Source organism: Populus nigra, chromosome 11, assembly GCF_951802175.1.
Source record: "Populus nigra chromosome 11, ddPopNigr1.1, whole genome shotgun sequence".
NCBI lineage: Eukaryota > Viridiplantae > Streptophyta > Magnoliopsida > Malpighiales > Salicaceae > Populus > Populus nigra.
The window spans coordinates 11268785-11329732 of record NC_084862.1 but is presented as its reverse complement, the minus strand read 5'-3'; the positions used below and the strand labels follow the sequence as shown (position 1 = coordinate 11329732).

Sequence of the window (60948 nt, the reverse complement as noted above, 5' to 3'; positions counted from 1 at the left end):
CCGCCGTTGAATGCTGCCCATGATGATGATGATGATGATGATGATGATGCAACTACCACTGTTGTTGGGCCCCGCTTGTTGTTTTTCTTTATGATGGTGCGATTTATTGCTACATTTACGGTGGCGGCTCCAGCTACGAGTCGGGGAATTGTGGCCACCCCTGCTGATGGAGCTGGAGGAGGAGGAAGCAGAGGCGTCGATTGTGGCGGGGATGGGTCCCACCAGGAAGAGTTGCTCCTGCATTATCGTTCGTTTCTCAGATGATGCACATGCAGAGAGGGAATCAAGTGAGCGCGACCCTTGTTTTTCTTCCATTTTTGTTAAATCACAAAACTACTACGTGAAGCTTGGAAGATCTCTCAATTGTATCCCCTGAGCCGTAAATTAATTTAGAGAAATGTTAAAGATTTAATTTTTCCCCAGAAATCCTGCTAATTGTTTCGACTTTTCACTAATTTAATGGTCTTGTATGTGCTCATAGAGGCCAAAAATCACATAGCAAAATCTTCAACAAAGTTACATTTTGTCACCTACAATGAGATAAGAAGGATCACAAAGCTTGATAATGAAAAAAAAATCTAAAATACTAAAATTAAAATCTAAGAAGGATTTTAGAGAACTTTTATTAGGTTTCACACAATTTGACTTGGGTATAAACTTAACTAAATTAAATAAATTAGTTTATTTTAACTAGATAATAAAAAATAAATAACGAAAACAAATTGATCAAATTAAAAAAGAGTTATCATAATAATCTAGGGAAAAATGTTTTTTTTTTCAAAAATAGACAAATAATATGGCTCAATTCCCCACTCATTAAATATAGAAGGGTAAAATTATGTAAAAAAAACCTAAAAAATTCAACCTAAGTCAACTTGAGTTAGTATAACAAACATGTAACTTTGATAATAAAAGCTAAGATAACCTGGGTTATCTCGACATACTTACAGTCCGGATCATGAGTTTTTGAATAACCTAATATAAAAGAAAACGATAAAAATCACAAAGTCTATTTAAAAATAAAAAACACAACATTAACCCACATTAACTTTTCAAATTCATGATCTCAGTTATTAGACCGAAAGCATTCTATTTAGAAAAATTAAGAAATTCAATTATCAATTAATTAAATATTATAGAATGAGATTAAAAGAAGAATTTAAATTTTACTAAAGTAATCAAAACAAAAAATAAAGATCAAAATTGAAATACAAAATAAATTTTATTTTTGATTGAAGGGTGAAATTAAAAAGAAAATTCAATTTAAATAAAAAACAAAAAAAGGGATCAAAATAAGACAGACAAACAAATTTTTTATTAAAATATGAAATTGAAAAGAAAAATTAATTCAATAAAAGGCTCAAAAAAATCAAAAGAACAAGAATCAAATTAAAAAAAATAATATATGATAAATTGAGATTGAAAAATAAAATTGAAAATAAATAAAACTTCTATAAAAAATCCAAGAATAGAAATTAAAAATTCAAAAGAATAAAAACTAAAATTAAAATATCAACAACAAAGAAGGTTAAACTGTAATTTTCAAGGGAAAAGAGAGAAAAAAAAGCACTTCAACAATAAATCATCCCTTCAACATTGACACATGTCACACCAATAAAAAAAAAACACGGCAGTGCTTTCAACGACATGATAAAAAGATATTTTTGGTGCCGACGAGTGTGCCACGTATAACTATATCTTTTTGTTTTCTTATTATTTTTATATATAATCAAATGCCAAATTATCCCTAAACTAACTTGATACTAACATAAAAAAAAACATTTGACACTGGTTTTAATTTGTTTTTGTTTTTAAAAGTACTTTAATCATTTCACTATATTTTTTTGTTATATATATATATATACACATATACACACATACCAAATTGTTTCTGGACTAAGCTGATGATAATAAAAAAATTCATTGTGTAAAATATAAAAATTCCCCTTAACACCGATTTTAATTTTTTTTGCTTTCAATTTAATTATTTCATTGTGTTTTAAAATAAAAAATAATATATTTGTCCAACAACCGAAGGGCTTGTGTAATAACTTTTACTTCCCCGATAACAAGTGTTAAGTTTTGTTTTATGAGAAGGGAAAAAAATCGTGCTTTCTCTTCCTGATTTAGCCTTTGTTAATGCTAGATGATCCAATGTAACCTTAAAATGGTACTGTTGACAGTAATATATAGAAGGCTGCAGCTAATTATTTAAATTCCATAATTCTTTGTAAGCATATTTGAGCTACTGTTAAATATTGTATCAGTAGCAAAAGGAGAGATTGTCTACCAAGAGAAAAACCAAAGAACAAGAAGAAAAAGAAGAAGAAGAAGAGAGAGATGGCAATCTGATGGCGACACTATCAGCAAATCTGTGCCACTGGCAACACATAGCGTGCAATCCAGAACGCTTGAGCAGCGACCTAGTCAGTCTTGCTGCATCTCCACCTTGGCCGCCTTCTTGCTCTCTCTTTCCGGACCTATCTCTGCTAGAACCCCAGCCCTGCCAATCTCTCCGATCTTTATTCCGATTCAGGTAATGATTGATGGATTATTGTGCCGTTGCCGTGAAATGAAGCCGGTCGTTGTGTCTTTGTTTAATAAACAGGAGAGGGATAGATTCTGTTGCGAAGTCTTGTCTGATTACTCCACCCTTTGCTCAATCTGCGGAAGGACACTTCCCTCGTGTAAGGCAGTATTTGGTCATATGATGCGTGGGCATCCCAAGCAGAGGGTCTTTTCCACCGACCTGAGAAGGAAGAAGAAGAAGGTGAGCAGCAGAATTTACAGAGACAGGTTAGTAGCTAAGAACCCACCCCCATTGAATCCTGAAACAGAGACCTTGCAGGAGAGGCACAAGGATCCAACGGGAGTTACAATTTACATAAACACAAGACATGGTGGTGATTTCTTGATTCAAAGACAGGAAGTGAAATTCTTTACCTCGTTAACCGCCGCCCTGTGGCGGTAATGTCTGTCTGAAATGCCATGGACAACGACCTCGTGCAAAATGCTCATAAATATCCGCATCAAACTAAAAACCAAATCTTTTTGTCTTCGATCGATGGTGTCTGTGGTTTACAGAAGCAAGTTGGGTTTATATAGATGCAAGAAAACTCCATTCAATATCTTTGTTTTTGCTAGATAATTTCGTCATTAAAACCTTTCCCGAATTCTCACATATTTTTGCCATCAATGACTTCTCTTATTAGACTATGAAATCAAGGATTTTAATTCAAAAGGAAACCTGCAGATATTACCTTCTCTTTTTGTGGATTTGTATCCTCTTTTGTTTTGTTGTTCCTTCTTTTAACCTGATCATCACCAATTTATATTTTAATGGTTTAGATTAAATGAGATTAAAAAAAATTAATATTTATATTTTATGTTATTAAAATACTTTAGATTCTCATAAATATGTTGTATAGAATTAATTAAGCATCTTTTTATTAAACGTTTTGATTGAGTATTTAAATTCATGATCTCATGATAATGTGTTTTTTACCAAAACATTTAATTGTAAATAGAAAATATAATGCAATAAAGATGTTTAATTTTTATTTAATTATATTGAAATAAAAATGTTTCTTGCAAGAAAAGTAATAATCCTAACTCCATTGAAAAACAAATTCTAGTATAATTCTTTTTTATTATTAATATTTTTTTCAAAATATTTTTCCAAGGTTCCTAATAAAAATTAAAAGGAATTAGAATCATTAAAAAAATCTAGATGATATAAAATAAGAATAAAAAAAATTTTCTTTACAATTAAAACCTCGTTATCTCATTAATGTGCTTTCCTTTTCTTTGTAATTTTTTGCTAAAATAATAATTTTTTTTAAAATAAATAACTTATCAAAACCATAAATGCCAATTTTAGTAAAATAATGAAAAATAGATATTTTGATATTTCCTACACGAATCTATTAGAAAAGAAAAGAATGATATATACATGCACTATATTAAAAAAAAACAATTTGAAATCAATTTTTTTAAACTAATTATATGATTATAAAAAAGCATTCGTAAACAAAAAAATAAATAAAATCATGAAATAAAAATATATTTTGTTTTTCAAAAGTATCTTTTATTATTCACGCAATATTTCTTGTTTTTTTACCTAATATTTTTTTATAAGATCCATCATCCACTTAACAAGAAATTCAAAAAAGAGTATTTGGAGCAACTATAATAACCAGAACTTTATTTTCATGATGGCAAAAATAATAATAAAAAATTTCATGGAAATTCAAATAAAATAATTAACACAATGATTATTAACATAATAAAAAGGCAAGAATCTCATTCAAAAGATCAATATTATATTTAATTGATTGATATCTTATAGAATGATATCTCGAATATACTTTGAACAAACTTAAAAAAAATAAAAATTATGAAGAGCTATATAAAAAAAAGAGTGTCTATTAATATTATAAAAAATTATCATAATCTTATCTAAAAACAAATTTCAAAACTAAACTGTATTTAATAGAATAATTTTAAAAAAATAAATGGTTTCCCTAGGGGTTGTTTAACAATTTTAAAAGATTAAATATTATTTTTTAAAAAAAATTATTGCTATTTGCAATGTAGACTTTAACTCGTGACGATCCCGCACTATTCAGAAGGCATATGTTAGATTGTCTAGTTATCAAAATCAAGCGTCTGTGTTGGTGTTTGGAGTAATACGTCATCCTTTCGTGTGTTAGTATGGTTGGTGGATGTGCAATATATTTTTTATTTTACTTTCTCTTATCTTTTTTATAATCTAGAAATCCGTGCCAACCCTTTAAAAATTTATTATGTCCTCCTTTTTATATCTTTATCAATTTTAATTCTTATTTTTTTTATTACCTTTTGTTTTACTTTAATGCTTTTTGAAGTGTTTTTTTCTATTCTGTCCCTAAACATTTTATTTCATTTTATTTTTTATTATCCAATCTAATCTTTATTCTTTTAATTGTTTTTTCTTTGTGTTTTACCCTTTTATTTATTTTTTTCAATTTCATTCCTTATCATTTTATTTTATTTATTTATTTTTATCTAATTTTGGTTCTCAATCTTTTGATTTCTATTTTCTTATCCTTTCTTGAATTTTTTTTATTTTATCCCTTACATTTTATTTAATTTAATTTTTTTATCCAGTTTTGGTCCTTATTTTTTAATTGTTATTTTTTTTATTTTTCAATTTAGTCCGTAATTGTTTTTTATGTACTTTTTATATCAAATGTAGTTCTTATTGTTTTAATTACTATTTATTTTATTTTAAATTTTTTTTACGATGAAAAGTTTTACTTCGTGATTTTTATTGTGTCTATCTCTCTATATACTAGTTATGGTCTCATGACCCGCACTAGTTTACAATAATAGCCCGGTTTAAGTTTTGTTTTTTAGGCCCTTTATTAAAAAGTAATTTTTTTAATTTTATCATTCGACATTGGGTTATTAGGCCTTGAGCTTCGTTATTTTTTTCACTTATATTTTTGTGTGTTTATCTCAATCTCATATCCCGGGTAATGAGTTAGTCAAGTTGATCTAAGCTGACTAAGATTTTTTTTTTTCTCAATGTTTTTTCTATGAAATTAATTTTATTTTTCCGGTTTCATCATTTCACTAAATTGTTTACTCTTAAGGTTTGTAATTTCTCTATTTTTTTTTGTGTCAGGTTATCCTGAGTGTAAGTTAGTCAAGTTAGCCCATAGTTTTTTTCAATGTTTTCTTTATTTAACTTTGATCTTTTTTACCATGTTTTTTTTATTTTTTTTATCTTGATCTCATATCATAAGTGGCGAGTTAATCAAGTTAACCCATATTTACCTAAATTTTTTTCTTCACTGTTTCTTTTTTTTTTTTATTTTTTTTCCAGTTTTATCAATTGAGATTAGGTTTTTAGTCCTTGAACTTTATGGTTTATTTTTTTATTTTTTTTCTATAAAATTATTTTGATTTCATATCCTGAATTATATATTAGTGAAGTTAACCTTTTAGGCCATGTTTGTTTCCCGGAATTTATTTTCTGGGAAACCACTTTCCAAATTTTTCTGTGTTTGTTTGCCATTAGGAAAGTTGGTCAACGGAAAACACTTTCCGGTCAACGGAAAACACTTTCTGGTCAACGGAAACACTTTTCGGTCAACGGAAAACACTTTCCAGTCAAAGAAAAATTTGGTTTGATTTCTAGGAAAGTGTTTTCCCTTTTGGCTGTGTTTGTTTTCCGGAAAGTGATTTCCGGGAAACCACTTTCCAAACTTTCTTGTGTTTGTTTGCTATTGAAAAAGTTGGTCAACGGAAAACACTTTCCGGTCAAAGGAAAATTTGGCTTGATTTTCAGAAAAGTGTTTTCCTGAAAAATTTGGACGGAAAACACTTTCCGGAAGCTGTGAAAAATTTAGAAATGTCATTATTTGGTAATTATATCAAATTTGATCCTCAAATTTTTGATTGCTATATATAATTTGTTTTGAATATTTATTTTTCAATTTCATCTCTTAAAATTTAATTTTTATATTAAATTTGGTCCTTATTTTTATAATTGCTATTTGCTTTTTCCTTATCATTTTTTTATTGAAATTTTTTATCTATCAAATTTGGTCCTTATTCTTTTGATTTTTACTTATTTTATTTGAAATAATTTATAAAATGTTAATTATTATTATTTTAATTTCTTCACCTTTTATTTTTTTTAATTTTTTAGATTTGATCTCTATTATTTTGATTATTATTTATTTTATTTGAGATAATTTATGAAATTATATTTTTTTTCAATTTCATTCTTATTCAACTTTTTAATTTGTAAGATTTGTTTCTCATTATTTTAATAAACTTAAAAAAATAAAACATTAATAAGTTATTTTCCAGCTCATTTTCCATAACATAACCAAACACTGAAAAGTGTTTTCCAACTTATTTTCTATTACACTACCAAACATCGGAAAATACTTTCCCGGAATTCACTTTCCCCGGAATTCACTTTTCAAAAGGAAACTACTTTCCTGCAAACAAACGGGGCCTAGTTAGCTCAAGTTATTATCATCTAAATATTTTTTTTACAATAATTTTTTTTTAACCCAACCTATATAATATAGCGTGGATAAAGTATCTAGTCAAATTTAGAACTGGTGTCAAAGTGTTTGGAGTGCATTGATATCAGAAAATACCACAATGGCCCCTTAAGATTTTATAATCTACTTATATAATCCAATGGACCTGTCCTATTTTCATTTTCATCCCTCCTTCCTTCAATTTAACATTGGCCATGAAATTGAAAAATCTAGTTCCGTCACTCTATGCCTCTAAAGCAGCTGAACAGCGCAGCTTGAACTCATCTATTTTCCTCGTCCCCTTCCATTTTCAAGCCATAACCCCCCTCCAAAAAAACAAAATAAAATATACTCGGAGTGATTAATTGAATTTATTATTAAGAATAATAAAGTGCCTGTGGTTGTTGGGTGCTTGCAGTGCGTGGCAATGAAGACCATGGCAATTGCCTACACGCCCCCTCTGTTTTCGCCCTTTTTAAATGTCAATTTAACAAGGTTATCTTCTTCTCTCTTATTACCATTTTGCCACTCCTCTTTCTCTCCGACTCTCAGTCGTTGTCGTCGTCGACCTCGCTTTCTTTCCATGGCTTCTCCAACCCAGTCTTCCAATCAGGTGAAATGAAATACTTTCACTTTTTTCTTTTTGATAGTAAAAATCATTCCTTTTTGTTCATTCCTTAATGGGTTTAATTTTCTAAGGGATTTTATACTTGTTAGTGCAAGCTTTAAAAGCGATACATATTAGAAAGTTGATTTTTAACATTTTTGATTAATGGGTTCTTAATTAATAAGTTGTTTTGTTGCTATTTGATCAGGCTGTGTCAACTGGGGATGTTAACACTGATGCCGATGTCTTCCAGTTGATCCGAACTCACCAGGTAGCCTTTCTTTTATATCTGTGTTGTGTGTGTTTGTGGGTTGACGTGTAAATTCTTGGATGTTGATAACAATATCAGTATTAGTGGTTATGATCGTATGTGAGCAGAATCACAGATAGTTTTTGAATCTTACTGATTGGTTTCGTGTTTGTGTTATTATAGGAAAATGCAGCTCGGCTTCCCCCGGTTGAAGAAATTAGAACTTTGCTTAATCAGAGCACGCGTGGCATGCTTTCAACTTATTCTCAGGTTTGTTGTTCATGCAATAGTTAAATATTGGAACTTGTTAATTATATGAGAAAAAATGGAATTAAATTCTTGATCCTTGAAGTGGGCACAACTGAAGGGTGTTGTTCGTGATGCTAGTGTACTATAATTTATGGTTGTTGTTATCAGCATAGTACGGCTTTATATTTAACATTTCTCATGGAAGGGTGAGAGTTCAGAGTCCTCTGAGGGAATCCTTTCAGTTTTGTGTTTGATTTGTCTGTTATATATGCATCGTAAATCTGCTTGTATTGGAATTAATGTTGGTGGTCTAATTTGATATTACTAATCCAACAGTAGGACAAGAGGGAGGCTTGTGGGAGGTTTGTAGTTGGTGCAAACCTTGTCATAACCTTATCATGGTACAAATCATGATAATAATAAAAGGATTAGAAAAGAATGAGTCCATTTAGAGGAAAGGTGGAGGTGATACCGATTAATAATAAGTTGAGAAAGTGTGTTTTAATTTAGTTTGACATTTTACAATGTAGACATGCAAATACATCAGTTTTAAAAAAGTGATTGGATTCAAGTTGTACGATCAAAATAGGAGAAAAGTGGAACGGAAAAATAAGGTAGAGCGAAGCAGTAAAAACAAAGAATCGAGTATCATGATAGCTCATAAATATTTTTTCCGTAAACAAAAAAGAAGAATAGAGGAAAAAAGAAAGAAAGAATATAGCTTACTACAACTATCTGAGACTGGATTTGGTTAAGCTGAATTCAATAATGTTAGTATGCATCCTGCTGAGCACCCCTTGCAGTGTGGATAGTGCTCATCAAACGTTTTTTGTTTGTGCATTTAGGAGAACAACTAAATAAAATAGCTGCCCTTTCTCATTTGATTTTTTCCTTCAATTTGCTTATCGGAGACTTCCTTTTGTCCAACCTTTAACGAGTTGCTATGATAAAAAAAGGATAACTAGTTGTTTCTGTTGCTTAAACTGGTGAATTAAGAATGGACACTGTAATATGGCTGCTTCCCTTGTAACCCTGTTCATAAATCACAGAGTAAAGGTTAAGCTACTACTTGCATAAAGTTCTCTGAAGTTATGGCTGCTGCTATAAACTATATGGTGAATCCAAGGTAAATTATTATCAAACAATGGGTTGATTAGGTACTGATTTTCTAAATCAGTTGCTTGCAAAACAAAGCAGTTGGTTTACATTTGAGCGTCAATTCATTGCTTAGACTACTTTCTCGTATGTTCATGGACTTGCTGAAATTTCCTTGATATGACAGAAGCATGAGGGTTATCCATCAGGGTCAATGGTTGATTTTGCATGTGATGCTGATGGTTCTCCAATATTAGCAGTCAGCAGCTTGGCAGTTCATACAAAGGTATGATCCATTCACTCTCTATCTTGTTCAAATATTCTTTAATTATGAAAACACTTCATGTGATTATAAAATAAAGAACAAATCCAATTGTGATAAGTCATATAGGTAAAGAGATTTATTCATTGATGAGAAAAAGAAAAAATGTGAATGGTGATAAAATAAATTTAGATTTTAGAGATATGCCGCTGTGAAAAATGACAGGTGTGATTCTCTTAGATTGTGAACTTGTATATCTATCATTTTTTTGTGTTCTTGTACATGTAAAAATCTGTGAAGCCTATTGGTAACTGTTAGCCCAAACTTGAATTTTACATAATGATTTTGAGAAATAAAAGTCTGATCAGCAAGATTGATTGATCTCATACTGTTCAGTTCTAAATATTTATTGTAACAGTCTTCTGCATGTGTGCGCCATGGAGCCACTAGACTAAGCTGAATTCTCCTTGCTAAATTCTGTTCTTTAACCTATCTGTGGTTCTTTTGGAGGTCCTTGTGTCCTATATGTTTGAAAAATTGCTGCTTTCTGCAGGACCTATTAGCCAATCCTAAATGCTCATTGCTTGTTGCCCAAGATCCTGAAGACAGGACAGATTTAGTAATCATCCTGCACGGTGATGCCATTCCTGTAAGTGTTTTCTCCTTTTTCCTTGTGATAATTTCCTAAATGTTTCTGCATATTAATTTTTACTTTAGCAGATATTGTACCTTCACTGCATCATAATTTTTTTGGGGCGATATGAGTTTTGAACTTTTTTTTGTTCAATTGTTTAGGTTTCTGAGAAAGATATAACTGCAGTTCGAACAGCATATCTAGCAAAGCATCCTGATTCATTCTGGGTAACTTGTTTCCTCTCATTTTCTATCATGCTTCTTTTTTTCCTCAAATGTATTTTTATTGCTATTTGTCAAGGTAGAGACTTAATTATCTCTTCCACTATCAAGGTTGACTTTGGTGATTTCCAATTTATGCGCATTGAACCAAAAGTTGTGCGATATGTTTCGGGAGTTGCAACTGCTTTGCTTGGATCCGGCGGTGTGTATACTATCCTGCTGGTTTCATTTTTCTAAAGCACATCATTGTCTATAATTCGTTTCAAGTCATTGGGAGTGGGTTTTGGTAATCAAAAAGTCATGGTCGATAGCTCATCAATAGTTTTGCTGTTTTACTGTTGTATACTATTTCTGGCTTACCATGCTTTATTGCCACGTAGAAATTTGTTTATAGTGTTGTTATTTTTTCCACTTCAATCCACTTCAATTTATTTCATTTTTTACTTACAATTGTTAATAATGACAGAATTCAGCAAAGAAGAGTATCAGACTGCTAAAGTTGATCTAATTGCTCAGTTTGCCAAACCTGTTGCGGTATATTGCTTATAAATTAGATGCCGCATATATATGACATATGCCCTGTTTATTATTTCTGTTTCTTTCTTTTCTAAATGAAATCATATGGCTTTGTCAGTCTCATATGAACAGAGATCATGCTGAAGATACAAGACTCATAGTGCAACACTCAACATCAATTCCGGTAATTTTCAATACCATAAATATCATCTTATATATGTCTATTTCATAAAGAAACGGGACAGGTCATTAATTATAAGCCAGAACACAACAGTTAATTTATTTCGAGGTCAACAAATCTTAGTTTTGTGGCTTCAAAATTAGCTGGTCACAAGGAGTAAATAAACTAATATATGTGTTTGTAAGGAATAATGAGTTTGATAAGCTTGGTGACACTTTAGTTACTGAGGAGTAAAGGGAGGGAAGGCAATTGCAAACTCTTTCATTCACTGTATATAATATGCTGTATATGCATGATTTTTTGTTTCCCTTACGTTTTCTCTGTTTGGGCCAAAATTAAAGAGGGACAAAAGTATAACTCTTCCTTTCCATTGCATCGAGGATAACCTTTTTATGCATGTTTTAGTATGGCATCTAGACTCATGGTTAAAAGTATGATCATGGTTCTCTTTTGTTTTTCTTTCTTTCTTTCTTTCTTTTCTTTTTTGTTATTTGATGAACAAAAGAAAAGGAACTTCATGAAAGATTTTTTTTTATCTAGTCTCTCTGTTTCTCTGTAGTCCCTTCTGTTTCTCCTTTCCCATCAAAATTGAGCAAAAACAGCAAGCAAGATATCTAGGCTGATTTCATATCTTTTATCAGGTGGACTCTGCTTATATGCTGGATGTGGACAGTCTTGGATTCAATGTTAAGGTATTGCTTTTGTGTGACCATGTAAAGGCCTCTACATGCATTTAAAAATTGCATTATCTTTATGAGGTTTACTTTCTTGAGAACTGTTTTACCTCTCTCTTCTTAACTCTCAAAATGTTTTGATCTCTTTTGCAGGCTGCTTATCAAGGAAAAACTTACAAGCTTCGAATTCCTTTCCCTAGACGTGCAGAGGATAGAAAGTAAGAGTTCTATATTATGTCCTTTTCTTGGTTGGTGGGGTTGACTTTTCAACATTTGCTTCTTCAGCTTCTTCTGTTCTTGTATTGTTTTTTTAATAATCATGAAAAGGTATGTGCGGGTGTCTTGTGTAGATATTGGCCAAGCTAATTTGAGGATTTGATTGGCATATATATGGTCATTTGTTCTTCTTGAGCATGGTTAATGTTTGATCCTAGTCATTGTTATTAAACCCACCCCTGCCTACTGGAAAACTGATATTTTTCTTCATAAATTTTTTTACTGGCTTTGATGCCCTGTCGCCAGGGAATCTAAAGGGACATCATCTCCTGCCTCTGTTGAAATCCTTTTGCAATAAAATCATGCAGGTCAATATGTTCTGCCCTGGTTTTGCAGGCCTCCTCGATGACAGAATCTTTCTAACATGCACCATTTTCATATTGTAAATCACAGATTTATTAGTACCTATACGTCCTGTCTGACTGCATTATTTTATTTTGAATTCTGATAAGTTTGTTTTGCTGTATTCTGTAGGGATGTGAAGACTCTGGTAGTAGAAATGCTTCAAGCTGCGAAATCTCAAATTAACTGATACCATGCTGAACAGATAGGAAGAGGTTTGTTTATCTTATTATCCAGCAATGAAAGAAAATTTATCACTCTTGAGCATGGAAACCTCGTCTTGTTCAATGTGACTTTTAATTAAAATACAATCTTATAAACATATTATGAGCTTGCATTGCATATCCTAACAACTACGGTTTATTGAGGGAATCAATAAGACCTTTTTTTGGGATACTTGAATTTTTGAATCTTCATTTTAAATTTCATATTAAATAAACATTGAGCTTGATTTATGTCACGTAAATCTGAAATTATTTGCACAAATTTCATTTTACTTTCTAGAATTCCAGGTTGATGAAGTTTTTGGAGGATTTGATTTTTTTATATGTCCATCACTACCATCATCACCATTTTTGTTCTTACACTGCTTCTATAGCACATCACAGTCCTGATTGATTCCAGAATCAAAGCATTCCCAGTACTGAATCATTCACTCTTGTCATTACATTGTACCATCCTGTACATTGCATTAAACCTTGGGATCACCAGATGCTATGAATGGCATCTTGGAAGTCATCTTCCTAGTGGGGTGTACCATTCTTCTGAGATGTTCTTTTGTTGTGTCGGTGTAGGATTCTGCACGATGTCAGAAAGTGGATCCTCATATGTAAATGATGTTACTGTATACGATGTTTCTGGAACACATCACAGACAAATACAAACATCATATCTGCAAACTAAACAATCATCTGGCTTTTGGCTTGTTCCTCTGTGAACTATTGACATTTATCATGTTTTCTAAGAGGTAACATTGTAGAGGGTCAGAATAAGAAAAGATCTTGTATAAGTTTGTAAAGAATGTCCATTTATAGTTGTTCAACACTTTTCTTCTGCTTCTTCCTTCTCTCTTGGTTTGTTGTGTGTTTGCAATGCATTGTATTTTGAACAAGAGAGGGAACAGTTTCTATGCTGAAGAAAAAGGATTGAGCTTCTTAACTAATAAATTGAGAAATCCATTAGACGAAAGAAGCTGCCTCCCTAACCTCAGCTGCCGAAACAGCAAAAGTTCTGATATGCAGAAACAACTAGCTAGACTAGATAGTAGCTAGTTTTTGTTGAGTGCCTGGCATTGAAGTCCACCCTTTGCCCTCCCTCTATTCCCCTCGACAGATTTCAATGTTTAAGAATATATTAGCATTTTTTTGAGATCTCAAACATTTTCGTATTTATTAATATATAGTATTTTCGAAGCTAAACTAGTTTAATCTTTGTTGAACTTTATGTCATTTCGTTTGTCCTTCCAATTTTGAATTTCAAAATTGGATTTTTATAGTATATCTCCATCTATTTTAATGGGGGGAAAACATAAAATTCTTTTCTTTTCTTTTTTCCTTAGCTTTCTTTCTCCTATCTTTTCTCCACCCTCCTATTTCCTTCTTTTTCACTGCAACCCCTCTGCAACCACCACTTTTCTTCTCCCTCCTCCTTCCCTTTCTTCTGTTGTAATCTTCCGTATAAATATTGATCTTGGTCTCGTGAAGTCCATGCCTTTGGAAATATAGATGGTGAACAAGAAAGGGTGGTAGTTGTTGATGATGATAGTGGTGCTTTTTGAATGATAGGTGATCTTGTTCTCCTCTTCCTCCTACACGTCTTGAATTTGTAATTGTTTTGAAGCCGCAGATAATGGGATCTTCTTGGGAAATATCTTAAAGTTCTTTCTTTAGTTTGTATTGAGAGAGGAGAAAGAAATTCATATAATAAAGGATAAAAAAGAGAAGGAAAAAGAAAAGGACAAAAAAAAAAAGATTCTATGTTTATTTTTTGATGCTTAACTTTGATTCCTATACTAACCCTAGTGTCACAGCATACGACTTCTCATGGTCCCAAGCTGTTCTATTGCACCATAGGTGCATGATTTGTTTCACAAACTCTTAAACTTGCCGGGGGTAAATAGAAAAGTAGAAAAATTATTTAGAGAAATAGCAGTGTTATTGGTGTGATTAAAAAATATTTTATTAGCCATGCCAACATTAATATCGTAAATTTTTTTTATTAGCATAGATGTTTGAGTTAACTTGCGCGTACCTTGACTAATCTCATGAGTTCTGAAATTAATGATCATGTAAACCTTTAGTAGCCTTGAAAGGACTCGAACTCGTGACTATTAGAAAGTAAACTCAAAACTTGATCAATTGAGCTATTTTTCAGGATTTTAATATCACAACTTTCAATTTTAATTTTAGAAGTTGTGGTATTAACATTGTCGTATCCATTAAAATTTAAAAACTGCAGTAATATTAATATCACATCCTGAAAATTTTACTGATATTTTGCCATAATTTTAAATCCTAACTGATTCATTTGATCGCATGGAAAGGAAAAAATGCATTCTCTAGTAGTTAGTCGCAATTATGATGCAAAGAATCAAGCTTTAATTCCTTAAATTCACTAGAATTCAAACAAAAAACATACTCTCAACTAGTCTTTTAAGCACTTTAAATATAACCCTTTAATCTTTGTAAAAAACCACCGAACTCTTGATTTTCGCCTCACAAATCAAGCAAAGAGAGGTTGGTGGCCAACATTTAAATAGTTTTCAGTCTAGATTTATTCATCCTTCAAACATCAAACTCAAGAAACTGAAAACTATTATGGAGAAATATTTGAGACAAAATCCTCTCCTTCAAATACTGAAATCATGAAAGATTGATAGCCATTATGGAGAAATATTTAAGATTAAATCCTCTCCTGTAAATGGTGGCCAAAGCAAAGACAGAGAAGGTGGAACATGAGAATAGAAAAAAAAAAAAAAAAGCTATAGAAAAGGGATAACAATCACGCTTTGTTTCTAAAAATAATAATATTTTTTTGGGTTGCTTTCTAGAGTTATTTTTTAGGTGAAATCATGATTAGTCATTAGGGGGATTTTGTTTTCTATGAAATTTCAGAAATAAACTGACAGCAATCCCAAAGTTGATTTTTTTTTTAGGTTTTTCTTTGTGGGATTTAAGAAATCCAAAGTCAGAAAATTAGAAGATTAAAACTTTAATTTGGCTCTTTCTTACAAGTTTTTTTTTAATAATTGATATCAAATTTTTTTCAAGAATGACCTTTGTTTTGACAAATCTTCTTTTTAAAAGGATCAATGATAAAATTTTCACCGATAGTTGAAATCAACAATCCTTCTTTTTAGAGACCAATATCAAAATTTAAGTGAATAATTAAATTGAGGAGTCTATTAGTTTTATGGATCGAGCGTCAAACCTTTTTATACATGACCTAATTAACAAGTCTTTTCTTTTTAGGAATCGATGTTAAACTTTTCACAAAATGTTTGAAAATTTGAGAACTAAAACTAAAAGCAATTAGGATAATTAATGACAATCATAAAAATAAATTTAGGAGAAAACACATAATAATGGTAACCTTTTATAAGAAAGGATATAGTAAGAATCATGTTGTTCTTTCCTTAAGCATAACTAACCCTTTACCTGAATCTCTGAAACCAGTGTATATTTTAGGCTCCCTAGTTTTCTTTAATTACCAGGTGATGATTCTAAATTTCCTTAATATTCTTTTTCCCCTCGATCATTGGGAGTCTCAGTCAACGTCATGGTGTGATAGAACGACGACTCCATTAGAGAAGTTAGGGTTGAGCCCAATTACTTGTGTTTATTCTCTAAATTTTTGTTCTTTTGATTGTTGTGTTATCTGTCTGTGAATTGTTTTTGTGATTTTTTTATTGATTTTATTTATTGAGCGTTATTTATCTATGACAATTAATTTTTGCTTTACATTCATGTTGTTTCTGTGAATTATTCACACTTCATGAAAACTCAACAAAAGCACTGGACCAAACTTGTCCTTTTTTATGATTAGATAATGAGATTTGATGGTGTGTGAATTATGTTCACTGATGCTCATTTAAACTCCCGCTCAGATTGGAACTCTCTTTATGTACCTTGTATTGTGGAATTTTTTCCATGCTCATAGTACATAAGATTAAGAGGTCGGGTTACTCCTTTGGTAATTCAGACAATTTAGGAGCCTAAAAAATATTTAGGTTTAGACAAGTTAAGCGTGGAACCTTTATAAGTTAGATTTTATCTTTTAAGATGGACCCTTAATAGGAAATGAACAATAACATTTCATATCATACATCTTTGTCTCATACTATTATTTTATCAGATCTCCACCAACCTTATATGAAGTATGAGACAATGGGTACATTACCGTGGAGGATATAAAGACTAGTTTGGAAAAAAAAAGGGCAATATGATGAGGCGATGGTTCTTTTCTCAAAATTGGTTGAAGTTCCTATGGTACATTATGAAATCCTTAATGAGAACTTTCCAATAAAAGTTGATATAGTTCGTCCTCACATTCTAAATAAAAAATATATTCAACAAATAACATACATGCATAATCAATCATGTATTTTCACCTATTTGCACTTTATTAATTTGAAGAAAAAATATAGGTCCCTCCAAATCTAATTTTCCTTTGAAGTTCAAGAACTAGAAGAAATGAAAAGAGTGTAAAAAGTTGTTGAAGGATTGATGAATTTATTCAAGGGTTCATTCAGGGGTGTGGATCTTCAATCTAGAAGCATTATTGTGGTGTTCTTCAAGCTCGAAAAAACCTTTACTTTACCAAGGACTCAACTTGTGACCTATGCCTATATATCATTTATAAAGTTTTAACATATTTATCAATGGAGAGTTTGGGAAGATGTATGCTTCTTTCTAAGGAATACAACAAGCTCATATATGAATCCACTTTTGCCAAACTATATACAGTCAAGAAACCAATATTGTCTCTAGTTTCTTTATATAAAGCATGATAAAAAACAAAACCATGTTTTGTTTTTATCAATGGACACCCTAAAGCTCTATTACGTAATGTCCTTTGATTTCCTACCTGACCATGTAAAGATTATAACATCAAGAAATCAAGGTGTTTTACTTTGTCATGCATACAATGGATTACAATATTATATGTGGAGCCATGCTACTAAACAATGACAGAAGATCTTGAATCCGAAAACATGATACAGTACTATTGAAATCAGAATGATGTTGGAAAGATCAAAGCTTTTGTAAGATTCTCAAAACTCAACTTTTGCTTGTATGATAAAGAATTAAATTTGTATCATTGTAATAAATGTAAGTTGTTTGACTCAAAAACTTGGAAATAGAAGCAGTTGAAAGAAATAAAGTTGCCACAACAAAAGTCACTTCATTGTTTGATAAATACATCCATGAATGACTCATTTTATTTATATAAAAAAGAAACATGAGTATTTAATGTGAAGATGAAAAGCTATAGCTTATTACCACTACCTTCACTAGTTTTTAAAGGCAATGATAGCAAAAACATGAAGCTTGTTGAAAACAAAGAAAAATTTATTGTAACCTGCTTTGATGGAGAAAAAATTTCATGAAACTATAGGTTATGGAGAATTATATTAGAAATGAATGAAATAAGAGGCATTACATAAATATAGAGGTTTAAATAAGAAAAAACCTTATGTAAGTCATTTTGCTTTCTACAATACTTACATTGTGTTAATGAGAGAGTATTTTTTTAATGTGATGTATTTCAACTTAAGATTGGAAGTATTGATATGTTTAAATTATAAAAGGGTTTACTCCATATATATTTTTCATTTTGATTCACCCTTGCTGCCTAGGAAAATCCATGGTTGATCACAACATTAGAAATTATCCTGCCTTGAAGAACAAAGTCCTCTATTTGATTGCATTAGTTTCAACATATGTTAGGGTGTAAATGAGTTGACTTTAAAAGCCTTAGATGCTTTAGTTGAGATATTTGATGTGAAGATGAGATAGATATTATAATTTTGCTTTGCTAATTGAAATTATATATTGATATTGAAAATAAATTTTAAAAATAAAAAAAATATTATTTTAATATATTTTTAAATAAAAAAATACTTTAAAAAATAATTATAAACTAATTGAATATTAATCAAATAGCTGCGACAGTGTCAATTACAACGTTAAAAATTTAAAAGCTGTGGCGTTAATGCTGCCGCAGCTTAGAACAAAATTAGTTGCGGCAACAAGTTTGCCGTAACCAATGTTACATCAGTAATGTTGCAGCAAACCACAAAATGTTTTTGACCTCGCCAATGATGACGAACTTTGTGATTTTTTCAATTAAGTCTCCTACTATGCTATTTACCCCCAATAAACTTAAGCACTTCGCTAATTTGCCCAAAGACTCGTAGGTGCTTGCTGGCTTTGGTGCACTGTTGCTAAGGAATTTGAATGCCATCCCATCTTCTGCCTCTGGCCATAAAACCATGGAGGGCTCCTCCACCTTCTGCCAAGGTTTAACCAGCATTCTTGATGACTTCTTATAGTAAATCACATATTCATTAGTGTCTTCGCCTTCCTTTTCTTACTGCATTATTTGACTCTGAATTCTCACAAGTTTATTTTGTTGGGTCTTTTAGGGCTGTGAAGACTCTGGTTGTGGAGATGCTTCAAGAAGCCAAGTCGAGTGTTTTTCCAAATCTCTTACAATGCTAGAAACTTATCTCTAGAGCATGAAGAACTTGTCTTCTACAAGACGTGGTACGTACAATCCTGAGTCCTGGTTGAATCCAGAATCAAAGCGTTCCTGCCGCTGAGTCACTAAGAAGTAGCTGTTACATTGTATCGTCCTGTTCATCCCTAGCGGGTGTCCCATTCTTCTGAGATGTTCTTGTATTGTCTGTGTAGGGTTCGTCAGCAAATTGCAACTGCAGAAACATTGGTAGTTGACGTTATCTGCAAGCTTAGCAATCAGATGGTTGTTGATTTGCTCCTCTTGTGCCTGGCTTCCATGTCACACAGCATTTTCCCGTTGATTCCACAATCCAAGCATTCTAGGGTATGGGCGATTCTGAATACTGCGAGCTGCATCTTAGTGGGAATCATCCCTTTCTAATTTTCTTTTTGATTTGGGAAGGCATACAAATAGAGCTGCAGAAATCCTCGTCACTCGGGGAAAAAAATGGCAACCAAAACAATCTGCTGGGTCTTACCTTCCTCTTGGGCATGTATGGACCTTTCACTATGAACTGTTTGTTGTGAAAGTAATGATTAATGCAAAGATCATGTGAGTTTGTAAGAGAAAAGGTGAGATCTGCTGATGTGTGTTTCTGCACTTGTTTCCTCTCGTGGGATAATTTGCATGCCCATTAAAATTAAGATATTTCACAGAAATGACATGAGAAACTAATGGAGTTGAAAAGAAAAAATTAATACTAGGAGATACTACAAACTAGCATTGCGCACAGGTGTGATGCCAGGCCAAATGTGGTATCTTTAAATGCAGTCTCATATTTTTACCGTATTTAATTTTTAAAATATTTTTTATTTGAAAATATATTAAAATAATATTTTTAAAAATTAATTTAAAATAAAAAAATAAAAATTAATTTTTTTAAAAAATACTTTTAAAATACAAAAACAAATACACTCTAACTACCTTACATCTTTATGGTTTTTTCTATGTCTGGAGTCTATTTGGTATTGTGGTAGCAGTTGTTTTTTAAAGTGTGTTTTTGCTTAGAAATATATTGAAATACTTTTTTAAAAAATTTATTTTTAATATCAGCATATTAAAACGATTTAAAAACACATATTATAAAATTAATATGAAGCAAGGAATTTTTTTTTCTAAAACACTTTCCAAACATAAAAATAAACAAACTATTAATTATATGAATTAGATTTGGAATGGAACAAGTTTATCTACTAATCACATAGATGCACCAAAATTTACCCCTTTTCAAGTAAAATATTAAAAGAAAAACTAAAAGACACGAGAGTTTTACAATAGCTTTACACACAATTTACTGTTTATTACTACAATAAAATTACTCTTTCACTCGAGTGAAAAAACCTTTTACTCTTTCACTCGAGTGAAAAAACCTTAAGCCTTAAAGCTAGGGATTTGTTGGTTTTTTCTACTGGCTCATTAGTCATTAACAAATTATTTGGAAGTGTATGCATCTTTTATATATATATATATAGTAAAAATACTTATTTGCTTCCAAGATCAAAAATTTGTTGAGTTACTAAGTAGGGGTGTTCACGGTTTTTCTATAATCCATGTATAGTGAAAACACATTTTTAACTTTAGAAAAGACAAAAAAAATAAGCTTTTCTTTGGGGGTATTTTGGTATTTTCACATGACTATTTGTGTAAGTAACAGGTTTATGTGGGCGTTTTGATATTTTCACATTTTCTTTTCAATTTTATTCAGAAATTTGTTGACGCGTGTTCCAAATGAGTCACTAAGTGGGTGGCGCCCGCGCTATTCTGGTAGCGTGTGTGACACTATTCGATGAAAAATCTGGTCATTCACCGTCTCACTAGATATGCAACCATCTCTTCTTCCACCTGGTATGCCAAGTGTAGGCATGTGGTGGTCAAATTGTCACTGGTAGTCGTTTTTCTTTTTCTTTTTGGCTCTCTTCGAACAGCTAAAGTACATCATTGTCCTCTTTGTTATTTGATTTTCAATTTCAGTCCCCATTCTTTTAATTTCTTATTTCATTCTTGTTTCCTTTATAGAAGTTTTTTTTTCAATTTAGTCATTCAATTACAATTTCTCATATGTTTTGTTTTTCATTTTAGTCCTTTTTTTTAATTTCTTATTTCATTCTTATTCTTTTTTAGTTTCAGTCCTCATTTTTTTAATTACTTATTTCATTCTAAATTTTTTTTCTCAAAGCTTTTGTCAATGTTTTTATAGTTTTTAATTTTATCATTCAAATCAAATTTATGAGTTTTTTTTAATAGTAATAATATTTATTTTAGTTTGGTTCCTTTTCTTTTGATTCTTTATTTGTTTCATTTGCCTTTTTGTAAGAGTTTTTATGATTTTTATCCTTCATATCAAGTTTATGGTTTTTTTATTTCAATAATAATAATAATAATAATAGTTTTAGTTATAGCTATAGTTGTAGTTGTAGTTATAGTTATAGTTTTTAATTTTATCATTCAAATCAAATTTATGATTTTTTTCAATAGTAATGATATTTATTTCAATTCGGTTCCTTTTCTTTTCATTTTTTTATTTGTTTCCTTTGCCTTTTTGTTAGAGTTTATATAGTTTTTAATTTTATCAATCAAAACAAGTTTATGATTTTTTTTATTTATAATAATAATAATAAAATGATAGTGATGATAATAATACTAATAATGGTAGTTGTAGTGGTTGTAATAATAGTAATAGTAATAGTAATAATGATACTAACAATATTATTAATAATGATACTATTAATGATGATGATAATGTTAGTAATAGTGGTAATAATAATAGTTTATAACGATAGTAATAATGATGATACTGGTGATAATAATAATATTGCTAATAGTTTATTATGATGGTTGTAGAGGTTATAATATCAATAATTATAGTAATAATAGTAATATTAATAAAAATAAAAATAATTATAATAATGATATTAGTGGTAGAGTAATAGTAATAACAATAATAATAGTAATAGTTGTGATGACGATGATGATAATAATTATAACAATAGTATTAACAATAATAATAATAAGATGATGATTATAATAACGATAGCGATCATGATAATAATAATGATAATAATAATAATAATATTACTTATTGGTAATAGTATTAACGGTGATAACTATAATAATAGTAATAGTAGTGATACAATAACAATAAGCATGAGAATAATAATAATAATAATAGTGATAATTCATTATTTAATATTAAATTTACTTGAAATTGAGTTTTTTTATTTTTTCATCTATTGTATAAACAACCATCCAAATTTCGCTTACATATTTTATTGAAAACTCATGCTAACTAAAAATCTAAGATAAAAAATTTAATTCCTCTTATATATTTTATTGAAAATTCATGCAAGTAAAAATTCAAAATAAAAAGTATATAAGATTTATTTTTTTTATCAGGGTTAATATTTTATAAAAAAAAATCCACGTTTCGACAGCTTTCTGATGCTGCTCACAACATGTTTACTACAGCCATTGGCCCATTGCACAAGACTTGAGGTACTAATTTGGTGTTCGGGAAATTTACATGAAAAGGCATCTTTATACAACAGTTGAAACAAAGAACAAAACGAAAACGCACTCTCAAACGAAACCTTTAGCTTCATCCACACTAGACACCACCAGGCCACGCCAAGCCACCTTATTTGACAAGTTTCGACCATATCCGATGCTTCTCCTGTTTGCATATGGTTTCAGGCATGGGAATTAGAGGAGAGAAGGAATCTCTTTGCACTGCTTTTTTCCAGGAAAACAGATATTTGGAACCAGACATCATTCTTGAAATACGAGAATTGGGAGAGACAATTTCAACAAAAGGCATGGGTGGAACCAGACATTCATGATCGTACTTTGGTTAGAACTGTGTAATAAACGAAGAGAAAGATTGCTTTTCTCATTTTTTTTCTTTTATACATTACAGCAACAAGAACAACAAACAAGCCCAGCAGAGACTGCTAAATTTTTCTATCTTCTCCTAACAAACTCTAGCCACCACCTCCTTGTCATGATCTCCCCCCCAAAAAAAACAAGATCCCAAAAATTTGAATAGAAAAAAAAATATGCCTCTGCTGCTAAAACGAATGCCACACATGCATGCTATTCTGAATCGCTTTCCATGCTCCCCATGGCCTTCAAACCTCTTGGTCTCTGCTTTATAAGCGAAAAAGAAGAAGAAAAAGATGAGCAATTCTGCAAGAGAGTGAAAACAAGGAGAGATGGAGATCATTCAGATCTTGAAAGAAGAAGAACAATTCAATACCTTCTTAGAACTCTTCTTCTCTCTAACTTCATACCTCTCTTGGCACATATCAGTCAACCATGCCCCAGGGCTTACCAGCTGCCACCACCCACCAAAATCCAAAAACAAATGAGAAATCAAAAACCCACCACCATTCAGCAGCAAGAAATAGAAAAGATGAACACCCCAAACAAACCAAAATCAAGATAACCAAACCCAGAAGCCCTTATTTGAAGAAATAAACCCTAGAGATTAAGAGAGCAAAAATTATCATCAGAAGACTTACAAGTAAACTTCTTTGTATAATCTTGGCTCTCTTTTTAGGCCTTTGAGGTAGCTTACACCCCTTCATAGCCATAAAATCTTCCTCTTTTTCTTTGCTTGACAAAGTAGTATATAGCTTAGGCCAAACGTGGGCTTTATCATCTCCATTGTTACCATCCATTGAGACCTTGCCATTCTCATCCAGACCCACTGAACCCCTTGTAGTGTAATAACGATCCTCCTTCTCCGGCGATGATGATTTCCTGTTCTCAGTCACACTGGACCTAAGTATTGCTGCTTCAGAATTCCTGCATCCAACCATATCCACAAAATCAAGATTTCAGACCTTCATCATTCACTTTTCAAGCCATAGGTTACTCTTTATTTGGGAATTGGGATCTAAAGCAAACAAATACATAAATTTCATAATCCATTTTTTTAAAAAAAAAAAATTTTTGGTTTCTTGTATTTGCTCATCAACCAAAATGGAGATAAGAAGAAACAATCCAACATTTTTTCTTTTACAATTCAGAATTTTCCTTTTGGTAAATTAGAAAAGGAAAATTAGGATACAAAGACGACATGAGTCATACTGAATGAAATCCAAATTTTATCTTTAACTTTCTCAGCCACCAAACACAAAACAAGAAGCAATCTTCCAACCTCATTTTCTCGGTTGGGACTTTTTAATTCTCTGTTTGGTTGCTGAGAGAATACAAGAAAAACAAAAGTCAGAAAAACTCCTCTAAAAAAGGAAAAAAAGAAAGAGCTAAAAATACCGAGCCAGAAACTTGAAGAACTGGCCTGTTAAGAACACGGAGAAAATCTAACCTTGTCATACGATTAGATTGAAGAAGAGATGTGTCTTTCTCTGTAGTGGCAGAAGAGACCACAAATCTATCAATCCGGGAAGTGATTTTTCTGCGAAAAACACCATCAGATCTCCGTGAAATGATTTGAGGGTCTCTAACTCTAACACATCTAAGCCTCTTTTTATTTCCCCACTGCAAGAAAAACTCGGGCTCTAAACTTTTACAAGAAGCTCTCTGGTTTCTTTCTTCCTTCTCCATATCTGTTACAGAAAACAAGAAACAACGACCATCCCAGAAGTTAGAACCATATAAAGCCCGAAACTTTGAGTAAAACAAAAATAACCCAGATATGAAAATCGGCTGAATTTCAAAACTTTGATGTATAAAATGAGAGAATCAAGTTTACCCAGAAGAGGAAACTTATAGAAATGGCAGAATTGGCTTGTTAGAAGCTAAGAGAAAACTGAATTTTGAGAGTGCTCATCAGGGATTTGCTTAATAAAGCATATATGAAATTGTGTGGTCCAGCTTCAAGATCTAAGAGTGTATAAACAGAAATCAAAAGGAAATCTTTCATAAAACCATTCAAAAAAGATTGGCTCGTTAAAAACACCAGATTGAGAGAAGGATAGAAGATGGAGGAGAAAGGAGAAGAAGAAGATAATCATCTTACCAATAGATAATTGCATGAGAACTGAAACTCCTTTAAAGCAAATACTATACAATAGTGTTTGCTCTCTTTATAAAGAAAGAAAGAAGCAAGGTTTCTCAAAAACAAAACAAGAGAAATCCAAAATCTCTCTCTATCTCTATGAGAGAACCACAAGCAGGCAAATTACCTTTGCTCCTTTGTGTTTGTGCTCTCTCTCTCTCTCTCTCTCTCTCTCTCTCTGTGTGTTTTGCTCTCTCTCTCAAACAAAGCGACTCTTCTTTGAGGGGGGGTGTCTTCTTTCTCCCCGAGTGTGTGTATTTATCTCCCTCTGCCTGTGATTGAAATAACTGAAGATTGATTCTCGAGCGTTGATCGAAAATGTACGGTTTGATGATGGTAGTGGCAGACTCTGGGTTCTATCTCAAGGCCCAATGAAATAGTAACTTCCATTGAAATCTAGTTTTTGTTGGGCTTGATGGGGGTTAAGACTTTATGAACCTGGTTTACGAAATTTAGGGTTCTCATGCCATCCCTAAGTCCGCCAATTTTGTAAATTTTAATTTTGTAGTTGAAGAGGGAAGTTTGATGAGCCTTGCAAGCAAAGCTTTAATGGAAACATGATGAAATGAAAACTATGGAACTCAATTCTATCTAGAAGCATGTGATAATACAAAATGAAATGTGAATCCATTTATCCAAAATAAATGAAATAAAGAGATGCGCCAATTATATATATATAATTGGGTTTGAATTGAAGTTAAATCTTTTTTTATATAATATTTTCGGATTAATTTTCATAAATCAAAATTAAATTCCTTTCATATATATATATATATATATATATATATATATATATATATATATATATATATATATATATATATTAATGTATCCACAAGTGTACTTAACTGGACAACTTTACACCCAAATCAAGTCTAAGGAAATAACTAATCATTTATATCCTTTTCTTTATAGGAGAATTTGAAATTTCATCTTTTTTTTTATTGGAGAACTTACATCTAAGTTGGAGAAAAAAATCAAACTTATATATTCTTCTTCTTCTTCTTTAAAATAAAAAAAATATTTATTATCGGTAATTTTGTTGGTATTTCAACAATTCATGATAATATATATTGTGTTGTTTTATTGTTTCTTTTATTGTATTGCTGATAAAGTTGATATTTATAGATTTTTGGATAATATATGATAGGGTTGCAAAACTCTTTATCCTGCTTTTTTTTATTATTATTCCTCAATTTTTCTGCTCTTTCATCTTTCAATTCCTATCATCTGGGATTGAATAAGGCTCTTATCTCATCATCTCCTCCAATCAATGGAAACTCATAAATTAAACTTTTCCTTTTCAAATGCAGCGACTGTTGACATAAAAATTAAAACAATCTCTTTCTTCTTCGATGGTGCATTTTGTCTATGAAATTAAACATGCAGAGCTATATTATATACGTCCTCTCGACAAATATATTTATATATTGCTTAATAGATCAGTTATTCTCATATATATACATATATATAATTCTTATAATAAGTCACATATACATGGAACGACACTCCACTATGATTTTCATTTTTTTTCTTTCGATAGTTACAAATATTTAAGTTCCATGTTTTCCCAAATTATTCAATTCAATTCATGCATCTCTAATTCTTGATTTTAAGTTTTTCGTTTGCATAATGTTGTTTTCCTTTTTAAATATGAAATAAAAAATTGATGGGGCCTCTTTTTTAAAAGGATTTTATGATATTTTTTAATGATCAGACAATTAAATAATTTATAATTTATAACACTTGGCTTTAAAGCAATTAATGAAACTTTAAAAAGTGACGACAATAATCAAATAGAATTGAAAGCACATCCAAATCGTAATTTCGTACTTTAACCATGTTCTTGTCTTTTCTAGATTTTGTAATGGATCCTCCATTATCAGTATTATTAGCATATTAAAATTATTACAATTTCTTTTTCCTGGAAAAATTACTGGCATTTTTGTACTCTAGTTTTATGCCATGCCCAGGTGCCCATACTAGCAGTAGGTGAGGGAAATTGAAAAGAATCTGCAACAATAGCCAACATTATTCTTTTGTTGTTGCTGTTGTAATTGTAATTGAGGGCAAGCAAAGAAGCAACTGTTGTAAACTCTCTCTAATCAATCTGTTTTTATCACCTTAATTAACCCGGAGATCTCTAGGCTTGCTTCCCAGCACTCGATCGAGCAAGCTCTCTCCATGGAAAGATGGCTCGTATTTCATATATCTGAACTCGACATCTCCTGAGGGACACCAAGAACAGTTGAACATAGAATCAGAAACAGTTACTTTTAATGGTTCATCCTGTTAAGGACGACACAGTGTTCCCTTTTTTTCATTGAATTTTCTGCTTGGATGTGTTCATGCATGTCGTGTTCATTACTGTCATGTATAGCGATTTCAAGTTCCAAAAATGATTCTTTGAACTCTTTTCTTTTTCGCAAACGCGATTATTGCTCAGGATTTGCATGCTTTTGCCCTGAACATGTTTCACGTTTTCTTGCCATTGACAGTCAATCCTGAGTTAGTAGTTACCAGCTACAAGACGGTAGTATATTCTATTTGTGGTTAACCTGTCTCCTTATCTAAAGTACATGTACTGTGGCTTTGTGGGACAAAACTCGAATCTAACTACTTTAAAAATCACTACCTAATTTCTTTACTTTATATATATATATATATAAAATTCATTCAAGGTTTCAGGGAATTTTGCAGATTCAAGGATATGCTTAGCTAGTCGTCCTCAAGCAAAGCACTTTTGAATTTTTGCACACAAATAATGATTGCTTTTTGAAAAAATTGACTTTCAATCATTAGAAATTAGGTATTTTTAAGAAAAAATTAGCGTAATAAATTAAAAATATTAGTGAAATAGTGCATTTGATTAAAAAAGATAGTACGGTTCTCAATTGTAAAACATGATATTTGTACATTGTTATTCAGAAGAGCAACATCCAATAAAAATATTAAATAGAAGGAGAGAGGAAAAAAAAATAAAGAAAGAAAAGGATAAATCTCAATGAGACACTAAATCTTTGATCCACTCGAGTCACTGTTAGTTACCACTTATTCTGTTATTTGATTCATTCCGTGAAATCTTTTTTATAGTACCAATAATATCGGAGATTTAATGTATTTTTGAGGTTTTTTATTTATTTTTTCCTTATTTTTTCTCTCTCATCTCTCCGATCTATTTAATAATTTTTATTGAAGGTAAATATTTTATTTTTCAATCACGACATGTACAAATTGTACTATTTCACAACTTCTTTTTTCTTGTGTTGACATGCTTTCATGGGCTTGATTTATTTGTATTTGCTTGCTTTGCATATTCAATGTATCATGGAATATTCAAACATTAAATTTCAGCTTGATTTTATTAAATATATTTTAAGTTATTGTTACACAACAAAATTAAAATAAAAAAAACAAGGACCCAAATTTAAAAAAAAAAATCAGAGCTATTTTTTTCAAAAGTACAAAAAATCAACTTCATCCCTCAAATTGTAACTCATACATATTTGGTCCATGTTGAAGTTTTTATGTTTTGATTTGAAACTTCATTTTTTCACATTTTAATTGTTGAATTTGACAGATGAGAGAGAAAGTGTTTAGACGACTACATTTTAAAAAAAAATGGTTAACCTTTGTGTTAATGGGTTTACTTAGAGAAGGGAGTTCAATTGATATGGATTCGATTTGATTTTGGGCATTTGAGTTGATTAAAGGATATTTCATGGTTGCAAATATGTTTATTGAGATTTTGACATTTTATTTGTGTTGTATTCTTTTAAGTTAAAATTATCTTTAGTCTTAATTGTTAACTAGTTAGAACTGTTTTAAATTTTAAAATTATATGTGTCCATGATTGATGCATTATGAATTGTTTTATTTCATAATTAAATTGTCTTATTTAATAATAAAAAAAGATTTGCATTCAAAATGTTATCTACTAAAATTGATAATGTGCACAAGTTTAAAAATATATACAAATTTTATTTATATGGTTGTGATCTTAGAAGAAATGGGCATTTGCTCAAATGGTTCAGTTTGGAAAAAAAAAGTCCAACCAAACTATTTCTTTTTCAAAAATTTTAAATTAACCAAATTGAATGAAAGAAATCAATTGATCAGTTTGGTTGGGTTTGGTTTTATATTTGTTAAAATTAAATATGTCCAATTTGATCAATGAGCCTTTAATTGAGCTATTTTAAATAGACTTTGAATCAATGAGAAATTGCTTCAATTCAATTTTACTTAGTTTTTAAACTTGATTTTCATTGATTTTTATTATGTATACTCAATTTTGTTTTTAGTTTGGTTTGTTTCGAGTTGGGTTGATTTTCATTTCTAAATCTAGAATCAAAATTCAACTTGATCAATTTTTTTAAAAAACTTTTCCAACCAAAATTATCCAATAAATTTTAAAACCATTAATTTTAAACTGGTTTATATGAATATGCTAGATAATTCAATTAATTTGCTCATCCTAGATATTAGATGATTAACTATGCTCATCTAATAATTAATTATATCCATCTTCTTTGGTGCATTTATGGCTAAAATATTAGAATATGAAATGTAAAATTTTCTTTAAGTTTTTAATATTAACATGTAGGGGTGATCATTTTCGGTTTGATTTGGATTTTATAAAAAAAAGTAACCAAACCAAAATTTAAAAAAAAAACCAAAACCAGTTCAAACTGATCGATTTCAGTTCGGTTCGGTTCAATTTTTTAGGACAAAAACCGGTTCAAACTGGTTTGGCTCGGTTTTTTAGGACAAAAACGGGCACTCTACTTTTAAATAATTAAATCTTATAAGTTAATTACAACTTAGTTCCACAAAAATGATTGTCATATCATTAAAAAAAAAGGTAACAACACACTCTCTTTTAACAAATTCTTTATCTCCCTCTTTTAATAGTTTATTTCTCTCAATCCCTTTCAAAAAGAAAGATAAAAGATTGAGAAGAAAAGAAAAATAACACGAACTTCCTTTATGTCGAATGCACTTTAAATCTCACTAACACAACTTATCAGACAGTTTAATTGTGCTTAATTAAAATATTAGAAAACCCGAAAAAAATAATATAGATTAAAAGTTTCAACAATAACTCTCTATTTAACTTTGCATATCCAACTCTTAATTCATTCATTTTATTAATCAATAAGAAAATCCTTCAACAATTTACAACTTTAATTTCAAATATTGGTTTTTCATAATATACACCAAAATAAAATGCTAAGCTAATCAAAATCAATTGTTTAAAAAGTTTTATACCTAATTTTAGTTCATTGTTGGTTATTCCTTCTTATTATGATATGTAAATCAAATCAATATACTAATACCATTTTCACATCAATATAGAGACTTTATTGAAACTAAAAAGGGTGGAAAGCCTCATTATAAAACTTAGATTGGCATGACGGGTTGACCATGGACTCGACCAACCTAAAATATAGATTGATCCATATTGAAAACAAAATACAATAAAATAAGAAATGACTCAACCTAACCCAATAAAGAATACATATTAACTCATGACCTAATCAACTTAAGATAAAACCCAACCCTCAACAAGTTGGAAATGAAGGGGTTAATCTAAAGATGAAGAGGAGGGGGTCAAGGCTTAAATTTTGACAACTTATCCGTTAAGCTAGAGATGGAGAGAAAAAGGCTATTAAGAGTAAAAACTAACTTTTCACTTATTTTGTATTTTGGACTTGTTAATTGATTTTTTTATTCAGTACCTCATGCTTCTTGATGTGATCTTCATATAAACTTGTTTAAAATTAATATCATCCAAACATATTATTAGTCCATTTCTATTTATTGTTACCATCACAATATATAAAATTAATAAGTGACCCAAAGATCTATAAAATCAATCATCAATGACATGTTTAGCTCACTCCTAACTGACATAGAAGGACCATCAGATTGTGATGCCCTTCTACCCATTTGACTAGAATTCAGGATAGATAAAGGATTTGATCGACTACTAATATACAATTTCTTCATGTGCAATCCACTTTAGACAAAAGAGTCAATCATTATCTTAAAACTAATATCATATGCAATTGATACAAGATAATAATGATGTTCCCCAACTTTACACCTCTATGTGATATCAACTTCAATATCATTATAATTCCACTCAAGTTTATGACATATAACTTGTTTAATATCCAATTCTGGTTAATTTGCCTAACAAATCAATCGAAATCTTTAATTTTGACAACTTAGCCGACAAATCAATACAAAGCATAATTGATCAAAATCCAACCTAATTTATGTTATTTTCATACCTATTTGCATGAAAACAACCCTAATCGCATAAATTCTTAGCTAATTAACACAAATCAAAATCTACAATTTTGGCAACTTAGCTAATAAATCAACACAAAACATAATGAATGAAGGCTTGAAGATGAGGAGAGTGATTTTTTGGTTTCATAGAGAGACGGTGTAAACGACGGGTTCTTAAAAAGGTGGGTTTCAATTGTGGGGAAGGAAGAAAACAAAAAGGTTAAATTGCATCACTTGTCATGATTTGGAACTGTGACATCATAAGTTGTCATATTTTAGAATCACGATATTTAGTACATGTCACCATTCGGAATCGCGACAACCATAAATGTCATAATTTTGAAATGTGTAAAATATAAAATGTGTTATTTCGCCAATTGTTTTCAAATTGTGATGTTTCATCAAATTTTTTAATTTATTGTGTTATTTTTTAAAAAGTTCTCCAAATGAAAGTAAGTTGTTGCAATTTTGAATCATGAAATCTATTAAATGTTATAATTTTGAAATGTGACATGTGCAAACTTTGTTATTTTGACAATTCTTTTTCAAACAATATTATTCTGTCAAAATTTTAATTTAATATGCTATTTTTTTAATAAAAAAAATACTCTAACTAAAAGTATAGGACTTCGTATAGTCAAATCCCAATCAAGGTTTTCAATTATATCTCGTTCCACCCAGAATAACCAATTTTCTCATTCTAATTAAAAAAACAAAAAAATCCAAAACAAATTTTGTCTTACTCAAAATCTTGGTCTCTTCTAGATTTCTTAACTAAATTTCGATCAAAACATTTTGGTTGTTTTGTTCTGGCCAAATATTTTTTTTTTGTTTTTTTAGAAAAAAAATGCATGTTTTTTCCCCTTAATCTCATTATTCAACTGTTGAATTATTAGAGATTAGACTTTATAATTTATTGTAACTTGCTTTTTTTATGATTGTCTCGGTCTCATGATCTTTGTCATGAGTATGACAAGTTAACCGAGTTGACTATTTTGTCTATTTTTTTATTAATTTTTTTTTCAGTTTCATCATTTAATATTTTTAATATTTGGTTGATTATGAATTAAGATTTGTCATTTATTTTGGTTTGTTTTCTATAAAATTATCTTAGTCTATGACTTAGGTCACAAGTTTTATGAGCTAACCCGAGTGGACTTTGGTTGTTATATTTTGCTCTTTCATTAGATTTATTTTTTCTTTTAATTTCATCATTCAACAATTGGTTTACTGAGAATTGAGCTTCATAATTTATTTTTATTTGTTTTATTTTGGGTTATCATAGTATCATGATCCAAGTCGGGGATTTGGAAGATTAATTCAGGTTGATCCGGGTCGATCCAATATATTGTTGCCTCAATATTTTTTTTAAAAAAGATATCATTTTGAATTTTTTTAGTCAAATTATATTTCTTTTAGTTGTCCAAGTTGTCTTTAAATTCATCGAGTTGATCGGGTCACATTAAATCTTATCCCACACCATGTAAATTTTTTTGAAATATGAACTGGATTTAAATTTAAATTATATTTATTAAATTAATATTTTAAATTATATATATTTAAAAAAAGCTTTCATACTAAAGTATTTTCAAACCAAAATATATCATTCCAATTAAAACATATATAAATCAATAGCAAAAGATTTAACAACCTTAATCCCAGATCGCCTACTGCTCTCATTTCCATCAAATCATATAATCCAAAAATTTTAACACTCTAAAATCGTGTACTTTAATTATATATATATATATATATATATATATATATATATATATATATATATATAAGATAAAAATATCATGTACCAAAGATACCGAATCCATATTTTCTCTGACCAACATGAATAAGAACCACAGAGCATGTCCTTATTGGAATTCAAGATTTTCAATTAAAGAATTTAAGAAAAAAAATGAAAATGCCAATTTGTTTTTTTTCTGAAAAAGGAGAAAGAAGGCGTAGTTAAACATCACACCTGTTTTTATATTTGAAATGCAAAAAATACAGGTGTTTGGTATTACATCAAATTATGTTTTATATCATGGAATTTATCAAAAAAATTTAATTTAAAACATAGTTTTTATAAAGCAGTTTTTATATATTTTTTTAATTGAGTTTGTAAAATTTTATTTTTTTTTCATTTCAAAAATATTTTTTTCAAAATTTAAATTTTATTTTTATTTTTTTCTTTACTTTAAATTAATTTTTTAATATTTCAAATCATTTTAATGCATTGATATAAAAATAATTTTTTAAAAATAAAATAAATTCTTTTGATGCAATTAAAATATATCAAAACACTTTCAAACAACAACTACAACTAAATATTATATATATATATATATATATATATATATATATATTATTATACACAAATCTAATCTCAACCATAATATTTACAAAACAATATATAAATCTAAATAACTATGTTATTTTTTAAAATTTATTTTTTTTAAACTACGATCATAAAAAGAGTTGGCGCCGCCCTCAAAACATGGCCACAAAATCGTTCGCAACAGCTGTATGGCAGACCACAAAGCTCGGTTCCAACTTTGTGCAATAAAAAAATGACTTTTGTCTCAAAAGGTAACCATTTGCATGTGCTCGCCATCAACAGTCCTTCAGGCCAGCCTGCACCCAGCAGGTAACACCCACTCTTGTCTCCTCGCCAACAACTACATAAAGCATTAACCTGCCAGCCCTAATCGTGTCATCCCACTAGCCGTTGTCTGAGTTCTCTGTGTTGCTCGCCTCCTTGCCATTCTTTCTTTTTGCGCCTCCACACATTGGTTTTCTCATCTTGCAGCAAGATAATTTATTTATCACAATGGAGGCGTTGAAGATGAGAGTATTTTTGGCTATCATGGTTGTGCTTATGGCCGTTTCAGCAGTCCAAGATGTAGCAGCAGCAGATGCCCCTGCTCCTAGCCCTACCTCTGATGCCACTACTTTTGTACCAGCTGCTTTTGCTTCTCTTGTTGCTCTTGCATTTGGGCTTCTTTTCTGAATGTAAGATTATGCATTATTTATTGTTTTTTTTTTCTCTCTTTTTGGCATGGTATATGCTCATTTATTTGTTTGAAGCCCTTTCGTCCCAAACAGTACAGGGATTTGTTTGCATGGATGAGAATTGAGGGACGGGGATATATGAGAGTGTTTTACTTGGGATTTTCATTGTTCTTGATCTTTATGACGAATTGATCAAAAAGATTCAGATTGTTGTAACCAATTATTATTTTGTATTATAATTGATTTGATTTATTTGTTTGTGGCTTCAATTATCTTTTCTTGTAACTACTGATGAATTCTTTTGTTATCTTTCATTTTACGTAAGTATCATCTGCTTAGAATTGCATATAGATTTGCCTTTTCTAGTATCCGAATTCTAGATTCTTTATGTATAAGAAATTCAATCCCTTGAGAGCCATAGAGAATGGTTTCTTCTCCTTCGGGCTTACCTAAGAGAACGCTATACACATGGAAAATAAAAGTAGTAAGAAACAGTTGCTGCAAGCTTCTTCTTTTTTTTTAAAAAAATATATATTAGATAAATTTTTTTTAATAGAAAACAAGAGTAGATGTATCAAATTTTAAAAGAAAAATGATTAAAAAAATATAAAGAAAACATATTAACGTCTCGCGAAACCCACAACTAAGATTTAAAATAAAAATTAAAAGGGTGTTCAAAATGGTTGGTGCCCTTTTGGTGAGAACTCACTGTCCTGCAAGCTAAATCCATGAATGTTGTGTGGCGTGGGCATTCATACCTCAGGCCGCATTGTTGGGTTTGGATCAGTGCTTATGGTTTGCTTGCTGATTTGTTTAAGTTTATTGCTAGGGGCTGATGATGATATCAGTCACCAAATACCATCTTTCGGGACTGAAAGAGTCTTGTTGACATTCTGCAATTCTGAGGCCTTATTACCTCTTCGTTCTTCTTAAGAAGAGCTAGCTTGGGTGGTGTTTTTGTCTTCCTGTTATGAATGTGTTGTTGTTTTGGCTGAGATTTCTTACCATGAAAGGCGCAGACTGAGGGTTAGCCTTTCCATTAATGATTGTTAGAAATGTATGGAAAAGGGATACTGTTTCTGGGAATAGGCATTTCACCTAGGTGCGATTTTGGCTAACACTGTAGATTTAAATTCGGAGAAGAACAGGTTTTAAAACTTGGATTTGGATTGGGAATTATGCTAATCCATGTGAGAAATATTGTGCGGCTGAGCGCATGATTAACATGAACAAAACATCTGCTTCGGAAATCTAATTATGCATTAATAGCAATTTCAGAGACCTAACATGAGGGCATCTCCAATAGTATATATAGACAGAAGAAAAAACTCAAGCAATTTGGCTTTATAATTGAATTTTGTCACTGTTCAACTTGAAACTCTGTTCGTGAGTCCATGGCTGATTGTCTGAACATGAAAGAACAGTTGTCCTCCATCTGTATTTTCTTTGACAGCTCTCCTTTCTGGGCATCTCCAATAGTATATATAGACGGAAGAAAAAACTCAAGCAATTTGGCTTTATAATTGAATTTTGTCACTGTTCAACTTGAAACCCTGTTCGTGAGTCCATGGCTGATTGTCTGAACATGAAAGAACAGTTGTCCTCCATCTGTATTTTCTTTGACAGCTCTCCTTTCTGTATTTACAAGAAGAAGGAAAACCCATTGCTATGTTCTTCAACCGTTGAGCGAGTGAAGATAAGAAGGTAAATTCATCAGAGGATAAACATGCAAAGCTTACACCATGAGTTTCTCTAGATAAAGAAAAGCATCCACCTCTCCTCTTCCTCTCGATTTTGCTCCTCCTCCCCAAGCAAATCTATGTTTATTTTCACTGCCAAGTAAGGTGATTTGCGAGCGTTCTTCCTGTGTATGTTACAGTGTGGATTCTCATGAGGGCTTCTGTGTGCTCGACACTCTCGTATGATTGCAGCATTTTTCTTTATGATTGCTTATTCCTCTTTTTTCACATGAGCCGAACTATAAAAAGACACAAACGAGCTTGCACTTAAAAAAAATAAAAAATCAATACATTCAAATTGTTTTTTTTTATAAATATATTAAAATAATAAAATAATTTTTAGAAAAAATATAAAATATAAATAAATAATATTTTAACCATAACACTAAACAAGCCCCAACAACACGTCTTTCAAACACGTCTTTCAAAACGACTAGTAAACATTGAGGGTTTGGTAACAAAGCTACGTGGACCTTGTCCCAGCTTAAACGTTAACATGACAGCTCATTGACTTGCAATATTGTTTTGAAATGAAAGAAATTCATTTTAAATCTATTTTTTATATATTTTAATTATATATAAAAAAACTGACTCCACACACAAATAACCAAGATGGGCGCTGCCCATGTGAATATAATTATATTTTATGGCGGGGTCAATATTGTACTTGCACAACCTTTTCTTTGTTTTCTCCCTCCTTTTTCTTACAAGATTCATGCTCTTTTTATTTTTGCTTTTTTAATTTGAATTTTTTTAAATTAATATTTTTTAATAGATACGCTGATATTAAAAATTATTTTTAAAAAATAAAAAGTTATTATTTTAATATATTTATAAATAAAAAATATTTTAAAAAATAACGAAAATCATCAACCGACTTAGAATCTTGTTGTCTGACAGGATTGGTCCACTTTTCTCTATCTTATCTCCTGGAGGAAATTAGGTATGAGAGAGAAAGATGTTTCATCGAACTGACCAGCTGTGATCAATAATTGTGTTTGACGTGGAAAAAAATAAAAAAAAAAATCAAGAAATGAATATTCCAAGCACGTGCTGAAAATATCTATCTGCTAATTTTCAGAATTAATAATTTTGGAAAAAAGATATCACTGTGAAGGTTTTTCTCATGGTTATCCCACTTGACACGATAGGTTGACTTGGTATCCCGGTAACATATAGTAGTCTTGATTACAGCCTGGCAAAGATTTTATTTTTAAATTGTTTTTTTTCCAGCAAACCAAAAAATAAATTCATGAATACAGAGCTTGATTGCTACAAAATTAATTTAATTTAAGGAGTTAAAATAGTGGTTTTAGTGTAAGAGCCCGTTTGGAAACACGAGGCAACCCGCGTTTTTAAAAATTAATTTTTTTATATGTTTTGAATCGTTTGGATGTGCTGATCTTAAAAATAATTTTTTAAAAATAAAAAAATATTATTTTATTGTATTTCAGCATGAAAAACACTTTGAAAAATAACTGTAACTACACTTTCAAACAGGCTAAGTATTAAAAACAAATTACTAACAACAATAAAAAGTCTAGAAAGTATAGTGTTGCTTTGTATGTAGGAAGCAATAAGAGGTTTTTTATTATTCCATCCAATCTTCTTTTTAATTATATATTCTCTTTTTATTTTTTTAATGTGAAATTGAAAGTTTATTAGTATATATGTGTATTTATAAAAAAAAATTATGTTTTTTAATATGAGATAAAAAAAAATTTTAATTTAAATACTTCAATTTAAAAGAAGAAAAAAAATTATCTTTTTAATATTTGATAAAAAAAAATTTGAACTAATATTTTAAATTTTATTATTTGCAATATTAATAGCCAACATCTTATAGTTTTAAAACCCGGCCTGACTTGACAGGTCGACTCGGGACCAGGATGACCCGAGGTTAAAACCGGGTCGGGTTTAAAAAAATAAGGGAAGTAAAAAACCTGTCTAATCCAACGGGTTGATCCAGTGACCCAGTTGACCCCGCAAGACCCGGTCAAAACCTGGTTGCAACTCATTGAATATTTATTTTTTTAACCAAAACAACATCATTTTGATTTATAAAAAAATTAGGGTTGACCAGAGTGACCCGGGCCTAGAACCAGGCTGGGTTTAAAACTTTTGAATATTCACATAAATTATTTTTTAATTATTTTAAATATGATATTAAACCTCAAATATTTTTTATTCAATATTAAAAAAACTATGTTAATCTAAATCAACCCATATAATTCATTCTTTAAGGACATCAATATCAATCTAAACGGGTCTCATAACTATAGGTCTTTCTCTAAGCAAACCAACGTTAGCAAGCAGTGTCCATGTTCCTCCTCACTAGTACATGGTACCCAGCAAATGTTCCAGAAAGGCCTTCCACATCACTGATATTCCTAGTGAGCCCCACCCCACCCCCCACCACCCCCCCCCCCCCCCCCCGGCCCGATTTAAACAGGTGGTCATGACTCAAAAAATCTCTTTTGTTTGGATTGTTGTGTTGTTCAATCAGTCATTCTTCTGTTTTCTTATCACGCCCGCCCTAAGAATATCATCTTAAAGACTCGAGAGCTCGTGATTAGGCGCAATCTAAGCTTAATCCATCATGGCCACTAAGCCCGCAGATGCAGTCTATAATGAAGCAACTAGGCATTGAGGGACAAGAGCTCTCTGACGGCAGAAGCCAACTAACTGATAGAAATAAGACAAGACATTGCAGCTAACACTAATAGATTTTATCAAAATTTTGATGTCATAATTAGCTGACATGCCTCCACCACCACCTCCCTCTCAAGAATCATATAAGAAAAGGGAAACCCATGTATGCAACAAGACTCAACCTTTACTTTGTCAAAGTATAGTGGTGGATGGAAGATCATATCGCATACTGGGTCTTGCTTTGTATAATAATGCATAGCTCTGGTTTACTTTATTGCTTAATGCGTTCATCGGTGTTTAAGCATTGCTAGACCAGCACAGAATTACTTGGTTCATGAATCCCAATACAAACTTTTAGCTAGTGCTGTGACGCGCACATATAAGATACCAACGTCAAACAAGTGGCTCCTACACATAAGCACAAGGAATCTCCGATACAGACAGGATTCACAGGAACCTGCTATCTACACGAACATCACATATATTTTTATGTACAAAAAGATGGAGACAACCCTATATAAGAACCTTGTAAACTAGCGTGGCAGATCCACCACCACAATTGCCGCTAGGGAACAACTGGGATTTTTTTGGTAGGCATTTTTGCTTCAAAGACCATTGTAGTAGCCGCCATAGGTAATGTGAGCTCTAGCGATAGGAACTCCTCTGGCTGCTGAAATTGCTTCATTCAATTTTGTTGCATGGTGGACCACTTGCTTAATCCTCTGTGACAACAGTTTGTGATTCATTAGCTTTTAAGCAGTGTTCATGAATGTGAAAGTGATCTTGGTAGCAGATTAAGTAATCGCATTTTTTTCCTAATAAGATTCCTTTAAATCCAAATCCCTTCTTTTAAAAACTATATTGCAGAGGAATTTTTTTTTTTGATCATGCTGCATTTCATTAATTATTTTCAAAATGTGTTAAGATACAAATGAATAGCAAGAAACATAGAAATGATCATGCTGCGTGTCATTACTTGATCTTCAGTTTATATGATCTAAAATATTTACTTAATGGAAAACAAGGAGAAATCAAATCAGATTAAGCATTCCACAAAATCATGCGGAAATCAAACTAATCATAGGATCCATGGATTAATTAGAAATAGGAAGAGTGACAAATTAAAAAGAAAAGGAAAAAATCCAAACCTTGTCATCAGTGTAAATCTGGAAGCTCAGCTTTTGGTTCTGTTGTTGCTGCTTGTTTCTTTGCTGATTTCCAAAAATGAAAATACAGATGGTAGCAGCTGCAACACCAAAAGTGCAAATAGCACCAATCCCAGTTAAGCTCAACTTCCATAAATTCAAGCCACTACTATTCTCCTCCCAGTTCACCTCCTTTTTTGTACTATTTTCGTTTTCAGTGCTCTTGATCCTTGGAGAACTAATCTTGGTGGTCTCCAGGACCTGATCACCTGTATACCCCTGATGATCACTTTTGTCTTCAAAGTTAAAAGTAGAACCAGCATCAATTTGAGGGGGTGCGAAACCACCCTTGGTGTTTGAGGACTTTGGAGAGTCCAATTTCATGTCGACAAATTCATTTTCCTTCATTTTCTTGAAGAAAACTTGAGAAACTGAGTCTTGATCAGCTTCTTTGACTTCTGGCATGGTCACAGAGGGAACCACAGCGCTTAGGTCGATAGGTACCATGGAGACCACATCTTTTTTGGAGATTACATGATCTTCTGGGACATCCTTGCTAGTTTTTGTTGGTGGCTCCAACTGAATATGAACTGGAACAAGTTGATTAGGAACCACCCTAGAATGTTTTGGCGGAGAAGACGGGCACATGAAGTAGTTCATGTCGAACATGGCTTTGGGATTAGGACTACTACTACGTTTGCTTGCCCCAAAAGTCTTCTTCTCACCATCTTCATGGTAATCAATGAACCCATCATGGGGTAGTAGCTCCCACTCTTCAAGATCCATCTCATAGATGGAAAGTTGTTCTCTTGGAAGTAGAAATGGATCAAAAGGAAGGGCTAGAGTGCTCTAATATATAAGGGCAATTAAGTACGCTCTTATGGTGGAAAATTTGGGGGGGTCCAATTATTTGATCAAGCTAGGACGGTAGGCAGTCATGGAGTGATGCGTGGAATCTTCATGATGTGTAATACCACCGCTCCACGGTCTCCTCTTGCTGTAAAGTCTGAGTTTGCTCTATGAAGGCTAATCCTCCCCTAAGATGACCAATTGTATGGTGGTCCATTTGGGCCCACGTCGGAGAATAGAATGCCTTGCCTGATAGGCTTCCTCGATATTTCTTTTCAATCTTATATTGGTTTGTTAAATAATCTAATCTACCAAGTTTGATTACTATATTGTCACTTTGGATAAAATTTGGGCAGCTGTAAGAGTTAAGATACGGTCACACAGACGTTCCTCTTGGGGCCTATGAACATTTCTAGAGAGAGAGAGAGAGAGAGATGGAGAAAGATGGGATGGTTTTTGTTGGAGATTCCTTCAATGGTCTCGCTCTCATGGCCATGGCAGGGAAAGATGGGAAAAAAGAAAGAAGAGTGCCGTCGGTTGCTTGTAGAAGTTTGCTTGGAATGAAAGCGATAGGGTAGGTTTTTGAAGAGAAAAGGGTGAAGTTGAAAGTGAAAGCTTCCATACAACTGTCCATAGGCTGGTGGTTTCTTTAATTAATCTTTATTAGCCTTTTGTGTCAAAGTTATCTAAAGTTTTGCAATTTTGATGGTTGTAGAGTGGACAAATGTGCCTAAATTTCACATGATTATAGGGTCAGATCTGTGTTTATCTTGGGGTGGGGTAGTTTTTGCCGTTATTTATGAAGAAATATATTTTAAAAAAGTTATAAATTATAGTTTTTTTTAGATTTTTTTTTAGTATTATCTAGGTAGAACTATGGTTTCTGTTGATTGATAAAAAACTTTCAAAATTAGTATTGGAACAAAATGCAATTTCAATCTCATTTTATCATATTAACAAACATATCTATAATCATATCAGAAAGGTGGTTGGTTAAAATAAATCTTGGAAACAGTACTTATAATTAGTATAAAGGTAAAAAAATTATCATTGGCAACTATTATAGTCATTTAAATGATCGAATTTTATGCTAAATAGTTCCATATAACGAGGGAGTTCAAATTAAAAGGTTTTTTTTTTATTTTACATTGAAAGTGCTTAGAAAAATAGATCTCAGTTCGAGAAAATATTTTATTTCTAGTTGATTTTTTATTTTAAAGTGGTTTTTGTATATATTTTCTACGAGATTATTTTAATCTTATGAACCAGGTTATAAGTTTGGCAAGTTAACTCAAGTAAAATATTTTTGTTATTTTTCAATTTCATTCTTCAACATTGAGTTGATAGGAGATTGAGTTTCATAATTTATTTTGATTTGTTTTATATGAGGTTATCATGGTTTCATGATCTAAATCGATGATTGATAGCTTCACCTGAGTTGACCCGAATCAATTCAATATGTTTTCGTTTCAATATTATTTTTTTTAAGAAATGTTGTCTTCAGTTTTTGTGAGTCTGGTTTTACCGGACATCCAAATTATCTTTGGACTTATCAAGCTGAACAGATCACATCAAGTTAATTTCTACATGGTTTATTTTTTTTATTCGAAAAATATTAGCAATTCCCAAATGTTTTTTTTTTGTATGTTTAATAAAAACTTAATCCGACTTCCAACATAAGCCAACTATATAGTATATTGCTAAATGGTATATATAATTTAAGTGTTCTTTATCTTCCAAGGATACTTATCAACTGCAGATCCTTATACATCTAACAAGTTCATTTTGGAACCGGTAAACCTTTTGCATTCAGTGTTGAACATTATTAAGATACTTGAAAATACTTTTCTGGGCCTCTTATATTGTCATATAGTTTCTTTTTATATATTAACTAACAATCTGATTCTAATTCGAAAGATTATACTTTAATTATATTTGTTTATAAAATCTGATTTTATTTATTTAGGATAAAAATAAGATTTAAATCCTTGAACATCATAGCTCATATAATAAATCTAGTGTGGAATGAGCAATGGCTGCAAATTTAAATATTTAAAGCAATGCTTGTTTTTGTGTTTTGAAATTACATTTGAGAGCGTTTTAAAAATATATATGATTTATAAATATATTAAATTAATTCTTTTAATAAAATACTTAAAAAAAACAATTTTTATTATAATAAAAAAACACGTGGACAAAATTTTAAGGGTTGTAGATCAACTGGTCAGATCCTGGGTTTGTTTTTTAGAGGTTACCAGTTCGAGTATCACAAACCTCAAGGCCACTGGAGATTTGGATTAATCAAGATGCACGTAAGATGATCCAAACACCTACTTTAATAGGAAAAAAAAAATATGTGGACAAAAGCCCTGAATGATGTAGCTCAATTAATCAAACCATAGATTTGCTTTCTAAAAGTCACCAGTTTAAATCTCATAAATCTCAAATCACTAGAGACTTATATAATAATTAACTTCAGAATTATAAAATCATTCAAAATATACACAAACTGATACAGATATTCATATCATATAAATAAAAAAAAGAAAAACGTGGACAAAAACAAGTGTGCATTTCCTGAATGGGCGGAACCATTCCACTCTTGGCTTATTGGAGAAGGAAAACTTGCCTACGTATTAAATAAAATATTTGACTCACCATGGATGTATACGTGGCTTGCAAGCAAAACCATAAATAATAAAAAGGAGAATTTAATTATATAAATGGTTTTGAACAGTGCCACATACGTTCTTGGAAATGGAAAAAAAATCTTGGGAGTAGATGAAAATTAAATGCGAAGTTGATGCCCCAAAAGAGATTCAATAAAGACGCCTGTAGGACGGCCCACCTAAGAAAATCACTCCATTGGAAGCGTTCACAGGCTGCAATTTTACAGAAATAGATTGTAGAATTATAAAATCATAATTAAATTTTTTTAAATTAATTATATATTGGCAGTTCCTCTATATTGTCGTAACTTGAATTTTAACTTTTATTTTCTTAATTTTTTAAAAAAATTCAAAAAAATACAAAACCATTCTTAATTTGCTATGGCCAAGTCTCTCAAAAATAAATTATATTTGTATATTTTAGCATATTAAAAAATCACAAAAATAATCTTTTGTTTTTACATGCATTCTTGAATTTAGTAATTAGTTCAAAAAACTTATTTTATTTCTTTAAATATCAAAAATTATAAACTTATACATAAGATGCATTCCCAATATAAAAAATATAAAAAATATGTTTTAACTTTGAAACGAATAGATTTGACTCATAAAGTCTGGATCAGTCTACTAGGGAACCAAATTTAAATCTTAAAACACCAACAATTAGAAAATACAATAATATCTTAGTCTATATCAAACAAATAAATAATATAGCTTACCTTAGATAAAGTATATTAGAAGTGATATATTCTTCTTATATATAATCAGTCTTTGTATTCATACTCTGAGACCAGTTAGAATTTTGAAAAAATAACCCCTCATTTTAATGAATTCAAGGAGGGGGATAATGAGAGGAGAAAAAACATCTTACTCTTCGTTAGCTCGTGATATCACAATCACATCATCGAAATAATAATAAGAAAGCATACCAATGGTATGAAAACTTTGACATCAAAATCTCCCTCCCTCTCTCTTCGAATAGTTATCCAATTACAAAGAAGAAAAACACTTCCTCCAAATGTAGCACTGGCTAAAAAAGTCCAGCCAGCCGCATGACATAAATGATGCCAGAGCAGAGGTTCTTCGCCAGTAAAGGCAAAGCACAATCATTGGGAAAGACGCATCATGAGCGTTCAGACTACATTGCTGAGGTCAAAATATAACTTCAACGGAACAATGTACTTTGAAGTATCTTTCTTCCTTGGGTTTGATCTTTCGGTCTAATCACAAACCTATATAGTCTTCTTCTCTTTCGTATCTCTTGACATCAAGTTACCATTAGCGAGGCAAAGAGAAAGAGCACACAGTATACTTGCGTTCATCTTGTCAAAATGTTCCTCCAAATGACAATAATATACAAAGGAAAAAAATTACAAAAGGAAAGCTGTTCTCAAATTTACATGCCTGATCGCTTCCTCCCAAAACTAGGACAAGCATCGATGGTTTCAGCTATCATTATCATCATCAACAACGCTAATAGTAGTCAAATTTTAACACGAGTGAGCGAGAGAACACATGGTCCCAGAACATTAAAACTATTTGTAATACACTAGTTAACAGTAAGCCTTTCCTACCTTGATTTATGTCCCAAGGGAAACCAGGATATGCCTCAGGATTGTGACCTAGCTGATGCAGAAGATTCACCCAAAGAAACAGAAGCCAGTGAAGACGCCCAAACCCGGAAATTTTTTGCTCGTTCATGGAAATTTCTGGTCTTGAATAATCTCAGCTTAGTCCAAATCCTCCTGACATCGACCATGTGAAGGATACGCCCAAATAATTGGCTTGTCTCGCCAAATATTTCCAAGTTGAAATGTGGCACATAACAGACATAGAAAGCCTTGATATGTGATAACGCTTTTGGATATACATACAGTAGCAGCACCCTGAAACAGAGAAACAATGTAGCCAGTACCAAGTAGGGTTCACTTTTTATTATATCCTCCAAGGATGGCCTGTTCCATGGCTGCATGATAGTTTGTTCACGTCCCTCTGTGCTAGTAGAGTCATCATCATCTTTGGTAAAATGTTGAACTGGTTCCAGTCCTGAATCACAGATGGCTAGGTTAGAAACAGGATTTATAAATTGATGACTCAACTATTGTATGTTGCTGGAAATCAGGGCACTAGTTAACCCTTGGACAATTTCTAATGTGCTGCAAGGTTGACCATTGACTACAATTTAATAAAGCACTCCGTGTGTGAATCTTGCAACATTAAGTCCATGAGATCAATGCATATTAGATGGTGGAAGCAAAGAAGGGAAGTGAGCTCAGCAAGAATATACACATATCTTTGGCATGGAAGAACACATTTACCTGTTGTTTTTTTATAAAACTGAGCAAGAGATTGAAGGTTCTTTGGCCCCCTATACTGCAACTTTGATGTCTGGTTGACTATTAATATTGAAGGCAGGCTGTGGATTCCATATCTTGAAAATATACTGCGAAAAAAGACATGGCATTGATATCACTAGACAAAATACAGGATAACTTGGCCAAAGATGGTTGGTATTGGAGAGAGACCTCCAACAAGAAATCAATAAAAAGTTCAATGAGTATCAAGTGATGACAACTAAAAAGAACCAAGTTTTAACTAGGCTTTGAGGAACTAATCGTAAGCCACTACAAGCATATCATTCACAAAGATGAGAGGTGTCTCACCTTGGGTGAGCTGAAGATTGTTCAAGAGCCAAATGTTTGATTTGAGGGAACATGGAACTAAGCATTTCAAATTTAAGAAGCATACTGCGTGAGAAAGGACACCATGAAGCATAAAACAGTACAGAAGTATAAGCATTCCTCTGTTTTGAAGTCAAGGCTCTGTCCAGGAATTTCCCATCCACCTATTGACAAAAGTATGTAGTTCAGCACTGGAAACTAATACAAAGCTTGAATTATAGGAATCAATCAAATACAGACCAGACCGTATACTGATTACACTAGTAATATCTGAGAAATGAAAGCATAAAATATGCGGGTACAAAAGCCAGAAAACTGGACTAGATCATAAAGCATGACGCCAAAATCATTACATGCAAGTCTAGATCATGCCATGACTTTTATTACAAGTTACACGAACAAGATGGCAGAGCAGGGAAAAATTACGAAATGGAATTTATAAGTTCTTTCGAATTGCATATACATAAAAAATGAGCAACAAGATCTTGGGGACAGTCCAAATTTTATTTTGAAGAAATGTTAAACGAAAATAACCTAAGAGCTAAGCATACAATTAGCACAATGCCTCGAGTAAACCACTCATCTTCAATAAACAACCAACCAAATTTTTAACCTTGTTTTGAATTCCCATGAATTCACACAAAACGAATAGTTTTGGATTTATTTTAACCAAATTTAAGGTTTTGGAATTAAACTGCAAATGAATTGCATTGCAACTCAAATGAAGTGAGGTTAAAAAATAAACATAAGTGTCTACTCATGATTTGCCAATGAATGGTGAGTTTTACCTTACTTTTAATTGCCCACAAATTTTTTTTAAAAAAAACAAACACCAATAATTTTAATCAATTCAAATTCAATCTATTCATGAATATATTTCAAACAAACTGTTAAATAATCATAATAAATAGGTGAACTACATGACCCATCTGTGTGGTCCTCTCAAAGAGAACTATGCAGTCAATCATGTCCACTGATAATTGACAGTATGCTGTGAGACTGTGACTGTCCTGATCCATAACCAATGTGAACTCCACTGAGAACCTAGGAGCTATGACAATCTTATGACTCATCAACTGGTTTAAGCACTACAGAGATACAACTAATTTTAATGTCTCCCATAGCAGAGCTCTGTGCTGCAAATGAACTTAAACTTCTGAAGTGTCCTAAGAATTTATGACTTTGATTTACTTCCATTAATTTAGTCCAAAAGATAAGGAATCACAATTTCCTTTTCATTCCTCAAATATGAATTTACACTTGATGTGTCATAAGAACATATGACCCTGTTTTGCTCTTCCTTTTTTTCCTCAGTCAGTCATCCTCTTGCCATGCCTTAACTTGTTCTCTATTTTATCCCTCAGGGCCTCAAATACACCACATAACTCTCTTCTTTCTCTTTTCTCTCCCTCACAAACCTTTTTTTATGGAGGGATAGTCTTCCAGTGCAATTGCCAGAGGAGGGCAGCATACGAGAGCTTCCAATAGGGAAGTTGTGTTTCATATCTGATTCACATACAAGGCAGGGTTTTTTCCCCTCATATTTAGAAGTACAAGATGGTCCAGCTCAGCTATTAAGGAATGATTATGGAAAGGCCGAGGCACCCCAACATCAACCATAATTGTTCAACAATCTACTCAAGTATGTTTCAATTGATTAGAAGCGAGTACCGGTCACATACAGCCACCTCCTCAACGTAAAACTTATTTATAAATTTCAAGGTTTTATCAGGCCAAAACCAATAAATAAGGTGGAAAGCAAATACTGCATGCAAAGTTTGCATGTCAGTGCAACAACTGTGCAAGCTTATGCAAATGAGTTATTACTGTCAGACTGAGTTTTATCCCACTAACTCGATCTAGCAAAATAAATGCTAGGTTGCATGCAAACACAACAGCTGTGCTAGGTTAATTGACTGAGTAATTTTCACACAAGAGTTTTTATCCCAATACCTCAATCTAGCCAAACTGAGGCATTAGGCCTTTCATCAATAGTTTTCAAGTGACCACATGATCTTAGGGAAAGTACAAGAACAAAACAACAATGGAAATATCAAAAGACAAAAGAAGAATAATTCTTCTCTTTCTCAAGCAACCAGTGCTGTTCAGCTTCCCTTCTCCCATCTACTTCAACAGGACTGACTATTATGGATGTGTTTGTTTGGGGTGTAGGATACCGCAGCAGTATAAACATTCAAGTTCAAGATTTAGAACAAGGAATAGAACCGGTCAACCATCAATTACGAGCAATTTACACAAGATAGAAAAATAACTTGAACATATCACATGCCTCTTGTCCACTTGCAAGAAATTTGGCTGATACATAAAATCTGTTTCGCTATGATAATTTCTCCATTTCTCCATTGTTATTACATTGCTCATACAAAATGTAGTATGCAGTCATGCTCCTAAACAAATGCTATATCAAAGAATAGTGACACATTTACATTCATCCCCACCCCTCTCTCAACACTCATGGAAAGAGAGAGAGAGTGGAAATGGATAAAAATAATATTAAGGTGTTTCTACAAGAAAAAAAAAATACACCATATCAAGCAAACCACAAAAAGAATGATTTTGATTTCGCTCAAAATGATAACTTTATTTTCCCAGAGGGGTTCCAAATGGATAGGTCCTCCTAGGCCTATAGAACAAGATCTGATAGATAAATACATAGCTAAGGCACGAGTCAAAGTGAATATTCATATGCGGAGATGATGGAACTAGCTCCAAGAGAGAAGTAGACCCTCCCCCTTGTAAGTTCATTCTTTTACCTTACTGTTTCAAACAGAGACAAGCAGCAGTACAAAAACTTATCAGGAAGAACTAGCTAGGTTCATGTTTACATGAAATAGAATCTTAAGGCAAAAGGATCTAAGAAAATCCTAAACTAGAAAAAAGGTGGCAACTTGGGATAAGGTTTTAACTACTGACAATCTATAAAAGAACGGAACAATGTTGTCTAGGATTACCCCTCCAACTGAAAAACACATTTGCTCCACAACACAATCAAAAATTAAAAAACACGAGTAGCCTCAGCCTCCATACAATTAATACTTGATAGTTCCCTTGGTCCATAAGTAACAATTAAATTCAAACCACTACTGCCGAGTCTTCCAAAAAAAAAAAGAAAAAAAGAGTTGAATTCAAACATTCTAGAAAAGAAAAGAAAAGGCAAAACATTCAAAGTCTAAATTCTAATTCATATTTCTTTAGTGTGAAAAATTCCGCTGCAACACAAAAAAGAAATAAAAGTGATAAAAAACAAAGTCAACCCATTAATATTTACTATTCCAATTCACAAATTTTGCCAAAAAATCTAAACCTTACATTTCATCTACAATTAATCAACAAGCCCTAGCAACTAAAACCGCAAAAACATAAAAACCCATCAGCAGAATAGATCAAACACAAAAATAGAATAACAAGAAACAGCATGAAATAACAAATCAAATCAAATCAAATCAAAACATCAAGAACCCATTAATCCACAGCCAAAAACAAAGTAGCCCAGATGAAAATATCACAAAATCAACAAATAACCACCAATCTAAGAAGATAAAATACATCACAAATCACAAACTTAAAAATAAAAATAACTAAAAATAGCACAAAAAAACAAACAGAGAGAAACGTACCTGAAGAGGAGGATTTGGAGGGATCGAAACAGGACATTGAGATTGAATATGGTGAAGAGACAAAGCTGATTCGTTAGGACAATCAGACAACGCTGATGCCGTCAAAACCCCAATATAGAGCAAGAAGAGAGCAGAAAGCAGAGACATTACAGAGGTTGGAAAATGAAAAATAAAACAAAACCAAGGTCCAAATTGAAAACCCAGAAAATGAAAGAGAGAAAGGGGAAAAAATCAGTACATAAAGAAATGATTTTGATTTACAAAAAAAAAAAAAAGATCAAACAGAGGAAGAAGTGAGCGCTTTGTGGTTCTTAATTAGGATTCGGTTTATAATTAAGGTAAGATGACAAAGTACTATTTTTTTTTCTTAGCAATAATAGCAAGTTCCACTTATAAACAAGATCATATATAAATAATAGGGAGAGATGGCAGGGTTCAGCTTAGAATTTGAGAAGAGTTGATGTCAGGTTTTTGGGTATCAATGGAGGGGAGGGGGAGATGATTTTGCGCTTATTATAGTAATGTTATCAAGCTCATATTTATTTCTGTGGTTGGCAAGGCTTTTTCCAACTTCCTTCCTTCCTTTTTTTTTTAGGTTACTTCCAATTTTAATTATTTTTTTTGGTTGGTAAGGATTCTTTTATCAAAGAAAGAATTTTTGTTTTTTTAATTCATTTTTTGGGTTAGAATCTAGATTTAATTGCCTTTTCATAAATATATAATTCATTTATTAAGTTTTTGCGCTCTTTATTATTTTAATCATAATTTTATCTACAAATATTATATTAATGTGTCGTTTGTGGTGTCAAAAAAGGGTGAGAATAACATTTCTTAATATATAAATTTTACATTAAAAAAAATAGTACATTATCAATGCAGTATTAGGGTCAAACCTTTATCAAGCCTAACTTAGGCCCCGTTTGTTTGCAGGAAAGTAGTTTTTTTTTGGAAAGTGAATTCCGGGGAAAGTGAATTCCGGGAAAGTGAATTCCGGGAAAGTATTTTCCGATGTTTGGTAGTATAATGGAAAATAAGTTGGAAAACACTTTCCAGTGTTTGGTTATGTTATGGAAAATGAGCTGGAAAATAACTTATTAATATTTTATTTTTTCAAGTTTATTAAAATAATGAGGAACAAATCTTACAAATTAAAAAGTTGAATGAGAATGAAATTGAAAAAAAAATATAATTTCATAAATTATCTCAAATAAAATAAATAATAATCAAAATAATAGAGATCAAATCTAAAAAATTAAAAAAAATGAAAGGTGAAGAAATTAAAATAATAATAATTAACATTTTATAAATTATTTCAAATAAAATAAGTAAAAATCAAAAGAATGAGGACCAAATTTGATAGATAAAAAATTTCAATAAAAAAATGATAAGAAAAAAGCAAATAGCAATTATAAAAATAAGGACCAAAATTAATATAAAAATTAAATTTTAAGAGATGAAATTAAAAAATAAATATTCAAAACAAATTATATATAACAATCAAAAGTTTGAGGATTAAATTTGATATAATTAGCAAATAATGACATTTCTAAATTTTTCACAACTTCCGGAAAGTGTTTTCCGCCCAAATTTTTCAGGAAAACACTTTCCTGAAAACCAAGCCAAATTTTCCTTTGACTGGAAAGTGTTTTCCGTTGACCAACTTTTCCAATAGCAAACAAACACAAGAAAGTTTGGAAAGTGGTTTCCCGGAAACCACTTTCCGGAAAACAAACACAGCCAAAAGGGAAAACACTTTCCTAGAAATCAAACCAAATTTTTCTTTGACTGGAAAGTGTTTTCCGTTGACCGAAAAGTGTTTCCGTTGACCAGAAAGTGTTTTCCGTTGACCGGAAAATGTTTTCCGTTGACCAACTTTCCTAATGGCAAACAAACACAGGAAAGTTTGGAAAGTGGTTTCCCGGAAAATGAATTCCGGGAAACAAACATGGCCTTAACAACTTCAAGTTTACACATATTTATGAATCCAATAAATCCAGTCTCTAAAATTAAGCCCTCAACACTTTTTTTATATAAAAAAATATTGTAGTGATAACCTATTTAATTGAATATATATATATATATATATATATATATATATATATATATATATATATAATTAATGTAATTATGCATTCTTAAGTTGATATTTGCATTAGGATGGAATTTTACTAGAAATTTCTAGATGTATTATTTTAAATTAAATTATAATTTTAGACCAATGAGAATTCCAAAAAGTATCGCGATACAAATCAAAAAATACAATATAGATTTTGTTATTTGTTAACTTTTAACTTGCGAACTTTCAGAAATTGTTCTATTCCTAATAATAGAAGAAATATTCAACAACTAATTTTAGAATTTTTTCTAGTTTTATGAAGATCTTTAATGGAAAATAATAAAATTTTTAAGTGTGACAATAATTTCTTTAATATTTGAAATTGTTTTTTCTTACAAGAATTCTTAAGCTGATTTTTTCTATTCAATAGTTTTATGCTAATAAATATAAGTTTTTATTCAATTATTTTATTGAATTGAATTGAAATTTTACCAGAGATCAATCTGACATTGATAATGCAGCTTGAATCACTCTTAGGTTAACTCATTTTAAAAAAAACTAGAAATGTCCATGTATTTGAGTCCAAAAGGATAATTTTAAAATTTATCAATAGGCTTCATTTGGTAATGAGATTCGAATCATTCTTTAAAATGTTTCTCAAATTATATTTTTATTTAAAAATATATTATATTAAATTTTAGGTTTTTTTTATCAAAAATTTAAAAATAAATTTGAAAAAAAATATTATTTTAATATATTTTTAATTAAAAAATATTTTTATAAAAGCACACATTTAATAATTATCAAGCATGTATCTTGTAAGTAAAAGAATAGAGGTGGCAAAGGCAGGAGACACATTGGAAAAAAAATTAACAAACCGTATTATAATAGAAGAAGGATTGAGAAAAAAACCCATTAATTATTTAAAATTAATGAAACTCATAGTTCACCATTTATCTTATTAAAAAAAGCTAAAAATAAAAAAAAAATCACACAAAAAATAAATAGTAGTAATAGTAGGTGCCTGAAGCCAGGCACATGAAGCATTAATAGCCCTAATGCATAAATGTTGACATATAGCCAAAATAATAAATTAAGAAAATGAAAGATATCATGAAAGACGAAAGAAGATATCATGTTGACAATATTAAAAATAAATTTTAAAAAATATTAAAAATAAAATTTAAAAAATAACAACTAAGATACCAAACATTGTCACAAAAAAGCCAAAGAATGCCAAGCTACCGAACTCAAATCCGGTTTCATCTTTCAAGCATAGTTTTAAAACCCGAATTAACTAAACAGGTTAGCTCGAGATTCAACTGACCCGAAACTGAAATCAGATCAGGTTTAAAAAAAATAAAAAAAGTTAAGAATCCAGGTGACCTGACAAGACCCGATTGCAATCTATTAATTATTATTTTTTAAATTAAAACGATATTATTTTGATTTAAAAAAAAATTAAAATAGATTCAATTAAAACACAAAACCGTGACCGGAACTTGAACTGAACACCAGCCAGGTTTAAACACTCTACGTGACAACTCATCATAAAGAAACAAGAGGCTGAGAGGGTGGATGCTAGGCTTACTTGAAATTTTGCTTCTGCAAAAGGGAGAGCGAGAAATTGAAAGCATAGTTAACCACAAAGCCGTCGTTGCTTTCCTCCCTGAGAGGCATGGATCCCCATGCTGGCATCATATACCACAACAAAAAAAGAAACACAGAAAAAAGCTCCTCGGAGATCATATTGTGTCCAGGGAAAGCTTTCCAAGCCATTATGATATATTGACAAATTGAATATTCGAAGATATTACATAGACTTTGTTATTAGGAGATTACAGTTTCGAACAAGTATATTGGATCACCCTGCAAAACTTACAAAGACATCCTTTTTTTAGTTGTTTCTGTCTTTACCGAAAGAACATCTTGCATGAAGAAATCCATCAACTAAGTATCAAACCTAAACAGATGATTTGAGCCCAATGATGCCTGCCAAAATAATGTAACAAATGTCAGGCTTCTGTATATAAGCAAAAGGTTTTTAATTGAAAAATAAATAGTATGTGACACCCACTCCATTCCATCTCATGACTAAAAGTTCTTGCTCGAGAGCATAAAAAAATTCAGAAGAGTAGGGAATATTACCACATCCAACCCTTGCACCTGCATTCCCAGTTGTCTTGCTAAGATCATGTCCACCTGCCCATTATTTTGGAATTTGAAAAAAAAATTGCTTCAATACAGATAATGAAACAAGCATCTACATGAAGTTTTTCTATTCCCAGACAGATAATAAAACAGGCATCTATATGAAAATTGTTTGATTCCCAAATAAGTAAATGATCAAAAGAAATGTTGGAGATATAGACTTTCAGTGAACAAACACTGATCAGAAATGTGATTCCAGTTTACAGCAATGCATCCCAACCTCTTCAAGAGTTTTGTTGTTCAATACTCTCCAAATAGTCCCATTCAACAAAGAGGTAACAGATTTCCTGTGTTGTAAACTCCAAAAATTTAGTAACTCTTCTACTAAGAAAAGCCAAATTAGTTGATGTTAAACACCAAAAAATCATATACCACGAATCTCTAGGTGTTCAGAAATGTCCCAGTAACTATAAGCTTCTCCATCCTCTTATCACATGTAGAACATGTGAATAAAAATCTTCTTCCACCATTTGACTAGATGAAATGTCTGTATTGGGAACAATCATCCACACTTGTTTAACTGTGAATTTCAAAATTTTCTTGCAGAAAATCTAGACTCTAGAGTATGTACAAAAATTTCTCCCCGAGCCCTGGTTATGTGGGAGCAGTAGTGGATAGATCTTTTACATATCACACTTCCTCACCTTTTTTTCTACATTCTAAATTCCTTATAAAACAACTTCTCCCCATACAATCACAGATATTAGTTTCATTCTGCCCCATGCAAGAATTCTGATGGGGAAAGATCAGGCCAAGGAACAACAACAACAACCAAGCCTCAATTTCAAACTAGCTTCGGTCGGAAAGGTCAGGTCAAGTCGATCATTCTTGTATAAGAATTTGAGATAAATTTAGCTTAATGCAAATAGCACTTGGACCATGATGCATATGTTTCAAATGTGGAAAGACAGTTGAGGGCACTGACTGTTGATAATTATGTACATGTTAAACCGAACTTCATAGAATATTCATTCGGTGCCCACCCTTGCTCATCCTCCAAAACACATGCATGTGAATTCAAAAAGTTTAAGACAGCAACGAGCAGCATCAGGAAATCAATAGGCTTCCTAATCCAATAAACTCAGGCAGAGTTGATGCACGAGATAAAATATAAAAGTGAAAGCAAGTTTGAATCAGGGGATATGAACAAGTCCATATCAGCTTAATAACTTAAGGGCATTCAAGTTGCGGACTAAAGTTAAGCACATAAGAGTTTTACAAGGAGCAACCTGAAACTTACAGAATGATTGCTAGAATGCAGGAGCTCACGTAACATAAAATTTTTGGCAAACTGATTACAAGTACGAGGGTGATGCTTATAAACAATCAGGTCACCCCATAAATAATCTCTATGAGCATAACAAAAATAAAAATTTCATACCTACTTCATAAGAAATAAAATAGCCACTGTTTTTCCAACACATATCTGGTTTTCTGCGAAGCTAGTGATAGTATCTGAAGTAACATGCAAATATTTTGCAGCCAAATCTAGAAGCCTTTACCTTTTCCAAGATCATCAGGATCAGCATGCACAACAACAGCCCTCCCCAATATGGAATGCATTCCACTCAGTGGTATCTAGAAGTTGAAACCAAGAGAGAGAAGTTCAATAATTGAAGCTAGATTCACTGAGTAAAAAACTTTTATGAAACCAAAGATATGAAGAAATCAAGGGCAGCTGTGCAACCCTGCACAAAACCATTAGACTGAGATTCTCATGGCATTTGATAATTCTAAAATTGTCAAGATCACAAGATCATGTAACATGAGCCAAAACCAAAACTAGCATTGAATTATCAGCAAAATTTCAAGTTACTCCAGAGGAACAGAGTAATCAAGAGCACAAAACCATTCCAAATCAAAAGAGACTACCATTCGTCCAATCACTATAGGTATCCGTAAATACCTGAAAGTCTTTGATTGAAACTTCTGCAACACCTGCAACATGAAAAAATTAAGCTAAACCAGTCCCTGGTTCTCCAACTTACCAAATTCATATAGGAAAAAAGAAACAGCGCATACCATCTGAGCCTGCAATGATGTTCCCCAAATCTCCAGCATGACGTTCGTTATCACATGGAGCTCCATGGTCCTTCTTTAATGGATTGAAATGAGGTCCTAACATTAAGTAAGATCATTAGTAAATTTATAATCATGAATGAAAACTGCTGCAATCCAAAGCAAAAGCCACATGCACAAAAGATAAGAACATCGTGAGCCTAAAAAGCACAACAAAGTTGCACAGACTTCAATTTCAAAATCAAATTTGAAAAGAAGTGCCAACAGTAACAACAAGAACATAATCTTGCAGTCGACAGAAGATAAGTATCACGCGCCTAAAATCAGCACCTGCTGCTCTAATTTTAAAATCCCAGTTCAAATTCAACAAGATAGTAACAAATAGTCATGCATATGAATACCGTAGCCAACCCCGTAAAAGAGAATTGCAAGAAACAGTACATTTTACCCTCTGAAGCGACAACAGACACATGTATAAAGAGAGAGTATACCAGTGGAATTGCAGCCATTGGTGGTATCACCAAGAGCATGAATATGAAACCCATGAAGGCCTGGTGATAAGCCAGCTATCCTCCCTGTCACATGTGTTGCCCCTGTATACATACATACATACATTCATGTTTCACGCAGATACAATCAAGAAAAGAACCATGCTTTCTTTTCTTAGCAAGATAGAAAAAGAGAGAGACCGTTTGGTTCTTGAATGAAATGAAGAGAGCCTCTAACATTGGAGCCTCCGGTGATGAGAGCCACCGCTTTCACAGACCCTGTTGCCATTTTATCTTAGCTGCTTACTCTTGCTTCTGCTCTCTCTCAGGTTTTTAAAATAAAAATATCATCCAAGGCACCTTTTATTATTATTAACTTAAAAACTAAATGCGTGGGGTGAATAATATACAGCCGATAATATTCATACTCTTAGCCAGTGTGGAAGGCACTATTTATTTTTTTACAATTTTATTTTAGATAATTTTATCTTAATTTAATGCCAATTACTTCTGTTTTCTGAACAATGGTGGAATTAAAAAAATATTGATAGAATGAAAAAGACGTTAAATATTGGTGGCGTTGTTAAAGTTTCGGAAAATATATATTTTGATATTCTAACTTTAAAAATAAAATAAATGATTCGATTTGGTGTCTCAATTTTTTTCAAGTTATTTTTTTATCTCTAGTTTGAAGAGAAAAGAAAGAGGTCGCCAAATTATAAAGACAAAGAGAAAAAAATATTATTGACAACGATTTAAACTCATAGAACAGTCGATGTTTGAGTTAAATGGTTTAATTTGATGACAAGAATTTATTTTAGGTTTTTTTTCACCTTTAAAGTTCAGGAAAAAATGAATATGAGCTTGATTTAATTTTTGTTTGCGGGATGATTTTTTTAGGCTATGGATAAATTTATCATAATTCTTAAGGTGTTTTTGGTAAAAAAAAAAAAGATAAAAAATGAGTTTTGGACAAAAAAATTCAAGCCATGATTTTCTGGCCAACATAGTAGCTACTATCTAGGCAAATCAGACGACGCGTCGTCTGATTTTATTTTCAAAAAAAATTTGAGCGGGTGCAACCAAGAAAATATAAGAGCCCAAACACGTCGGTCTTGGCAAAATGGGTCAGGTGGGTTGGCTTGTCAAGTCCTGTAGTGTCTAATCTTTGCTTTTAAAAAAAATATATTTTTTTCTAATTATTTTTTAAAATTAATATTTTTTTGATATGGTTCTATTCTCTATTTTTTTATATGCAAATTAACACCTCTTCTTTCTTTCATTTTGTTTAGAGAGCTTCTTTTAAATGATAATTATTTGTTTTTATTATACATTTAAATTTTAAAGAGTTTTTCTTATTCATCTATAATTTTTTTTTTATCTTTTGTATAGATGAAATTTATTTTTGAAAATAAAAAAAATTCAGATAATATTTCTAATATATGCAGCCTTGCATAGTGTTTTTTCCTTTTTTATTTTATTCAATCAATTTAATTTGTGTCTCTATTTCTATTATCGTTTGATAGAATAAAAAACTATTTTAATAAAAAAATTTAACAAACACAACTGGAGAAATGTTCTAGTTTGCGAGATTAAATATCTTGATCTACATCTGTCTCTTAATTTTTCTATTTTTATTTTTATTTTTAGTTATCGTTTATGGTTTTTTTCATTTATCAACACATATATTTCTCAATTTATTTGATTACTTGTATGTATAAAATTTGCATTTTCACTTAAATTGTTTATTAACTACAAAAACATGTTAAAAGATTATATGCATATAATTTTTTTATTTGAAAAAAAAAACATCTGACCCGCAATGAAGCGGGAGTCAAGTATCTAGTTATTACTAGTTTAGGTTGTACTAAAATTTCTTTGAACCTAAGAAAATACATTTAAATGGTTAAAAACTTTTTGAAATGGTTATTAAACACATATAATAGAACTTGAAAAATCACTATCTCATTTTTTGATTGATATTTTATCAATATGTTAACTTTATGACATGACTCTACTAAATTAAATTAATTTTTTATTTTATTATATCATAGAAAATACCAAGATTAATTAAACATTAACCCAATATTGAATTATAAAATTCAATAAAAACCCTACACTAGATAATGGAGTTGGCAACAAAAAAAAAACCAAAAGATATAAAAAAAGTTCCAAAAAATCTCAACCCAACTCTTTGATTAATATTTAGTTAACTTGCAAAACCTGTAACCCGAATTATAAACTCCACTTGGTTCATTTAATTTTTTATTTTATTATATGATAAAAAAGTATAAAAAGTGATTTATTATCAACAAAATACTGAAGGATAAAATCCCAACCTGACTCTTTTATTAATATTTAGTCAATCCGCAAAACTCGTGACTTGAATTATAGAATCCACTTAATCGATTTATTTTTTTATTGATAAAATTGAATAAAATCCCCAAACAAACACCAAATACTGAAGAATAAAATCCCAGCCTGACTCTTTAATTAATATTTAGACAATCCGTAAAATCCGTGACTTGAATTATGAACTCTACTTAATCAATTTAATTGTTTTATTTATAAAATTAAATAAAATTCCCAAACAAACATAGGTGATGTTGTTTGTGTTTGTTTTAAATCAACTAGCACACCTAGCAAGACTTGAATCCACCAACTTATAGGTATTTCACGGGCTTTAACCAATTGAGCTACACCACTTTATTCTTGAATGTTTAAAATAATATAATAACTTTTTTTTTTTTGGTTAGATGGGAAAAGAATATGATGCGTCCAAGTATCAAACCCATAACCTCAAATTACTTCCATGCGTTAATCACTGAGTTACAACACAAAGCTTGTAACCAAATGATTAAAAAAGTTATTTTAACTTGTTTTGCTGAGTATATGAACAATAGTAAAATTGACATTCAACTTTTTAGTTAATTATTATTATTATTAGTTTCAAAAAACAATTATAGAGAATTTATTCATTCATTTTTTCTTGGATTTTATACCTCTTTAATTAAAAATAGTAGTAGATGATTTTTAAGCCTATCTGCAAGGAAAAAACAGAGTACATGTAATATATGTATACTAGATTCATGGCTCGTGTGCTCAATGTAAAAAAAGAATGTTAAGGAAAGAAAATCAAAGACCCAAGTAATTGTGAAAATTCCCAACTCAAAATTGATGAATCAGGGTTAAATAAGAAGATTTGCAATTAAAGAAATGATAATTAAGAAAGAAAATTGTTATAAATTGGGATAAAAACTTTTATTAATTTAACTTAAATTTTAGATGAAATAAAGTAACAAAATTGATATGCAAAATGTTAATTGGTAATATATCGCATAAACTTTTCAACTAGGTAAAATAATTATTTTAAAGGGAGATTTTTTGTAAATTGGGGTGAAAATATTTTGAAAAATAGAAGGGAATTCCAAAAAAAAATTAATGTATGCTTTTACATCCAAATAATGCTAACCGTTGGTGTAAACCGCACGTATAATTACATAATTTTTAATTGAAAGGGGAGGAAATCTGAGGGTTTTTTTTTTATATCATGAATAGTGATGAAAGTCCTTGATGATTTAGTTTGAAAATCTTGAAGGTTTAAGTAAATAAAATAATATGCAAATTTAGTTTTGGGGTAAAATTATTGGGATAAAATTATTTATTGTCCAGTTTTACGATATCAAGCATAACTCTCAATCTGACTATTGGATCGAGATAAAATTGTACGAGGAGACTCCTGATATATTGTTCTATCTTGAGTTAAAACTTCTGGTTAATGATAGTTCAGGAAAGCCTTGCAAAAGTGACGATAGTCAAATATAAATACAGAAAAATAACTTATAGACTCATTAATAGCATTGTTAAAAATAAGTTAAAAATCCCTCTCCTAGTTATTGTAACACCCGTAAGCCATTAAAGGAAAAGAGGAGCTCCATTTCTCTCATTTTAAAAATATTGGGGATTTCTTTTAAAAGTATGAGTCTAGGGAGTGATATGAGTGATTTCTAGTAGAGAAAAACAGGTATAGAGTTGAGATTTAAAAAGAAACAAAAATAAGTTTAGAAGTTGAGAGAGAGAGAGAGAGAGAGAGAGAGAGAGAGAGAGAGAGAGAGAGAGAGAGAGAGAGAGAGAGAGAGAGAGAGAGAGAGAGAGAGAGAGAGAGAGAGAGAGAGAGAGAGAGAGAGAGAGAGAGAGAGAGAGAGAGAGAGAGAGAGAGTTGTTTAATAGTGGATGATAAATTGGGGGCAAATTGTGTTGGAACTTTCTAAATTGAGTTCATTCATGTAAGGTAAGGTAATATTTTTATGGTTAATTTTATTTGTTTTTGTTGATTTTGTGTTTGGATGATGAAAACCCTAATATTTCAATTCTAAGGTTCATGTAAA

The 60948-nt window shown here is 31.2% G+C and overlaps 6 protein-coding genes, 1 long non-coding RNA gene and 1 other non-coding gene across 11 annotated transcripts; 3 read left to right on the top strand and 5 right to left on the bottom strand.

Annotated features, from left to right (window-relative positions):
• Positions 1–7267: 7267 nt before the first annotated feature.
• Positions 7268–13407, top strand: LOC133706275 (uncharacterized). The gene is made up of 13 exons (XM_062131772.1): positions 7268–7656; positions 7859–7921; positions 8084–8170; positions 9432–9530; positions 10060–10155; positions 10302–10367; positions 10473–10563; positions 10828–10895; positions 10996–11061; positions 11700–11750; positions 11886–11950; positions 12483–12565; positions 13145–13407. The coding sequence occupies exons 1-12, from the start codon at positions 7471–7473 to the stop codon at positions 12538–12540; spliced, it is 996 nt and encodes a 331-aa protein (XP_061987756.1). The 5' UTR covers positions 7268–7470; the 3' UTR covers positions 12541–12565; positions 13145–13407.
• Positions 13408–22952: 9545 nt separating this feature from the next.
• On the bottom strand, positions 22953–25335 carry LOC133668739 (uncharacterized). Of its 4 annotated transcripts, none has more exons than XM_062088720.1 (5): positions 25238–25335; positions 24418–24658; positions 23609–23894; positions 23344–23421; positions 22953–23234 (listed from the first exon to the last, which is right to left on the bottom strand). In XM_062088720.1, the coding sequence occupies exons 2-5, from the start codon at positions 24654–24656 to the stop codon at positions 23181–23183; spliced, it is 657 nt and encodes a 218-aa protein (XP_061944704.1). In that variant the 5' UTR covers positions 24657–24658; positions 25238–25335; the 3' UTR covers positions 22953–23180. The 4 variants fall into 4 exon arrangements, with proteins under 4 accessions (XP_061944704.1, XP_061944702.1, XP_061944703.1 ...); XM_062088718.1 differs by having other exon boundaries at positions 25072–25320; XM_062088719.1 differs by having other exon boundaries at positions 22953–23231; positions 25072–25318.
• An 8577-nt stretch (positions 25336–33912) lies between these two features.
• On the top strand, positions 33913–34682 carry LOC133706316 (arabinogalactan protein 13-like). Its single transcript, XM_062131822.1, has one exon. It carries the CDS (start codon positions 34232–34234, stop codon positions 34409–34411), a length of 180 nt encoding a protein of 59 aa, XP_061987806.1. The 5' UTR covers positions 33913–34231; the 3' UTR covers positions 34412–34682.
• Positions 34683–35242: 560 nt separating this feature from the next.
• LOC133668869 (small nucleolar RNA SNORD96 family) lies at positions 35243–35323 on the top strand. The gene has a single exon (XR_009833823.1). It is a non-coding gene; the product is annotated as a small nucleolar RNA SNORD96 family (small nucleolar RNA).
• Positions 35324–35595: 272 nt separating this feature from the next.
• Positions 35596–36595, bottom strand: LOC133706318 (uncharacterized). The gene is made up of 2 exons (XR_009844491.1): positions 36153–36595; positions 35596–36048 (listed from the first exon to the last, which is right to left on the bottom strand). It is a non-coding gene; the product is annotated as an uncharacterized LOC133706318 (long non-coding RNA).
• A 2449-nt stretch (positions 36596–39044) lies between these two features.
• Positions 39045–41004, bottom strand: LOC133668520 (uncharacterized). The gene is made up of 2 exons (XM_062088424.1): positions 39953–41004; positions 39045–39526 (listed from the first exon to the last, which is right to left on the bottom strand). Exons 1-2 carry the CDS (start codon positions 40733–40735, stop codon positions 39410–39412), a joined length of 900 nt encoding a protein of 299 aa, XP_061944408.1. The 5' UTR covers positions 40736–41004; the 3' UTR covers positions 39045–39409.
• A 3786-nt stretch (positions 41005–44790) lies between these two features.
• On the bottom strand, positions 44791–50310 carry LOC133668588 (5'-adenylylsulfate reductase-like 7). The gene is made up of 4 exons (XM_062088535.1): positions 49787–50310; positions 46131–46312; positions 45786–45910; positions 44791–45513 (listed from the first exon to the last, which is right to left on the bottom strand). The coding sequence occupies exons 1-4, from the start codon at positions 49931–49933 to the stop codon at positions 45077–45079; spliced, it is 891 nt and encodes a 296-aa protein (XP_061944519.1). The 5' UTR covers positions 49934–50310; the 3' UTR covers positions 44791–45076.
• Positions 50311–53592: 3282 nt separating this feature from the next.
• On the bottom strand, positions 53593–56921 carry LOC133667942 (superoxide dismutase [Cu-Zn] 2-like). Its single transcript, XM_062087657.1, has 7 exons — positions 56762–56921; positions 56564–56665; positions 56076–56171; positions 55960–55991; positions 55556–55631; positions 53991–54044; positions 53593–53834 (listed from the first exon to the last, which is right to left on the bottom strand). Exons 1-7 carry the CDS (start codon positions 56847–56849, stop codon positions 53806–53808), a joined length of 477 nt encoding a protein of 158 aa, XP_061943641.1. The 5' UTR covers positions 56850–56921; the 3' UTR covers positions 53593–53805.
• Positions 56922–60948: the final 4027 nt, after the last annotated feature.

What these genes read in the sequence shown, in the direction of transcription:
- LOC133668520 (XM_062088424.1), bottom strand. Translation starts at nt 40,735, where the DNA reads ATGGATCTTGAAGAGTGGGAGCTACTACCCCATGATGGGTTCATTGAT. An exon ending in AGATTTACACTGATGACAAG is followed by an intron (nt 39,527 to 39,952) that starts GTTTGGATTTTT and finishes CTGTTGTCACAG; the next exon opens with AGGATTAAGCAAGTGGTCCA.
- LOC133667942 (XM_062087657.1), bottom strand. Translation starts at nt 56,849, where the DNA reads ATGGCAACAGGGTCTGTGAAAGCGGTGGCTCTCATCACCGGAGGCTCC. An exon ending in TTTCATTCAAGAACCAAACG is followed by an intron (nt 56,666 to 56,761) that starts GTCTCTCTCTTT and finishes GTATGTATACAG; the next exon opens with GGGCAACACATGTGACAGGG. An exon ending in CATCATTGCAGGCTCAGATG is followed by an intron (nt 55,992 to 56,075) that starts GTATGCGCTGTT and finishes TTCATGTTGCAG; the next exon opens with GTGTTGCAGAAGTTTCAATC.
- LOC133668739 (XM_062088718.1), bottom strand. An exon ending in CAATCTAATCGTATGACAAG is followed by an intron (nt 23,895 to 24,417) that starts GTTAGATTTTCT and finishes GGTTGGATGCAG; the next exon opens with GAATTCTGAAGCAGCAATAC. An exon ending in AGAAGAAGAGTTCTAAGAAG is followed by an intron (nt 23,235 to 23,343) that starts GTATTGAATTGT and finishes TCGCTTATAAAG; the next exon opens with CAGAGACCAAGAGGTTTGAA.
- LOC133706275 (XM_062131772.1), top strand. Translation starts at nt 7,471, where the DNA reads ATGAAGACCATGGCAATTGCCTACACGCCCCCTCTGTTTTCGCCCTTT. An exon ending in AGTTTGCCAAACCTGTTGCG is followed by an intron (nt 10,896 to 10,995) that starts GTATATTGCTTA and finishes TGGCTTTGTCAG; the next exon opens with TCTCATATGAACAGAGATCA. An exon ending in AGACGTGCAGAGGATAGAAA is followed by an intron (nt 11,951 to 12,482) that starts GTAAGAGTTCTA and finishes TGTATTCTGTAG; the next exon opens with GGATGTGAAGACTCTGGTAG.
- LOC133668588 (XM_062088535.1), bottom strand. Translation starts at nt 49,933, where the DNA reads ATGTCTCTGCTTTCTGCTCTCTTCTTGCTCTATATTGGGGTTTTGACG. An exon ending in CTCCAAATCCTCCTCTTCAG is followed by an intron (nt 46,313 to 49,786) that starts GTACGTTTCTCT and finishes TTTTGTCAATAG; the next exon opens with GTGGATGGGAAATTCCTGGA. An exon ending in CAATCTTCAGCTCACCCAAG is followed by an intron (nt 45,911 to 46,130) that starts GTGAGACACCTC and finishes CTTTTTTCGCAG; the next exon opens with TATATTTTCAAGATATGGAA.
- LOC133706316 (XM_062131822.1), top strand. Translation starts at nt 34,232, where the DNA reads ATGGAGGCGTTGAAGATGAGAGTATTTTTGGCTATCATGGTTGTGCTT.